Source organism: Leptodactylus fuscus, chromosome 5 (genome assembly GCF_031893055.1).
Source record: "Leptodactylus fuscus isolate aLepFus1 chromosome 5, aLepFus1.hap2, whole genome shotgun sequence".
In the NCBI taxonomy this organism is placed as follows: Eukaryota; Metazoa; Chordata; class Amphibia; order Anura; family Leptodactylidae; genus Leptodactylus; species Leptodactylus fuscus.
Window position 1 is genome coordinate 124,094,652 of NC_134269.1, and position 60,948 is coordinate 124,155,599.

General features: G+C 40.5%; 1 protein-coding gene across 2 annotated transcripts; it reads right to left on the reverse strand.

Annotated features, from left to right (window-relative positions):
• Positions 1-11,274: 11,274 nt before the first annotated feature.
• BRD1 (bromodomain containing 1) lies at positions 11,275-59,007 on the reverse strand. 2 transcript variants are annotated; one of them, XM_075274167.1, is made up of 13 exons: positions 58,723-59,007; positions 52,397-53,768; positions 48,427-48,583; positions 45,988-46,119; positions 44,375-44,503; positions 43,897-44,209; positions 41,460-41,723; positions 28,971-29,465; positions 21,041-21,176; positions 16,915-17,045; positions 15,736-15,845; positions 15,396-15,550; positions 11,275-12,660 (listed from the first exon to the last, which is right to left on the reverse strand). In XM_075274167.1, the coding sequence occupies exons 2-13, from the start codon at positions 53,758-53,760 to the stop codon at positions 12,477-12,479; spliced, it is 3,570 nt and encodes a 1,189-aa protein (XP_075130268.1). In that variant the 5' UTR covers positions 53,761-53,768; positions 58,723-59,007; the 3' UTR covers positions 11,275-12,476. The 2 variants fall into 2 exon arrangements, with proteins under 2 accessions (XP_075130268.1, XP_075130270.1); XM_075274169.1 differs by lacking the exon at positions 58,723-59,007 and adding an exon at positions 58,289-58,342.
• Between the last annotated feature and the right edge of the window lie 1,941 nt (positions 59,008-60,948).

A 60,948-nucleotide genomic window follows, 5' to 3' on the forward strand; every position in this document is an offset into this window, starting at 1 on the left:
TGCAGTATATTTTCAATTCTGTCCTATGAGGCTAGACAGCATTCCTCCAAAATACATGCAAAATACATGCAAAATACATGCATTGACCTCTCGATACCCTTTGAAAATGTTGTTTTATGTGTATTTCAATAAAGGTTGTTAACAACATTTTTTGTTGTGGTTCTGTTTCCAAATCCATTATCTCTGAGAATGCTTCTGGTTTTTGATATCGGCTGACTTGTGTTTGCGTGGATTTCCATCCGTTACTCCAAAAAAAAAAAAAAAAAATTTATACTGATTAGAGATGAGCGAACACTGTTCGGATCAGCCGTTCCGAACAGCATGCACCCATAGAAATGAATGGAAGTACCTGGCACATACACTTTGCCGGTGGCCGGGCCAGGTGCTTCCATTCATTTCTATGGGAGCGTGCTGTTCGGAACGGCTGATCCGAACAGTGTTCGCTCATCTCTAATACTGATAGGGAAAAAAAACGTACATTGTGAGCCCTATGTGGGGCTCACAATCTACATAAAAAAAAAAAAACTGCACAGATTCAAAATGCTAGTAAAGCGACCCCCCCTCAACCCACAAGAGGACTGGATTCCAGCATTTCAAGTGCACACAGATAAAACTTATACAATGTGTTAGTCACATGATTTTTGCCCTGTTATATTTGCAGGGTGCTGGTGCTAGTAGGGTGCACACTTGGAGGTAGTTGCCCACTTAACCGGTTAAGGACCAGGCCCAAAAGTATGTTAAAGACCAGGCCTCTTTTTTCAAAACTGACATGTGTCACTTTAAATGGCAATAACTTTGAGACGCTTTAACTTACAAAAATGATTTTGAGATTGTTTTTTTCGTAACACATTATACTTCATGTTAGTGGTAAACACTAATCAATATTTTTGCATTTATTTATTAAAAAAACTAGGAAATTTGATGGAAATTTGAAAAAAATTGCAATTTTCAAAATGTGAAATTCTCTACTTTTCAAGCAGATAGTCATACCATCCAAATACATGAATAAATATTATCTCCCATATCTCTGCTTTATATTGGCATCATCTTTTGATTGTCTTTTAATTTATTTTGGACGTCACAAGGCTTAAAAGTGTAACAGCGATTTTCCAGATTTACAAGAAAATTCTCCAAACCAATTTTTTAGGGACCACTTCAGTTCTGAAAGTAATTATAAAGGCCTGTATAATAGAAACCCCAATAAATTACCCCATTTTCAAAACTGCACCCCTCAAATTATTCAAAACAGCATTTGGGATGTTTGTTAACCCTTTAAGCATTTCATAAGAATAAAAATAATATGGCAGTGAAATTTAGACATTTCATTTTTTTTCACTAATACATTCATTTAGACCTAAAATTAACACATTCACAAAGGGTTAAAGGAGAAAATGCATCTGATAGTTTATTGTGCAATTTCTCCCGTGCACAGAAATACCCCACATGTGGGTATAAACTGACTTTTGGGCACACGACAGTGCATGGAAGGGAAGGAGCGACACTGGGTGTTTGAACAGCAGATTTTGCTGGAATAATTTTCAGGCGCCATGCCTTATTTGCAGAGACCCTAGAGTACCAAAACAATGGAAACCCCCCAAAAGTGACCCCATTTTAGAATCCGCACCCCTCACAGAATTCATCAAGGGGTATAGTCAGCATTTAGAGCCTACAGTTGTTTCACAGATTTTACTAACATTGGGATGTGTAAATGAAAAATTACTAAAATGTCACTTTATCTCCAAAGTTTTCATTTTCACAAGGGGTTAAAGGAGTAAAAGCCCCCCACAGTTTGTTAAACAATTTCTCCTGAACACGGCAATACCCCATATGTGGCCATAGTATGCTGTATGGGAACATGGCGGGGCTTGGAATGGAAGGAGCGCTATTTGGCTTTTGGATGGCAGATTTTACTGGAATAATTTTAGGTGCCATGTCTCATTTGCAGAGCCCCTAGAGTACCAATACAGTGGAAACCCCCTAAAAGTGACCCCATTTTGGAAACTACACCCCCCACAGAACATATCAAAGGGTAGAGTGAGCATTTTGACCCTACAGCTGTTTCACAGATTTTATTAACATTGGGCCTTGAAAATGAAAAATTACTTTTTTTCCAACAAACTGTCAATTTAGCCCCAAATTTTTAATTTTCACAAGAGGATAAAGGAGAAAAAGCTCCCTAAAGTTCGTTACACAATTTCTCCTGAACACAGAAATGCCCCATATGTGGCCATAATCTGCTGTATGGGAACATGGCGGGGCTCAGAATGGAAAGAGGGCTATTTGGCTTTTGAAGGGCAGATTTTGCTGGAATATTTTTCAGATCCCATGTCGCATTTGCAGAGCCCCTAAAGTATCAATACAGTGGAAACCCCCTAAAAGTGACCCCATTTTGGAAACTACACCCCTCATAGAATTTATCTAGGGGTAGAGTGAGTATTTTGGCCTCACAGGTGTTTCACAGATTTTATTAACATTGGGACGTGAAAATGAAATATTACTTTTTTTCCCAATGAATCGTCCATTTAGCGCCATATTTTTAATTTTGCAAATAGTTTAAGAATTAAAATCCCCCCAAAGTTTGTTACACAATTTCTTCTGAACACGGCAATACCCCATATGTGGCCATAATCTGCTGTATGGGTACATGTTGGGGCTCAGAATGGAAAGAGCACTATTTGGATTTTGGAGGGCAGATGTTGCTGGAATAGTTTTCAGGTGCCATGTCGCATTTTCTGAGCCCCTAAAGTACCAATACAGTGGAAACCCCTCAAAAGTGACCCCATTTTAGAAACTACACCTGTCAAGGAATGTATCAAGGGGTATTATCATTTTGAGCCTAAAATGCTTCCCAAAAATTAATGTACAAAATGAAAATTGAAATTTTTAAAAATATGCCATTTCGGTGCCCAATACGTTGCACCCACTTTGTGTTGTCAGAGACCTACACTCCTAAAACTATTAAGGGGCCATCCCGAGGGGCAAAAAATTATATATGTGGGTGTAAACTGCTGCTTGGGCACACAGCAGGGCTCAGAAGGGAAGGACCACTGTGCGTTTTAGCTTTTGGGGTAGAGATTTAGAGGGACCCTCTGGGCACCATGTTGTTTTTGCAGAGCCCTGGAGGTGCCAGTAAACTGGAATTCACCAAGAAGTGACCCCATTTTGTAGGGGCAATTTTAGGGTCTCTGCAAATGTGACATGGTGTCCAAAAACGAAGAATCTAAATCTGCACTCCAAAAGCACATATTGCTCCTTCACATCTGCGCCCTGCTGGGTACCCAAATAGCAGTATATGCCCACATGTATGACACTGGTGTACCCCGGATAACGGACTTAATGCCATATGTGGGTAGAAATGGCTGTTTGGGCACAGCCGGGGACAGAAGGAAAGGAGCGCTATATTGGTTTTTGGAGCACACCATGCCACTTTTGCAAAGCCCCTGAATTGCCAATAAAGTGGAATCTGCAGACATGTCACCCCATCTTGGACACTAGCCCACTGATGGGATTTATCAAGTGGTGTAGCGAGATTTTTTTAACCCTTGAGTGTTGCATTTATTTAGTTTCCAGAAATGAAATCGCAACTGATAGAGAAGTTAAAAATGAAAATTTTACTGATTTGCCATTTCAGTGTGCAACATGTTGTGCCCGACTTATGTCAGCAGACACACTCCAAAAACTGTTAAGCGGGTATCCCGGGCACAACAGCTTTTAGAGCGTTCATCTCTGATACAAGGCGGGCACAACATATTACGCACTGAAAGGACGTATTCCTGGAAAAATGGTCATTTTCACCTTTCACAATCAGCTTCGTATTCATTTATGGATAATAAGTTATAGCAACACTTGGGGGTTAAAAATGCTCTCTGTACCCCTGGATAAATCCTTCAGGGGTGTAGTTTCCAAAATAACATCTCATATCAGGGGATTCCACGTTACTGGCGTTTCAGCTCTGCAAAAGTGTCATGGCATCCAAAAACCAAACCGTCTGCGCTTCAAAAACCCAATAACCCTTCTTCCCTTCTGTGTCCGGCTGTGCCCCAATATCAGTTTATACCCACATATGACATTACGTACGTTATCCCGGGTACACCAGTGGCATACATGTGTCATAAACTGCAGTTTGGGCGCACAGCAGGGCGCAGAAGGGAAGGAGCGCGATGCGGCTTTTGGAGTACAGATTCTGATGTTTGGTATCTGGACGCCATGTCATGTTTGTAGAGCCTGTAAGGTACCAGAAAAGTGGATTCCCCAAAGGAGTGACCCCATTTTGAAAACTGCACCCCTCAAAGAATGTATCAGGGGGTGTAGTGAGGATTAGTATGCCAGATGTGACTGCACAGCGGATGGCGAAGAGGGAATATATAAGCGGTGCGGAGGACATTGGGGACACCAAATTCTGTACTATGTCCCAGTAGCTCCTATGATTGGGGGAGTCACTCTGGGGGTCACTTTAGGGGTCACTTCTGGTGTCCGTTCCCTCATAAGCTGTAAATATGGGGTGTCCCCTGATATCCGCTCGCACAGCTTATATATTCCCTACCTGCCGCAGCCAGTTGTGTTCTAATAATTTGGCGATTTTTGCGGACTTTTGTCTTCACATTACTAGATGCTATATTTTCTTTATTTTTCTGGTGACGCGGCCATATAAGGACTTGTTATTTGCGGGATGAGATGCATTTCGTAATGACACCGTTTTTGGGTGTCTACATCTTATTGAATACATTTTATTAACCCTTTTTTGCTGGATTTAAAAAAAAAAAAAATCAATCCTGGCATTGAGTTTTACTTTTTTAATTTTGCGCCATGCAGCGTACAGTATAAGTAACATGTGTCCTTTATTCTGCGGGTCGGTACGGTTACGGCGATACCTCATTTATGTTATTTTTTTATGTGTTACTAGTTCTGCAGAGGAAAAACACATTTGGGGACATAAATCAATGTTTTTTGCATAGCATCTTCTGAGAGGCGTAACATTTTTATTTTTCGGTTGACAGTGTTGGTTGAGGGCTTATTTTTTGCGGGACAACCTGCGCTTTTTATTGGTACTGTTATCGGATGCATATGACTTTTTGATCACTTTTTATAGTATATTTTGTAAGGTGAGACGGCGAAAAATCATTACTTCCGGCGAGTTTTTTCCGGGGTTTTTTTCCGGCGTTCGCCGTGTACATTAAATATTATTTCAGTTTTATTGTATAGATTGTTACGGACGCGACAATACCAAATATGCATTGTTTTTATTACTTTTTAGTTCTTTTTTTTATATAATTCATTTTCTATAGAGAAAAAGGGATTTTTGGGCTTTATTACTTTATTAATTTTTTTCATACACTTCATTTTATTTTTTTTTTACGTGTCCATTTAGGACACTTCAATCAGCAATACTTTGCTGATATAGAATGCCATGTGAGACACAGCATGCAGGTGTCCCACATGGCATTCCGTAGCAGGATGTCAGGCTGTGTAGACGCACAGCCTGACATCAGAAGGTCCTGGCAGGATCACCAGGTATGTGGGGGCTCCGGGCAGTCTGGGGTCACTGGCCAGACCCCAGACTACCTTTTACTGCTATCGGCACCCTCCGATCTCGCCGCGGGGGGTGCCGATCTGATTCAATTGCTGGCGGATGCCTTTCGATCGCGCCGTGATGTTTCACGGCGCGATCGAAAGGGTTAAAACGTCCAGTCGGACTCAGTACCGACTGGACGTTATTGAGGAAGGGGTTAGGTGTTAGTAACACCTAACCCCCGTCCTCCCCGCACCCCTCCCCCCGCCAAGAAGGTACCTAAAGACAGGACGTATTTTGACAATAGTCCGGTCTTTAGGTACCTGGACCGCAGGCCGTAAATTTACGTACGGCGGTCCTTAACCGGTTAATCTAATTGTATGGCACGAGCAATTTGCTCCTTGGCACCGTGTACCTAACATTATCATTATCACATGCAGTGGCTTATCTAAAGTCTTGTGGGCCCTGGTGCAAACTTTTGTCCAAGGTCCCCTACCTCCTCCCTAAATCGAATTCTTGATAGAGGCATCCTAGATATTTGAAAGAGATACAACTTTAGTATCCACTACTGCAGTTATAAAGAATAAGCTGAGAGAGCAGCGCAGCACCCCAGAGTACAGTAAGTAGAGGTCCAGAGAAGTGACTAAAAATAACAAACATTTGTACTCACCTCGCTTCACCTCTCCTGGGCATCCTAACTTCATCTGGCTCTCTTCAGCATTTTCTTCAGTCTTCTTCTGCCTACGTCTAAGGCAACACGGCCCAGTCTGTAATTGGGTCTCAGTGGTCACATGGGGCATGCTGATGTCATTATGCCAGAAGAGCCTCAAAGAGGATGCCAGGAATTGTCAGAAGCCCAGGAGAGGCGAGTATAAGTATTTCTTCTTTTTAGTCTCTTCCTCTGTGCTGGCAACTATTGGAAAGGCCAGGCCCTTTCCATTAACCATATGAATAGCAATCATGGAACCAGGCTTTCCCCGACCAATATCATCGTGATCCGGGGCTTCGCACCCCCTGCAACCACGATAGTTACGCCACTGATCATGTAACTTAATGCCTTGGATAAGCATAAGCTTTAAAATGCAGTTATCCACTGTGCAGGCAATTTTCTCCCTCAGACACCTAAAAGAGGATTCTGAATATTTATTTAATATTTAGAGAGAGAAAGAAAGTTAAAGATTTGTATTTTTTTTTTATTAACATTTATATATATATATATATATATATATTTTATTTTTTTTTAATTTAAAAAAAAAAAAAAAAAAGCAGCTTTTCCACAACTTGCACCTACAACATAAGGATGACCTGTATGCTTGAACTGTTGCGCCAACTTTTTCCAATTTAGCAGTGCCATTCTCTAAACTTTGTTTTTAATGTAGGGAAAACTGAATTGATGCTGTGAAATATAGACTTGAATTCTGCATTTTGTACACTAGAGGGCAATGATGTTCTTGAGCATAGTTCTATCCTGCTTTACTAGTTTTCCTAGAAAGATAACGTGTTTGGTAAAAGTGCAGTTTAATTGTATTCATATAACACAGAGGTATCCTACATAATAGATTTTATTAATCGTGTTTTAAGGTTTATTCATATTTTTATACTTTATTTCTATGGGTTAAATAACAAAACATACATAATAGACAACCTCTATCCTCGCAAGTTTGCAGGTTTCCTGTGAGGACTGTGTTTCAATTACACCTATGGGGAAACCATAGGTATAATTGACATGCTGCGATTTCCACAGCTTTTTTTTTTTTTTTACAATAAAATGGGCATGGGATTCCCTATAATCCCATCCACTTTGTCCATACTGTAAAACACTGCAATAATTCCCACCGTGTTTCCAGCGCAGGCAAAGTGCAGTGTTTAAGGCTGAGGCTCCCAATTGTGAAAACACAGTTTTTATTTTGTTGCAGATTTTGCTGCGGTTCTTTGAGCAAAACCCAGGAGCATAAGAATGAAGTATAAGAGCTTCCTAGACATTTCCCATTCCTTTTGTAGCCCTTTTTGGCTTTGGCTCAGAAAACCGCAACAAAATCTGAACCAAACAACAAAAAAAGCAGCGTTTTAGCAATGTGGGGCCTTAACATAATTGTTTTCCCCTTATGAATAATCTTTCACACTGTAGCATGATAGACTTCACATTGTTTGAAAATTGCCTTGAATTACTTCATATTGATAGGCAGTAACATGTTACTCTAAGATTATTACTCACAGCTTCCTTCTTGGCATTGTGTTAACATTTGAAGAATGTTTCAGATCAAGAGACAGAAACTTCTGTTTTGAGAGGAGGTGGGTGTTTTTTTTTTTCTTCTCTTCCCCCTCAGGTGGCCACACTTGCTGGAGACAAACGCTCCAACTACTGCACACATCTAGAACTCTGAGTACTCACAAGGACCATCATTATGCAGAGATCATATTTGAAACCAAAATGTACTAGTAAAGTGAGCCTAGGTACACAATGTATCAAGGAAATGTATGAATGTCAATTACCATCCCTAAGAGACATCTTGTACATCTACATTTGAGCCCATCTTTTATGAGAATAGAAACTGACGTAACAGTACAAAGATTTACAAAAGTTATACAACTTTCTATGAAAACTAACTGTAAAATTGTTTAGGATTTTTTAATGGATCACTAAAAATGTGTACGCAGCTTTAACGATGGTCAAATTTTGAAGAAGAGACGACTGGATCCACGCCTAAATGAAATCAAAATTGCATTACGCCAATAGTAGAAAAAGGTTAATGTAATTAAATGGGCTCTATCATTGGAAAAAGTCATATTTAGCTAAGCAGATACTTGCATAGTCTTTAGAAAGGCTATTTCACATGTACCTTTTGTATGTAAATCACCTCAGTAGTTTTTGAATGAAGCCGTTTTTATTCATATGCTAATTAGCCTTCTCCGTGCACTCCGGAAGTGTCTGTGTGCACTGTCTGCTATTCTATATGTGTTATGAGAGCAGAGATGAGTCATTAGCACAGCAGCCTGACACAGCAGACACTTACAGGGTGCACGGAGGAGGCTAACTAGCATATGAATAAGAACAGACTTATTCAAAAAACTACTGAGTCAACTTGCATACAAAAAGTACGTGTGAAACAGCCTTTCTAAAGGCTATGCAAGTATGTGCTTAGCTAAAAATGACTTTTCCCAGTGATAGAGCCCCTTTAATCGCCAGATGGGATGCAATGTGTCAACTCAGCAGGGTTCTTCTCGAGCACAAAAAGATCCTGTTGGGCTGATCAAGTTTAACTCCTTTTGTTCTACCTTCAAATGCAGTTTTCACTTATACATAGATGGAATATTTTTTTTATGAACTGGGAGCATCTGGCTGATTACGCCATCCACTGTTATTTATCATGCTAGTCCAGCAGGTCTTGGGGAACATTACAATATGTAGTCATGAGTACTTACCAAGTGTCAAAATGAAAGAGTACACGTGATCTGGTACAAGGGTTATGAGTGCACAAGGGCTTTTTAAACTGAGTATTGCAAGAGTGCACCTGTTGTGACCCCTGAGGGGCTACTGTAGGGCAAACTGATGAAACAGCTAAAGCCGACATTCCCGTATCAGGAAGTATGTTGCTGCAGAATGATCAGAGAATCTAAGCTCATTATTGCCCACCACCTGAAAGAAACTGCAATGGATGTGTTCATCATAACTGGATCATGTAACATCACGGTGATGGCCTGGTCTCGCAAATTGTTCTCACTATATGGAGAGCCATGCTGTGTGCGCATTGCTTACCTGACAAGATGGCACCCAAATCCATTATGCGAAAACAAGCCATTTGATCTGAGAAACATCCTACTGGCATTGATGTAAATGTAACTAATATGCATCACTTACACATTGCAGCTAAACAGGTAGACCCATTCATGGTAACAGTATTCTCTAATAGCAGTGGCCTCATTCACCATGATAATGTGCCCTGCTGCACTAAAGAAATGTTCAGGAATGATTTGAGAATTGAGAGTTTAAGATATTGACGATCTACAAGTTTGATTGAACATGTGGGATATGCTGTAAAAACTAATCGTATAGATCTATTTATGTTACTGTCAGGCTTGGAGTCAGGAAGAAACGGTTTCCCTAAGGTAAAGAAAATGATTATCTACTTTATGGCGGGTTTTGCCTTTCTCTGGTTCAGTATTGCAGAATAACAGGTTGAACTGGGTGTTTTGTGGTGTTTTGTTTTTTTTTTCCTGGAATCTCTACAGACTCCAGAGTATAAAAGCAGATACACATGGAAGGTGAGCAAATAAACAGAGTTGCTCACTTTGCCTGGGCTCCAGCACAGGTCCACTTCACTCTTCTCGGTCCTCATGAATGACATCAGGGACCGCTTTGGCCCAAGCGAAATCTTGACTCAGACATCATTCAGATAGCCAGAAGATACTCAGATGATGAGGACCCCACACTGGAGCCCAGGGAAGGAAAGTAATATTCTGGGGTCTCCTCAGACCCCATAGTGGAATTAGCAGATGTGCAGTGTAGGTGAAGAAACATAATAGCAGTTCCAAACAAAACCACTAGGTGAATCTTGTAAGGTTCAACCAACACATACTCACCCCTCCTGTAGACTCCTATGCTCCCATAACAGAAATCACAAGGTTGGATTATAATGGAGACAAATACAAATTACTTGCCGTTGGGCCCCGGGCTAGAACCCATTTAGCTGTAAGGGTCCAGCCCTAGCTGTATGTCATGCAGGTTTACCTCCAAATTAGATAGTATAACTTAATTTGCAGAAATACTAACAGGGTTTATATCTTTGGAATAGCTGAAAGGATTTGACAAGAGATCAAACAGTTCTGAGTAAAGTCAGTGAACAGGTGAGGCTTTTGAGATCTGACAATGGATCTACTGCTAATGTCATTGTGCCAGATACCACCAGATGTGCAGATTTCGTGGAGTCTTTACCATGATGATACTTGCCTAATATTTAGTAGGTTCTCTGTAATTAAAATATAAGATTACCACCACCCTGCAAACAAAACGGGTCTGACTTTAAGGGGAAAAAAAAACAAAATGGGGAAAGCAGGAATACTCAAAGAAGCAAGAAAGAACTAAATAAAAAACAACCTTTTACTAAATGTGTACATTACCACCTGCGGTTAACAAGTACACAAAACTATACATACAAACCCCAGGAAATCATGTGCATACACCTGGCATATTTCAGAACATTAGCAGGAATCCAAGAACGATGAGACACTGACTTCCTGAGCAAAGGGTCCACATTTAACACCCAAACTTTGCTGATCAATATATGACTTCTTTGGGAACCCTAGTAATGTCAGTGGTGCTATAATGTGAGAAAGCAGTAAGATGCCATTGAATTCAATAGCACAAAGGTCCAGAGTAGAAAGTCTTCAATGCTATGAACAAAGTCAACAAGCAACATGGTAAAGAATACATAAAAGTATAAGGTGTATTTAACAAAAGTGCTGGTAAGAGAAAAATTCCTTGCAGATCCTGCACATTACTAATTCAGAACAGCACCAGGATGGTAATGTACATCAAAATCTTGACTTTTTATTTTAATATAAAAATGCAGCTCTGGAAACCCACCATACATATATGTCCCTAACATAATGCTTTAGGTCTTAAAAATAAAGTACTAATTCTATATACATCACATGTACCATACAAAATGTATCCAAAGGTTCTATTGCTACTAAGCTTCTAAATAATAACAGGTTACCCAAACCCATTTTCTTAGGAAAAGAAAAAAGAAAAAACAAAACAAAAAAAAACACAAAACAAACAAAAAAAAAAAACAGAAAAGCAACCTCATTAGTCCATAACAGATTTTGATGCATATTTCTTCAAAAGCATGTTGACAGGTATGTGCCTAAAATAAAATATGTTAATAGAATTTGACAAAATTAAATTTTCATTTTAAAGCAAAATTACCTTTTTTTAAACAAACAACCCAGGCACATATAATTAAATGTATATATATTTATGTATATAAAAAAAATAAAATAAAATCTATGGGAGAAAGGTAGTGGGAGTTTAAAGAGAACAATGTGCTGAAAAACCCTTTTCTCCAGAAGATTAAAAATATATAAAAAGTCAGACCTTTTAAAAATAATTAAGGGAACAAAAAAAAAAAATGGACTGCAGTTGAGTAGCATGGAGGCATCTGAACACAGATTTTGACTATATTTTTTGCCAAATTAAGTCCATTGGCAAAGAAATATATTATGACACAGGAAAAAAATTCATAAATAATTGTAGCATATTTGGGCAGGGAAAAAAAAACAAAAACAAAAAGAATGCACAACTGTAAGGATTTACACACCAGCCTGAACAGCCAAAGGCCAGTAAATTTTTCCAATGCCCGCTTGAAATAAAAAGTCATACATAGCACATTGTACTCTTTGCAATGGTAAATGCGTCATTTAAAATACTTATATAGTTACAGTAGTCAATACAGGAAAGTGGACACGCTAGGCAGCAGTATATTACTTAAATATAATTATTTTTTTTTTAACATAGCCATTTCCCAATCTAGCGCATTAAAATAAAAATAAACTAATAAACCTTAGGTAAAGTGGTGCTAAGGCTCAACCATTTAAAAAAAAAAAAAAAAAATAAACCTCTAAACATCAAATTAAAACAAGAAATTATTTTCACAGGCTTCAGCCTGAAGGGAATTTATGAATCATCTCAACATCAGAATAAGTTAAGTGTTTCCCAATATACATTTATGTACACATTATGAACACTATAAACATAATAACATTTAACAACTTTAGTGGAAGCTCCTCCAAACTAGTTAGATAAAATCATCGAAGTGGCAGCAATAGCTTCATGCTCCTTTACAAAAACATCTTCACCCATTCAAAGATTAGGAATTGTGTCTTCAATACATTCTTTCTGAGGAAGAGGTTAGAAATAAAGCTTAAAGAGTACATGAGGCGTGTTGTGTCTTCATAGCACCTTCCCTTAGTCAATATCACTGAAGTCGCTAACGGATTCCCCTTGAACCCTGCTTAAATGGTTCAGTGCGCGATCATAGGCTACACGTACAGCTTTCCGAATGCTTGAGTTACGTCCTTCCATCATTTTCAACTTGTCAATGGTTTCATCAATGCCAAGAGGAACCATTTTGGATTTTGGAAGCCATTGCCTAGGACATATTAAAAAGAAGTTTAATGTACACTATGATGTGAGTATAATATCTATATATTCAACAAAGCTAATTTTTCATGTAAATGCAATATTTCCGAGCTAATACCTTGGGACAATACACTACCAATGTAATGTTTATCCTAAAGAACACAAAATTAGAGGAAATACTAGAACTACTTTGTTTTATTTGGAACTAATCAAACGTATTTATAGTTTTACATCCTATATATAAAGCTATATTTAAAGCAAAAGTTTTTGTTGTATTAAAGGGATCCCATCAGTCACACACTATTTTTTTTTCTAGGTACCACATCGGAATAGCCTTTAGAAAGGCTATTCATCACCTACCTTTCCTTTTCTTCTCCGTGTCGCCGTTCGCCTACAATCCCAGTTTTTCTTAGTATGTAAATGAGCTCTCTCGCAGCACTGGGGGCGGGCCCCAGCACTCAAACAGTACTGGGGGCATCCCCAATGCTGTGAGAGAACTCTCCAGCACCACCTCCATCTTCATCTGCAACGAGGTCTTCACCGCGTTTTCTTCCGGCGGCGGCGTCTTACTTCTAGGCCTTGGGCAAACCGACTGCGCATTCTCGCGGTCACAAGAAAAATGGCCGCTTCCACAGTATTGTAAGGGGCCATTTTCTCGCACAGCCGGCTTGCCCTAGGCCTAGAAGTAAGACGCTGCCGACGGAAGAAGGCACGGTGAAGACCTCGATGCAGATGGAGGCGGCGCTGGAGAGCTCTCTGGCAGCATTGGGGATGCCCCCAGTGCTGCAAGAGAGCTCATTTACATACTGAGAAAAACCGGGATTGTAGGCGAACGGCGGCACGGAGAAGAAAAGGAAAGGTAGGAGACGAATAGCTTTTCTAAAGGCTATTCCGACGTGGTACCTAGAAAAAAAAAAATAGTGTGTGACTGATAGGATCTTTTTAATCTATATGGGGAACATTTTTATAGTATTTTTTCATTATACATTGGGGAAAAATGTATTCAGTCCGCCATGAATTGTGCAAATTCTCCAACTTAAATAGATGTGAGAGGCCTGTAATTGACATCATAGGTAGACCAAATGAAACAAACTGAGAAAACAAATCCAGAAAATCACATTGTCTGATTTGGAAAGTATTTATTTGCAAATTATGGTGGGAAATAAGTATTTGGTCACCTACAAACAAGCAAGATTTCTGGCTGTCACAGACCTGTAACTTCTTCTTTAAGAGGCTCCTCTTTCCTCCACTCATTACCTGTAGTAATGGCTCCTGTTTGAGGTTGTGGACAGGTGTCATTTATACTGATAACGCTAGGTTCACACCTGCGTTCGGCACTCCGTTCTGTGGTTTCTGTCTTCTGCATGCAAGAAGACGTAAAACCACAAACCGGGTCCGGCCATGAGCAGCGGTGAGTGTTTTATGCTCTCCGCCGCGAAACCAGTTTTTTTTAAATCCGGACACAGAGTATTGCATGTCGACTCTGTGTCCAGATTAAAAAACCCGGTTTCATGGCGGAGAGCATAAAACGCTCACAGCCGCTCACGGCTGGACAGCTTTCTCACCCATTCAAATGAATGGGTGAGAGAGTCCTGCAGGTTTCCATCTCCTGCCTCTGTTTTGTGCAGGTAACTGAAACCTGCAGAACGGAAATCGGGCGCAGATGTGAACGAGCCCTAAGTTCAAACAGTCAGACTCCAAACTCCACTATGGTGAAAACCAAAGAGATATCGATGGACACCAGAAACAAAATTGTAGCCCTGTAACAGGCTGGGAAGACTGAATCTGCAATAGGCAAGTAGCTTGGTGTGAAGAAATCAACCGTGGGAGAAATAATTAGAAAATGGGAGACATACAAGACCACTGATAATCTCCCTCGATCTGGGGCTACATGCAAGATCTCACCCCGTGGGGTCAAAATGATCACAAGAACGGTGAGGAAAAATCCCAGAACCACAAGGGGAGGGGATCTAGTGAATGAACTGCAGAGACCTGAGACCAACATTACAAAGGCTACCATCAGTAACACACTACGCCGCCAGGGACTCAGATCCTGCAGTACCAGACGTGTCCCCCTGCTTAAGGCAGTACATGTCTGGGCCCGTCTGAAGTTTGCTAGAGAGCATTTGGATAATCCAGAAGAGTATTGGGAGAATGTCATGTGTCAGATGAAACCAAAGTAGAAATGTCTAGTAGAAACACAACTCGTCGTGTTTGGAGGAGAAAATGCCGAGTTACATCCAAAGAACATCATACCCACTATGAAGCATGGGGGTGGTAACATCATGCTTTGGGACTGTTTCTCTGCAAAGGGACCAGGGCGACTGATCCATGTACATGAAAGAATGAATGGAGCCATGTATTGTGAGAGTTTGAGTGCAAACCTCCTTCCATCAGCAATGGCATTGAAGATGAAACGTGGCTGGGTCTTTCAGCATGACAATGATACCAAGTGGCTTCGTAAGAAGCATTTCAAAAGGTCCTGGAGTGACCTAGTCAGTCTCCAGATCTCAACCTTATAGAAAACCTTTGGAGGAAGTGTAAAGTCAGTGACAGCTCCAAAACATCATTGCTCTAGAGGAGGCATGGGCCAATATACCAGCAACAGTACAGAAAACGTTTTACCACCATCATTGCCAACAATCGATATATAACAAAGTATTGAGATGAACTTTTGTTATTGACCAAATACTTATTTTGCACCATAATTTGCAAATAAACATCACAGAGTGCTATTACACTTACCAGCTCCTTTTAGTGTCAAAAAACAGAACCAAAAATAGCTTTTCTTCAGCTCTTGTTTGCATCTGTTCTCCAGTTCGTAGCACATCCATAGGAGGGACTGGTATAGCAACACCGTTGTGATGACAACCCACACGTGGCATCTTCGGATCTATTATCTGAAAGTAAAACACATACATCAGATATATACACGCTTGGTAAAATACACATTAATGTTGTAGTGGTATATTTTAAACAGAAGACAAGAGCAGAGATATTCCGTATATGACACAGGATGAAATATGTAACACTTGTTAAAGGGAAAAAAAGAATCTAGAATAATAATAAATGTATCAGCTCTTACCAATGCTGGATAAGAAGGATAACCACTGCATTTGGCCCACACCACTTTTAAGGGTTCAAGAAAGGCTGCAGACGCACTTGCGGACACCCACATATTTGTTTGTCCAACTTCTTTTATTTGTTAAGGGAAAAAAAAAAAAAAGAGAAATTGACAGGGTCTAGCACGTGTTCAAAAAATGCATCAAAATAACCATCACATTACTAGTCAGTCAAGGAATACGTGATGTATAGCTTATAATGTGGTGCAGACTTCATGCACAACTACTGAAAAGCATTAGTCTTTAATTTTACGGTAAAGCCACATGTGGCAGCTGTGTCCCAGCCGCCCACTGGGAGCTACACATGGCCTTACCTTTCAGCAAGATATTCATTTAATTCAATTGAAGATTTTCAGCTTTTGGCTAGTATTCCATGAGTATTTTACTGACACATTTTTGCACCTATATTGTTGCAGAGCGTCTAACTATCCAAGTTGGTCTACCTATCCAAGCTGACAACACCATATTGGTCTATGCTGCTGTCACTTCAGATCATCAGACCCCCAACTGGGCCAGTACACTTGTCTGTAAAGCTAAGGCACCATATAACAGGCAGCAGCCAAAAAGTGATGCAGGAAAAACCGTGGTGCAACACATCCTGTTTTTTCCTTCAGAGCTTTTCACAGAAAGGAAACCTCTGTGGACTTTGTGCTTCCATTATACCTATAGAGAACGCACCAGATTTCCGTAGGTATAATTGACATGCTGCAATTTCCAAAATCGTAAACGTTCAAGAAAATGCAGCACTTACAACGTGAGTATTTTTTCCGCAATGTGTGGATGGGATTCACTAGTTATTTTGCAGTTACTGTAAAACGCCATGGAAAACCAGAGTGTTTACGCCACATGGAGAACTGACTTAACAGACAAAAAACAGAAAACACTGACACTTAATTTACGTCAATCAGAAACCCATGTAGATGCTGCATGAGAACTGTGCTGCCATATATGACCCTATATGAAACAATTGCAAACACAAAGATGATACAGAACTTCATATATATGTTGACCTTCCTTTGTAACTTCTGATTCTCCAGGATTCCACCGATGCAATATGCATGTTGATACTGGATCAGTGCCATGCCCAAGATGAGTTCTGAATTTTAAAAACAGAAATGGGGAAAAATATATAGTAAACATACCTGCTGCAATTCTTGCTGCCCTAGCATAATTCCCATTCTCGATGCAAGATATGAGCTCACTTCGATCTTCTATTGTGTGACGTCGCACAAGTGCAGGTTTACCTTTGCCACATTTTGGCAAAGTGAAGGTGCTATAAACAGATAAAAGTGACAATATAAATCAGTTATATTTACACAATACTTGTACACATTATTTTTAATAGTTTATTCATGATTGTTGGAATGTTAAAACAAAATTGCAAAAAAATTATTGGACTAATTTACTGTATAAGAATATAACGCATTTCTTAGGTCAAACTATCCTTCACGTAAAAGAATGGAATGGTTTAGTTATAACTGTATCAATAGAGTGCTCATGGAACCGCAAAAGGTCATAGAGTCATTGACCAGAAGTGTTAGCACCCCTGAAATTTATTGTTTTACACATTTATTTCCTGTGTGTAGTGTATCAAACCACCAAAAAAAGGCACATTGGTCAATTTCACACAAAAAAAAAAAATTCAAAAGTGGGCTGGAAACAATTGTTGGCTCCTTTTAAAAAATTGTAAGTAAATAACTTTGAAAAACTCACCTGTGACAAGTAACAGGTGTGGGCAATATAAAAAAAAAAAAAAAAAAAAAAAAAAAAAAAAAAAAAAAATCACACCTGAAACCAGTTAAAAAGGAGAGAAGTTGACTCAGTCTTTGCATTGTGTGTCTGCGTGTGCCACACTAAGCATGGAGGAGAAGAACTGTCTGAGGACTTGAGAACCAAAATTGTGGAAAAATATGAACAATCTCCCAAGATTAAAAGTCCATCTCCAGAGATGTTCCTTTGTCCAGGGTACGCAATGTAATCAAGAAGTTTACAACCCATGGCACTGTAGCTAATCTCCCTGGAAGTGCATGGTAGAGAAAAACAAGAAAGATTGCAACACAGGATAGTCCGGATGGTGGCTAAGCAGCCCCAATCAAGTTCCAAAGAAATTCAAGCTGTCCTGCAAGCTCAGGGTGCATCAAAGTCAGTGCAAAGTATTCATCGAAATTTGAATGAAATGGTCGGAGATCCAGGAGGACCCCACTGCTGACACAGAAGCATAAAAAAGCTAGATTGCAGTTTGCCAAAATGTACTTGATTAAGCCAAAATCCTTCTGGGAAAATATCTTGTGTACAGATGAAACTAAGATAGAGCTTGTTGGTAAAGAAAATCATTCTAAGGTTTACCAAAAATGGAATGAGATCTACAGAGAATAGAATACAGTACCAACAGTCAAATATGGTGGAGGTTCATATAGGTTTTAGGGCTGTTTTGTTGCCTCCTGCCCTAGACATCATGACTGTGTGCAAGGCATCATGAAATATGAAGATTACGAAAGGGTTATGGGTCTGAATGTTGTTTTATTACCATCCATTTTTGGGTGCTTTTTGAAGTGGCCAGCAATGAGTCTGAATCTAAATCCCATTGAACACCTGTGGAGAGATCGTAAAATTGCTCTTGGTAGAAAGCACCCTTCAAATATGAGAAACTGGGAGCAATTTCCAAAATAAGAGTGAGCCAAAATTTCAGTTGAGAGGTGTAAAGAAGTTTATAGATAGTTATAGGAAGTGACTGAATTCAGTTACTTTTCCTAAGGGTGTGCAGTCAAATAATAAAAGCAAGGTGCCGGTGAATTTGTCCAGCCAATTTTTGGAAGTTTGTGTGAAATTATCTTTTTTTTTTTTTTTTTTTTTTTTTTTTTATTAACAAAATGTGTAATTACAATAATTGTCTGGGAGAAATACTTCACCTTCTGGAAAAATTTCAGGAGTGCCAAAACTTACAGCCATTGCTTTGCATAGAGGATTACTTGAGTGAGAGGAAACATGTGGAAAAGCTGCATTTGTGTTCCCTCCTTATCGAGACCCAGTGTGGAGAAGGGCCAGACAGACAGTGGGCATGACTTTTTAAAAGGACTGATATCACATGACTCAACTGAAGGGAAAGATTCAGATAGAATTCAATAAATAATAAAAGACTTGCTAAATATATACAGTATATATTGAGGTAATAGGAACTGTAAATAATGAAAGAATTCAAAAGAATATTGAGACATCACAGGGCTGCATAAACCAGGTAACCAGTTAGATAAGACATGAAAGATAAGACCAGTGGTTAACACCTGAGGAAGCTGTCACTGACCTGCAATCAGGTTAATAACCTTAAGTCTCCATAGATTTACAATTACAGCAAGAGTTCATTTATAGTATTAAAATTAGCTAATTTTGTCAGGAGAAAGCTGGATAATATTGGTTAACCCAACTGTGTTGTGAAAGAAAAGTATGTCTTTGTAGTGCAGATGTATCTGCTTTGAGCTCTATTCCCCTCTTTGTAGACTTCTATTGTAGCAGGAGGTGACACATAAGTGAATAAATAGGCGCTTTTCTTTATTAGGGAGCCTTAACACAATGTAACGCTGCGCTCATTCTGATCGTAAAAACACGTTCAGAATGAGTGCGTAAAAAGCAGCTCCCATTGACTTGAATGGGAGCCGGCACACATGCGCTCCCATTGAAATCAATGGGAGGCTTTTTTCCCTAATGCTTTCAATGTATTACGCGCGTATGCCGGCTCCCATTCAAGTCAATGGGAGCTGCTTTTTACGCACTCATTCTGAACGTGTTTTTACTATCAGAATGAGCGCAGCATTACATCGTGTGAAGGCTCCCTTAACCACTTTATTACCGGGCCAATTTGTGGTCCAGGACCAGACACATTTTAGGTTTATGTTTGTATGTGCGGTTTTGAGGTCTGTAAAATTTTTCTCGTATGTCTTAGTCAACTAATTTTTGCATCTTTTTTCGGGGACACATAGGGCTTTATTTTTATGTTATTTTTATTTTCAAATGTGTTAATTTTTTTTTTATATCCAGGAAAATATAAACAAAATAGGAGGAAAATTGTGTCTGGTTTTCAATTTATAATTTTTTTTTTTTATTTAATAACACAAAGTGTCACTGACAAACTTTATAATATAGTTTTTCCTCTCCGTTACGGTAATTTTTATTTTGTATGGTGTCGTCGGGGGTGGGGCTATAACCTTTAATAACGGCGTTTTATTAGCGTATTATTTATTATTATTATATTTACATTTTTTTAAAACTTTTTTATTATATTTTTATTTTATTTTTTTCCCAGATTGTGTCCCCATAAGGTGATAAGAGACCTTTGGGGACATCTGATCACTTTTTTTTTTGTACTTGAGGCTGATTTCTCCTATAACTGAGGCTGGTACATTTAACCTCAGTTACAGGAGAAATACAGACTCCTGCACACTGTATACACAGTATACAGAGCTGATCTGAGTCCTGTAGGACCCAGCAGCTCTGGCAGGACACTGCTCCCGGCAGATCACGTGTCTGCCGGGTCAGAGGGCAGCTGATTTATGGCTGCGTCCATAGCCGTATACACAGCGATTGAGAAGGCAGGGGAGGTAATAAATCTTCCCTGTCTTCTCTCTGGGAGCTCCGACTGAAGTTACAGCCGGATCCTAGTGAAAGCAGCTGCACGATCTTGTGCAGCTGCTGTGTTCTGACTTGGACGTACAGGTACGTCCTGGCAGAACTAGACAACCACTATCCGGACGTATATAGTCTATGGGCGGTCCGGAAGTGGTTAAAGGATCTTACAAAGTTTGTTCTCTTAACTATGGACTGATGGATGGATGGATGGATGGATGGATGGAAGGATGGAAGGAAGGAAGGAAGGAAGGAAGGAAGGAAGGAAGGAAGGAAGGAAGGAAGGAAGGAAGGAAGGAAGGAAGGAAGGAAAATGAAACAAGCTTAGACAAACTTCTGGTTACAGAGAACTATCCTAAATTGTAGACTCTGCTCTATGAAGCCCTTAATTGGGCAAGTCTACGTAGGATGTACAAAAAATAAAGATGAAAACAGATACTTTTACAAAAAATTTTGCAGCAAATGGTTTACATCTATTAAAATCTCATTCACGTCCCTGCTACTGTAAACCTCATGAAGAAAGTACTACTGAAGTATTCATCTACTTTTTTGCATGACTTGTACATAAGCAAGAACAAGGTAATGACCTTACTGCAAGGACTTTATGGGAAATTTTACAGACCAATTAGATGCAAGATATAAAAACATTACCTAGAGTTACAAAGCATGCTGCTGTTTGAGGAGATACTAGATTCTGAAGCACACCTTCTGCGTGGTTCCAGCTTCCGTACTGGAGTAACTTCAACATCTTTTTCCTTGTCTCCACCTTCAAAGCCATTGGGAAGACCTAGAAAATGGATATAAAGCAAAAATAGTCAAATATTAATTTAAGATTATCAAAATGTTCAAGCCATAAAAAAAAGTGGACAGTCATACCATTTACTGCCAAAACCTGGAATAAATTCTGATAGCTAGATATGCAAATTTACAGAATCAAATGCCAAAAATGCATAAACAAAATCAAACACTAAAAAAAAATACTAATAATTATAATAATCTAGGAAATTCTCCACAACCTGTGTTTACATATCAGTAACTGGACATTAAAAAATTCTATGTATTACAGTTCTTCATCAATAGAGTTGATAATGAAAGTATTGTTTTTGCCTTCTACTACTGAGTTTTTTTTGTTTTTTTTTGTTTTATCTGGATTTGGAGTAGGATCATCTCAGAAAACAAACCTCATCCACACGCCATGGAAAAATAACTTTGTGAATTTACTTTGGGCGAGAATTATAACTTTCCATAATGTAGAACAGGCATATTTTGTCATGGATTAATAGTTAAATCCATCCTGTGTGACCAAAGCAAAAAAAAAAAAAAAGCACCTGCTCACATGTAATGTCCTGACATCAGTCGTATGTCATGAATAGTTCCTAGGCTTTTCCATTGCAGTCTGGAGTAAGACTCCTGTTGACTCTCTGGTTGATTTAGCCATAATCGCTAGCTAAGAACAGGTGTATTTTTAATATGAATTGCTACATACTTCAGTATTTTTCTCTTCAATCCTGTGTTGTGCTGCTACTCTTGTTCCCAAGGTTATTTTATGTGGTAAACAAATTTACTAAAGCAAACATATTAGGTTTATTAACTGATGATGTAGAATTAGGAGACGTGATCAACAGAAGACTGGCAGGGGTCCAGCACCCATGTCCCCCACACGTCAGCTGTTTTCCATGAGTACCACTTCCTCTTCACAGCCCAAGTGACATATCACCTAGTCATCATATGGCCGGTGTGCAGCTTGGTCTCAATCAAGTGAATGGAAGTGAGCTGCAATGCTAAACAAAGTCACTGTACAATGTAAGACAATGGGCTTGTATTTCTGTTAAGAGGCTGTACTACTCGTCAATGTTTTTGGCTATTCAAACAGCTGATCTGTAAGAATCCTGGGTGCTGGACCCTCACAGAGAAAACTCTTAGGTTGAGGCCACACATTTGAAAAGCAGAATTTTTTTGTTGCAGATATTGCTGTGCCTGGGCTTAAAAAAGGTAGCAAAATCTGGAGAGAAAAAAAAAATCTTGTTATTAATAAATAATAAACAGCTTTTTTGTGGCCTCAGCCTTAAGGAAATTCATAGTAGTAACATTTTCTATAGGACAGAGGTTATCAGAAGGTAATTGATTGTACAAGAGCCACTAGCTGAAACAGACAACAAGGGCAAAGACATTCCTACAAGCTAAATTAGTAAAACAGCAGTTAGTACATCCATCAATAAAAACTTATGGGGGAAAAAAAAAAAAAAAACAGTCCAAGAACATTGAATAGAATAGAAATGCCCACAACTATGATTTATAGAAAGCCTGAATAAGCACAAAAAAGGTAGATTAAATTCAATTTATATACAGTATGTGAGTGAAATGTAAAGTAAAGTGTGCAAGAATATTGTATATGTCTAATGAAACCCACAGTAGGTCGCTACACTCAACGAACACTGGTTAGAGACTGTACTTGGATATAAATGGCACTCATGCACTTTGCAATAATGACCCGCTCTCCATCCCAGCCTATTACTACATACCACTAAGGAAACATAAGCTACCGTCTCTAGATAAACCTGTACTTTCACACAGACAGGACTCTAACTTAGAACCCAATAACAAATAGAAACAACTGGAAAATTATAAAATAAAATGACTTAAACAGTCAAATATAAAAATAATTAAATATCTTCTATATGGCATGAATATATAAGGGCTAGTTCACACGTGAACTGCCCGCGCGGGTTTTGACACCAAAAGAGCCGCGGCGAGCCGCGTCTCTCTCTGGTCAAAACCCGCCTGCCACGACCATCGCGGTCGCAACTTTCCCCTCTGCTGTCGGCTCAAATGAATGAGCCGACATAGGAGGTTGCTGCCGGGGGCGGAAGCTGCGCAGCTTCCGCCTGAAGAAAGGGCATGTCGCATCTTTTCTCCGCTAGCAGCAGCCCGCTGCTAGTGGAAAAAAGAAGCCTGGCGGTCTGCATAGACCACCATTGTAAGGGGAGGTTTTGACGCGAAATCCGCTGTCAAAAACCTCCCCTTTGCTCACGTGTGAACGAGCCCTTACAAGGAACCTGTAGGGACAATCATGTATCCCTGGTAGTTCAATGTATTCATGGGATGCAGCCCCCCCCCCCAAAAAAAAAAAAAAAAAATAAGAAAATAAACACACAACACATACACCTGAATAGGTTTGAAAGCTGAACGCCGAGTTTCCGTCTCATGTCCAGTTTTGCGGGGCATAAGATGGAAACCGTCCGGATTGGCTAAACCGGAAACCGGGCGCAGATGTGAACCCCCCTTAGGCATGCAATTTGTGTGCATGACAGTACTACATGCTCTCAGGGCAACATAAATGTACTGATGGGTTTCCTTTCATAAAGACAATTGAACATACATTCAGACATAATTTACCACAAGTAAGTGACCAGGATTAAAGCGAATATCCTTTATCTCGACAAATGATATTTGAGTTCTTCAGTGTTAGCTCATAACTATATAACTGTAGGGGGAAGGGGGGACAAAACAAAACACTATCTTTGGGAATGTTTCCCGCATTCCACTACAACATAATTCATTTATGGCTCTGACATGGAGCCATAAGTTAACTAGATAAAGCCCAACTGCTTCATTTGCTCGCCTCAATAAAGAGGCAGCCAGTTCTCACCAAAAACAGCAGTAGGGAACATTCCATTTGCAGGACCCAAGTTATATTACTCTAATGACACATCAAGCAAGCAAAATAAAATAAAGAAAAAAAATTGAGAAAGTTGATTTTTTTTTTTAATTGCTGTGCTACTAAATGCATAATATTATCAGTGCATTGATATATCTACACAATAATGTCATTTTATAAAGACACTTGTGGTCAACATTTAGAAAATCTAAATAGTTTGACAAAAGAACTACTATGGCTGGGTTTGCATGCTCACAAATTCTGTTATGGACCAAACCATCATCTGTTCACAGTTCAGTAAATTGCTGCACAGATGGCTTCAAAGAACAGCTGATCAGTGGGGAAGACAGCACTGGACCCCCACTAATCCGCTAATGATGACTTATCCTAAGGATAGGTCAGCAAATTCATAAACCTTGAAAATCACTTTTCAGGCTAAAGCCCCGCGAGGCATCCCGAAGCTGGCAACACATCGCAGTTCTTCCAGCAACACTTTAGACAAAGATTGCAGATATTTCCTCTATGAACTTTGTTTCAATTATACCTATAGGGAAACCACTGGCGTTTCCGTAGGTACAATTAACATGCTGTGATTTCCAAAACCACGCTGTTTTTAGTAATTGTGGTGTGTACGCACCAAATTTTTTACTGTAAAGTAGGCATAGGATTCGCTAGAATCCCATCCACTTTGCCCTGACTAAACTGCTGCGATTTTTCCTGTCACATTTCTGCCGTGGGCAAATTGTGGCGTTTATGGGCCTCGGCCTAAATACTTGATCTGGAGTCAGTAGGTAGCAGAAAAATACAAAAAAAGAAAATAAAAATCAAGGCTGGAAAAGTAACAGTGAATTTGTGTGCACATTAAAAGCTATGAGGATTCTTTGTAACGTTATGTTACACCTAGTTTTAGAAAAACCTTTGTATTAAAATTGAAAAGAAAAAACCCAACCTTTTCTACTAAACTTCGTCGCTGATCTAGCATGAAAGCTCCAGGAGACCTTCACAGTATTTTCGTACACTGATGAAGTCCTTTACATTCACTGCCCACATCAGTCATACCAATATACAGTGCACAAGAGGCCAACAATTGGCTGCATATGTACAGCTCTATACTGCTGGGTATAAATAAAGAGGTGGGACTACTGAGACATTGACGCTTACACTGTAGGTTTGATAGGCGAGTAATGATCATTTTGGCTTTCTTTTTATCATCTTATAACCGACCCCATGCACAAAGTATGCACCTGAAGAGCGGCAGTGTTTGCAATCAGATGACACTCCTACATCTGAGTGCATTCTGTGATGCACTTACATATATGGGGGCTTCTGATCGGTTGTGTTTCATTGAAACGGAGGATAGGACCTGCTCTATTTTTATCTGAATGGAATAGACCATTGGATAGCCCTTCAGGTGTGTGCATGGAGCCTTAGACAGGGTTCCCCCTCTATCGATGCTAATGTCTGTTGCGGTCTTCAGTCATAGGGTGAAGGCAACAGACATTAAATGGTCACAGACTGATTCTGTGTCCATTCCCATTGATGCTAATGTAAACAACATTCGTAGAATCTTATACACTTTGCCGTGACCTATGGCTGCACGTAGCAACAACAACAAAAAAAAAAGTGCAGAATTTTTTTCCCTGCAGCATTTTTCATTGTGTTTCTTTTCTGCAGACTTTCTACCCATATTATATCAGTATATTCAGTGAAAACGAAAGAGGAGGAACCACTAGGTCTTGCATGAACAAACCTACTGGCCAAAGTTAGTTAAATAAAAGTTTTCTGGACAACCCACTCAATTTGTTCTCTTATTTGTCATCAATAGCCCAGGGGAGATGATTAAACAAAACAAACATTATTACCCACCTTTCCTCGGCTTCAGTGCAGTTCTTCCCACCTCTTCTTAAAGACGTCATGAATAATGTCAGACCACAAAAACCTGCAATTGGGCTGGCGTCATTTTGCATGTCGTCACAAACGTGACTCTGATGTCATTCATGAAGAGGACCAAAATGGGTGATAAATCCAGGAGAGGTGAGCAACACTGTTTATTGTGTTTAATCACCTCCCCGGGGCCTCCGCTGATTACACTCTGGGGTCTGAAGAGAACTCAGGGAATAATAATGGTTCATGGTTCATGAACCCCCCAAAAGTTTTGGAACATTCATAAAACAGGTTGGGTCACTATAGGGCATTATAGTGTGTAGAGGGGATACTATAGGACATTTTACTTTGTGGAGGGGCCACTATGGAACATTTTAGTGTGTGCATGAGCTACTGTGAGACATTATATTGTGTGGAGAACATAAAAGGAAATTATACTGTATGGGGGCCACTATGGGACAAATATTCTTTGTGAGGGCCAATGCGGAACATTCTACTCTGTGGTGCACTATGGGACATAATTCTTAAAGAAGAGTAACATTAAGAAAAAAACAAAACAAAAAAATAAGCAAAACACTCACCTATCCCTGGTATTCCAGTGTCTGACACCACAACCCATTCGGTTGAGTACTGTGCCTCATTCCACTTGACAACTGAGATCAATTAATTGCTGGAGGAGGGACCCAGTGATGTCACTCATATGTCACCAGTTCTTTCCAGCCTAAGCAATCACGTACATGGGTTCAGAGGACTGAAGCAAGGTGAACGACCAAACAGGGAGTAAATTTTCCTTTTTGCATATCACATGTGGGTGCCCCCAACTTGGCCAAATCCCAAGAGCCTCTAGATTGAGGGGTCTGTGAACTGTGAGTATGACAACAGCAGCTGCAGTGTAATTCCCACCCTGATCCCACTATCTGTAACTTTACTTACATAGGACTGCTGCCTTTACATATAAAGCAGGCAGCCCTGTGTAACAGAAATGTCTACTTTAGGGTGGGTTCACACCTGCACCCAGTCTCCGCTTTGTTGGTTTTAGTCTTCTGCCCGAGAACCTGGACAGGAAACGGAAACCCGGCAGTCAGTGTCCGCCTGTGACCATCTTCTGGTCTCTGTGGCGAAACCAGGTTTTTTTGTTTGTTTGGTTTTTTTTAACCGTACACAAAGTCCTGCATGTCCGACTGTGTCCGGTTAAAAAAAAACAAAAAAAACAAAGAAAACGTTTCGCCGTGGAGACCAGACGACACTCACGAGCGGACACTTTGCAAACTCATTCAAATGAATGTGTTTGAAAAGTGACTGCCGGTTTCCGTCTCATGTCCAGTTTCTCGAGCAGAAGACGGAAACCTGCAAAGTGGAGACTGGACGCAGGTGTGAACCCACACTTACATGGTCCTGTTTATGTTAGTTTCAGTCTGACACTAATTTACATAGGACTGCTGCCTCTCATTCCATGTAAGGCAATCCTGTGCAAAGTTACTTTACATAGGACTGCTTTACATGGAGGAGCTACTTGTGCTGACCCTGTGTACTTGCACTGAGCCCTCCTATAAAATGGGGCCACTTTCAAGTCCCAATCCAGCCCTGACTTCCACCATTCAAGCTCTCAAAAAAAGCCAGATAAAGCTCTCAGAAAAGCATAGAACCTGCAATAACGTTGTCTACACTTCTCTTTACACTCATCTAATGCCTCTTCCAGGTACACTATAAGCCCTCGCTAGCAGGGTCCTCTGTGTGTGTCACGCAATATCCTTGTGTAAATTCCATTTGCTTGTTCTTGTTTTGCAGTCATTTAAACCTTATTTTTATAAGTACCGGACTTTAGAAGCTACCACGGCTGTAGAGTAGGAGTCAGAGTCAAGGCTAGAATTAGCTGGAAAAAAACAAGTTACCAACTCCAGCTTCAAGTTGAAAAGTCTCATTTTAAGTTACACAATATTAATGACTAAATAAAATAATTAGATATAGATCTTACATATTTCCTTTTATAGGAATACAATCTCTAGCTTTTTTTTGTGAAGTAGAGGAGCTTTACCGCTGGCAGCCATTTATGGAGTCTGACTTGAGTCGATGCTTTGCCTACCGACTCCACAGCCCTAGAAGCTACAGTGCTATGAACATAAAGGTTAAACAGGTGAATTATGAAAAAAAGAACAATGTTTATCACATGTAGATGTAAAAGGTTTCATTTCATGCACACAGTATGCTACTTTACCAGCATATGTTAGGGGCAAGATATAGGAAAAGTGCAAGATTAATGTGTCAAACAAGTCAGTGCAATCCACAAGCAGGGAACAAAGCAAAATTAAAAGCTTAAATGACATCATGTTCAAATTAAAAAGGAATGCATCGCCAATCTGTCTAATTCATTAATTAAAACCAGATAGTGACATTTTTCTAATCTGCTATTTTATGTTTATGATGTTTTACATTTTTTTTCTCTATGTGATTATGGGGGAGAGTTTTCTAGACATGCTCTGTGCTGAGAGGATAGTAGATAAACTGACATCATCACTGACAGCAGTCGATGCAATGATGGGTCACTATTAGAGAGGAGTGAACATTGTTCGGAACAGTCGTTCCGAACAGCACGCTCACAGCACGCTCCCATAGAAATGAATGGAAGCGACCGACACGCGGGGGTTTAAGCGGCCGGCCGCCGGTAAAGTCTGCGTGCCAGGTGCTTCCATTCATTTCTACGAGAGCGTGCTGTTCGGATCGGCTGATCCGAACAGTGTTCACTCATCTCTAGTAACTATGGGTGTTATCTGTAGAGGTGTAGTCTTCTATTGTGATCCTGTCTGCTTTAAGTGAATACTGCAACTAAAAGCCCTACAGAGTTGGCAAGATTCAGGATATAGCATCTCTATATAGAGTGAATATCAAAATCAAAAATGTATTTCAAATAAACACTTAAAAAAATTAGGTCATTTTTGGTGACACATTCCCTTTAAATCAAATTATATATGTATAAAATGGTTTCCATTCTGTTTTTACTATACTTTAATGCTTACGGGAGAAGTAAATGAATGTATTTACCTGTATCCAAACGCTTTACAGGGGACTCATCGTCATGTTCCGAATCTCCACACGAGCTCCTTGACCTTTTTCTTGGCTGCAGCAGCGTTTCCAACCTTGGAAGGACTACAGATAAAAAGGTTTTGGGCCCTAGCTGTGGTGAAGTTGGCTGTGTTTCATTGTTCTTTGCAGGCTTTTGGGGGCTTACACTTTTTGATTTGCGGAAGAGAATAGATGTACGTCTGTTTACATCAGCTGAAGACTCCGCTATTTCACAATCTGTCGAATCACTTAGATTACTGTCCTTTAGTAAATGTTCTGAATTGTGTCCATTTACCATTTCCTCCTGAACAGTAGTGCTATGTAATTCATTATCAAATGTGACTCGTTTGTATAGTTTACTCTGCTCGGGATTGAGTTCTATTGGTTTGAGGGTTGGTGGTTCTGAATTAGTCTCCGAGTTTGAAGGTAGCGGTAATGCATCAGATGGTTCAAGTTTAGGGGGAGATTTATCTCCTGAAAAATTATAAATAAAGTGCCGTTTTTGAAAACTGTATGAAATTATATACGTTCTCTATGATACAAAACTAATCTATTAAAAACTTACGTTTTACGTAAAACAGTCACACATTTTACAGAAAAACAGTCAAACGCTAAAAATACTACTGGACTAACCAACTATAATAAAAAGCAAAGGCACAACCAAAATTCACTAAGTATAACATAGTTAATGTTAAATCTGTAATGGTCTACTAAGAAAGTAAAATCTATGAGTGTGTGTTCACATATTTCTCTATAGACCACCGCCCATGATTTGATTGAAGTATAAGCCCTCTGTTAACAAGGCTGTCAAATAACAATTAAGCTGCCATATATACATTAGAGATGCCAGTTTTTCGTCAAATGAATAAAATGAAATTATAGGGACGTGATAACAAGAGATGACATATCCCAACATAACGCCGTTACCACCTGTGGAAGCCCAACTGCATAGACCTCCACAAGTTCACAAATGTGGTTCAGTACCAGTAAACACTGACTCCTCTAAGGATATTTGCAGTTCTCTGCAGAGGAGGTAGTGTGACTCCTTCATTCAGGTCAATAACAGGGAGTTTAGGTCTACTGAGCATATCCTAGCAATCACTATTACAGGAAGAACCCTTCAAACCAGGATGCAAAGCACCCATATTATACCATTGAGGTCATTACTCCCACAGCAGGAATGAGTTTTGCGGCTTAAAGGGATCCTATCTTTTAAAACCCAATTTTTTCTGCCTAACACGTAGGAATAGCCTTAAGAAAGGCTATTCTTCTCCTACCTTTAGAAGTCTTCTCCAGGTCGCCGTTCGGTTAAAATTCTGTTTTTGCCGGTATGCAAATGAGTTCTCTTACAGCACTGGGGGCGCCCCCAATGCTGCAAGAGAACTCTCCAGCGCCACCTCCATCTTCTTCAGGTACGGGTCCTCTTCTGGGGGTTGGCTTCAAACTTCTAGGCCTAGGGCCAAGCAGACTGCACATGAATGCCAGCCAGAAGAAGATGGCCGCTTGCAATACTGTGCAAGTGGCCATTTTCTTGTGGCCTGTGGGCATGCGCAGTCGGCTTTGCCCTAGGCCTAGAAGTTTGAAGCCAACCCCTGGAAGAAGACGCAAAGAAGACCTGTTCTTGAAGATAGAGGCGGCGCTGGAGAGTTCTCTCGCAGCCAGTGCTGCTTGAGTTCTGGGGCCCGCCCCCAGTGCTGCGAGAGAACTCATTCGCATACTAGTGAAAATCGGGATTTCTACGGAACGGCGGCAGCGAAGACATCTAAAGGTAGGAGAAGAATAGCCTTTCTTAAGACTATTCCTACGTGAAAGGCAGAAAAATTTTACTTTAAATGATAGGATCCCTTTAAAAGAAGGACATATTACAGCTGTCTAAGAGAAGCCATAAAGCTATGAAATGCATTTTAAAGCTGAGCAACAATATCCAATTTTGTGAGCAAAAAAATAAATTAATAAAGTCACAAATCTAATGCTTCATGAACAAACACAAATTTATAAAACTGTATTTAAAATGGACTGTCATGCACAAAATGCCTCCCAAAACAATAATAGTGCTGTGTAGGGGGTCTTTAGTAGGAGCAGAAACATACCTTTTTGGCCACAAACCAATTCAGAGAATACAATCTTTTATGGATTTGCAAAGGCCTGCAAGTGCACCAGTGGTGGGTTCTGTCTTGTATTTTGTATCTACAGACAGCTGCATGTGCTTCAGGTGTCCAATGGAATTGCAGCTCAGTGCTGCCCCTGTGGCTGAGAATAAAATTTTTCAGGGTCACAGCTGTCCGCCCCTGCCAACTAGCTTACATATGTATCTGGCTTGTGGCCACAAAGTCTACGTATCAAAGGCCCCTACACTGAACCATCAGAGATATTGGAGGCATTGTGGACATGACAAACTCACTTTAATGAACTATTGGGAGATGAGGAAAAAAAAATTGCACTGCTATTATGCCTTTTATTAAAAAATAAAATCTCTGGGCTCTGTCTGTTTTGTTGGACACTATACAACACTGGTCCCCGAACAGTTCTCAATTTACAAGAATGCGATCTGTCAGGATCATCCAGTATTTTCATAGAAACAATAGCATTCTTTGCAGTGCTATTTAAATTTGCATTGGCTGGTGACAGAGGTAATGTGAACAGAGCTATACTGAGGTATTCATCCCTGGAGGTCTTTTTTCTGGAGAAGCATGAAAGATCAACTTTACTGTGGCACAGTACAAAGTTCCATCGTGTAGGCCCCGTGGACAGTCATATTCATAAGCCCCCATTACAAATATGTTTGTTTTTTGGGGGTTTAAAAACATGTCATTGACTGTCAACGGAAAAGGAATATGCAGCAAAGTACCAGTAGAGGCATTAGGCGCTTCTCTTTACCAGCCCCAATATTGCTCTATTACGGCATCATAGTGATAGGTTCTCTTTAAAGGGCAACTACCAGAAGCAATAGAGTGGGTTATTGCCAGTTTACCTCTTTACTGTAGCTGCTCTCCTGACATTTCCAGCTTGTCCAGTCACCTTTTAACACAATGTCAAAACTGAAATGTAAATAAAAAGTTAAGTAACTTTGTAAATACGTTGCTTTACTCTTTTGCATCGATGTCAAAGTTTTTCATTTTATTTACTATATTTATTTATAGCTTATTTAATTTAATACTGGTTCACAATTTTGCTGGTTTCCTATCACAGGCTGATCTCCATATTTACTGCTTACCATGTGATCTAAGAGCTTAGGTACACATACGAGTACGCTCGTAAGCTTCCATAGCGCTATCCAGTAACGGGAATCCAGCAGAAATCAGAACGTAATTTTATTTTTCCCAACATCCAGAAAAACACCATAGGATTAAAAAAAAATAGTACAAGAGAAGTAAAGCAAGCAGCATACAAAGTGACTTAACCTTTGATGTAGAGCAAAAATATGGAATATTGTAAAGTATTCGTCAGCAGCATAGATTTCCATTGAGGGTGGAATCACAGGGTTTCCAGCCAAAGCCAGAAGTCGATATAAACAACAGCAGCCTCTCTTTTCTTTATACTTTAGATAAGTGGTCAAAAGTGAACCAGCCAGGCGCCTCAGCTGGTAAGTGGCAATTGGTGAATCGAAGTTCAGAAGGGCAAGTTGTAAACCTCTACAGTCACAAGCATCAATAGCCTCAATGCTCAGTGCACGGGAGCGAGCCTGTGTTTCTAGCTATTCCTGTGTCTACACCATGTGACCTAGCTTCCTGCACTCAGGGGAGAGGAGCTGCTTTCATTTCTTCTGTTCTCCCAGTTATCAGGCTAGCTAATTCAATTGTGTTCATTATGGCAGAGACAGGCAGTGTCTGTATGTAACACAGAATGGAGTTGCTGCTGCCTGTACTTCATAGGGTCATTCCATATCAAGTGATCCAAATAGGAATATTTTTTTTACCTGACTTCTTTAGATTTTTTTTATTTTTATTTTTTATGAAGTAAAACTTAAGTTAATTACAAATAAAAAGTTTTGAATTTTTTTCTTCATCAGTTAATTTTTTATAGACTTCTAAAGTTTTGAAAAAGTGTGAATTTTGGCCTGGTATGGCTTTACATTTTTTAACATATCTTGGGCTAGAATTAAGATAAATAGGTGGGAGAGGCATCATTTTTCTCAGAGCGGTACCGGCTTTTATTTGATATGTCACAAGACGCTGTTTCTTTATATTTTGTTTTGGAGAAATCAAATTCAAAATTTTGATGCGCAATTGTGAAAAAAACGTATGTTCTAAAATTGTGAAAAAATGCATTTGTGTTACTTGTGTTCTTGGTTATATTTGTACAGGTTTTCAACTAGGGACCAAATTGGGATCAATTTTTTTTTATTTTTTTTTAAGCCTTGAATCATCTGATTTTAGGTTTGTGTGAGCTTCTTCCTTTTTTCTTTTCAAATTACAACTTGCTGAATTCAACATTTATATGCAACAATAAAGAGACACAAAAAACAAATCCCATAAGTGCCAGAATAAATACATCTTATCATCATAACACAACTTGTCCAGCATTTTCAACCTGAATGCATTGAACAAACCGAAAGAAAAGAGCTGCTCATATCCTCAAGTGCGATTTTCTAAATAGTCTCATCCTAATTATATGTTAAAGGGGCTCTATCAGCAAAATCATACTGATAGAGCCCCACATATGCGTGCATAGCCTTTAAAAAGGCTATTCAGGCACCGTAAATGTTAAATTAAACTACACCCCCCCCCCCCCCCCGTTTTAAAATAACTTAAAAAAGAATGTTCTCTACTTACGGAACGTGCACGCTGGGCGGGCATTCAGGGTGTGTCTTCATCTTCTTCCACGCCTCTTCTTCATCTGACATCCTCCGGTCCCGTCCTCCTCCGGCGCTTGCTCGCGGACACTGATAAAAAAAAAATAGCCCGGGCGCATGCGCAGTAGCCGTAGTAGAAGCCGCGTGCTACTGCGCATGCGCCCGGGCTATTTTTTTTTATCAGTGTCCACGAGCAAGCGCCGGAGGAGGACGGGACCCGAAGACGTCAGAGGAAGAAGAGGCGGGGAAGAAGAAGACGGCGCACCCTGAATGCCCGCCCAGGGTGCACGTTCCGTAAGTAGAGAACATTCTTTTTTAAGTTATTATTTTAAAACGGGGGGAGGGGGGGGGGGGTTAGGGTAGTTTAACTTTTACAGTGCCTGAATAGCCTTTTTAAAGGCTATGCACGCATATGTGGGGCTCTATCTGCATGATTTTGCTGATAGAGCCCCTTTAACAAGAGTACAAGAACCAATATTTATAACACCTATTTCTACATGTAACAATTGTTTATTATATCACTAAACATGTAATTTATTAAGAAAAATAGTCCAGTAGATAAATCCTCATTCTATAAAATATGAACTAATCAAACAATTAATAGGACATTTTTAAACTACTGGCCTTTTATCATCAATTTGTCCTTTCTAGTGAGTGAAATGTAATCTTGTCCATAAGCGCTTACTAGCAATGGCCATTTCCTTTTGTGTCAAAGAGTATGTACGGCCTGTCATGGTGTTAGGCTCCACCTGAGTTAATATCTGATTTTTGTTGACTTGTAAAATGTCTGGTTTTCTTGGATACACAAAGGATGGTGCTGGACCAGAAGGATGCAAAAAAGTCAATTTTATGTCTTCATTTTCACAATCTTTGGAGAGTACAGTAGCCAGCCACCAGCACCGATCATATTCACAGGTCACATAACCAGTTATGTCATCCATTGCCAATCTTGTGCCGCCTTCTACCAATTCATGGACTTCACTGTCATTTTAGACCACAGGCTGAACAGATCTGAATTCAAGATTTTCGGAATGACACTAATAGTTATATTTTAAAATATTATCCCATCGCGATCCCAACTTGAATTTTAGTACAGATGTGGCTAAGGGCATAGCAGGCCCATGTGCATTTTTTTGAAATTTTTAAATAAAACTTTTTTTTCGGAAATGCGTTTTAAAATTTTGCGTTTGCGTTCACATGGGTAAAATATTAACAAAGATACTCTTGTGACATATTTGGTGAAAGCCCGTATAGTTCTGAGTAGAATGGCGTTTATTTTGTTTCTCTATCTTTTTTCTAGCCTAAGTTATAAGGAGAAATGTAAAGGCAGGAAACACCGAAATTCGCACTTTTTCTGAACTTTGAAAATCAATTAAAAATCCAAAAAAATTTCTAGAATTTTTTTTTCTTCACATTTTGCATTCTCTGACACACTATTACCAAATAACAAAATCTCAAAAGAATTAAAAATATAGAGGGAAAAAATCATTGGTTCACTTGACACGGAATGACCCCATAGTCCAATATGGGTGGGCGGAGCTATACGTGAATTTGGGGGCGGAGCTAAACGACAGGTTGCATGTGAAACCCCGCCCACCAAATGATGCAAGAAACCAGGAAGAAAGAAGATTTTACAGCAGTAAAGACTGATGAGTATGTGAGGTGCAATACCCCTTTAACCGTTCAGCGCATGCAGTTGCGAGTGTATTCCGTCGGGGGGGGGGGGGGGTGGGGCGGGCGGGGCCTCATGTGGGTTTAATGTGCGGACTTTTTGCTTCAATTATTGCTATAGGTAAACCATCGGCGTTTCCGTAGGTATAACTGGCATGTTGTGATTTCCAAAGTATCGATGGTTTTGGAAACTGCAGTGTGTTCGCTGTACATATTTTTCCCACAATGCATGGATGGGATTCACAGGGACTGTAAAAAACCACTTTTTTCATTTATGCCAAGAGGGGCCCCAACTTAAAGGGGTTCTCCCATCTCATCCTTTTAGCCAGGCTGTATGTAGTGTCTGCTTCTCACTTCCTGTATTACTCTCCCTTCCTCCTGCTGAACGGGGCAAACAACATTTCTGCAGGTCAGATAATCTGAAGATTCTTGGGCAGAACAGTCTCAGTGTTATCTGTGTGTTTACTTAGAGAGATAACAGACCTAGCTTTATCAGCAAAGTGCAATTAGCTGAAGCCGGCAAGAGCAGTGATTGAGTGATGTCACTTGTCCTATAGGTCTGTGGTTATAGCAACACAGTCTAAACAATGGGAGAACTAAATTCACATACCAGGCAAACAAAGCAGAATTTCTAAAGCAATATATTTAGAAAAAGGCTTCAATTTACATAAGCTACCAGTATAGATAGGATCCTTGAGATGGGACAACCCCCTTTAACAGAGAGCATGTACTCCTCTGCTTCCTGTTCAGACACACCGATCTTTCACTGATTAAGCTCTGTGGCTTTCAAATACTTCCCAGCCAGGAGTGCATGTCACAGTTTACAATGTCATTACCTGGTGACAGCTCCTGTTAACTAGTTCCCTGACATTGGGATGCTGCTACACTATGCAGTCTCAGCCTCACACTCCTGATCACAGCTTCTATTAACCTGTTCTCCAGTGGCAGGGTACAGTGTAACAGAAGCTATAATCAATTACCACCAACATCATCGAAAACAGCGTCATGTGGCAGCTGTCAGAAACCAATACATTTCACCTGCTGCATACCATTACTAGCTGTGATATTTTGCGATTACCACACAGCTTGTAAGAATATGCAGATGAGATTCATCAGTGTTTCACTTGCATAACAAAATCAGAGGCCGGCATGGGAACAGGTACAGGTACATTATGAGTATCCACCCAAATACTGCCAGCTGCTAATGCACGCCAGTGTTTTCAATGAGACTTACTGATTCCAGCTTCTGAGAACCTGTCAATGCCAGAGTCTTAAAAAACAGCGTGCAGCAGCATCTGATGTCCTCATGTATCTCCTACAAATACTCCTGCTCTCTACTGCAATGTCTGAATGCAGACATACGTCGTTCACTGGCTGATGGCTGCGGATTGCAGTGGTGACTGGCAGGTGAACTCAGAGTTGAAGCATCAAGAGAGCATGGCTGGACAGTGCAAGCATGGTAAGATAATCATTAAATCGATTCTTCATTTAAAACAAAAAAAAATAAATACCAAACGTCAGAATGATTAATATGATTAATTGTGCAGCTCTAACTAATTATATATATTAAACTCCTTTTTTCATGTTATTTCTGCAGAGCACAGACACAGACGTCATCATAATCCTAGTGCAAACGCCAATCAATAGAAAATAATAAGCAGAGCCACAACTCAGTGACATCAGTGAGACAAGACATCAGTGAGAACCACCATAATGTATTTCAGAGTTTCTGTAGTATGCATAGAAAAGACAAAAAGAACAAATAGGACCTTTTATGGCTTCCCAAGCTGGATGGAAGCGTGCACCATATGGCGATTTCAAAAACAATAGAATACAAGAGAACAGCTGCTGGACATGGGCATTATGTTCTCAAAGAACAGACAGATTTCTCTAACAGGTACACTGAAATTATACTTGGGGTGTCCAGAAGGAGCCACAAAAGTTTCTAAGAGAAAAAAAACAAAAAAAAAAAAACCAAAGGACTCACATTACAAAATGTTAGTCTGAAGCACCTGCTTCACCTACAGTAATCCTTTAATATAGGGTTAACAAAGCTAGTAATTTGACACATAGGTTACAATTACTGACTGAATGCACACCTGAGCGAGGTGAAAAGCTGTATACTCGCCATACTTTAACAGCGGCATGACTTTCCTTCATCTAAGGCTCCTTGCTCTCAGATCACCAACAGTATCAGACCGGCGGTGGTCTAAATATGGGATAACTCAAAATGTTTTGTATCAAAAACCCCTTAAGGCTGAGGCCCCATGTGGCAGAAACACAGCAAAAAACAAAACAAAAAAAAAAACACGCTGCATTTTATGGTATCTGCAAAGTGGATGGGATTCTGGCCACTGCCTGTATAGGTGTAATACATGCAGAAAGTCCACAGAGGAAATCTCTGCAGACTGTGGGGGGAACCCAAAACATTTGTTGCCACAAGTCTTTTCCTTTTTTTTTTTTTTTTGCTGCTATGTGGGGCCTTAGCCTAAGGGCTAGTTCACACGTGAACTGCCCGCGCGGGTTTTGACACAGAGAGAGCCGCGGCGAGCCGCGTCTCTCTCTTGTCAAAACCCGCCCGCCGCGACCATCGCTGTCGCGGCTTAACCCTCTGCTGTCGGCTCAAATGAATGAGCCGACATAGGAGGGAGCTGCCGGGGGCGGAAGCCGCGCGGCTGAGCCTGCGCGGCTTCCGCCTGAAGAAAGGACATGTCCTTTCTTTTCTTCGCTAGAAGCAGCCCGCCTTTAGCGGAGAAAAGAAGCCCGGCGGTCTCCATAGACCACCATTATAAGGGGAGGTTTTGGACGCGAAATCCGCTGTCAAAAACCTCCCCTTATACTCACGTGTGAACTAAACCTAAGGCAGGATTGAGCAGAACTTCGTTTATATTTCCCAATCCTTTTAAAGTCCTAACATTGGCTCCAAATACCACAGCAAAATATGCAAAAAGTAAAATAAAATGAATTGCGTTTTTCTACAATTTGGAGGCTTAGATTGAATAGTTCCCTTTCAATGACTGAAATTAATGCTGTGTTTTTTAAACAGATGTCACACGGGCCAGTATTCACTGTCTGAATGCAGCCTTAATGTGATGCCCATTTTTTATTTTTGCTTATTTGTACAGTGCCATTATATTTCACAGTGCTTTACATTTTATACTATATCTAAGAGATTTACTCATCACAGGAACTATTTTTTTACATTATCATTTCTCTTGGATTGAAAATTGCCCTGACGCTGGGTTCAACACAAGCGTTCGGGTCTCTGTATCAGGTGTCAAGTCTTCTGCCTGCAGAAGACGGAAACCTGTCAGACAGAGACTGGCCGTGAGCGCCGGTGAGCGATTTATGCTCTCCACGGTGAAACTGTTTTTTTTTAAAACCGGACACAAAGTCCTGCATGTCCGAGTCTGTCCGGTTAAAAAAAAATGGTTTCACCGTGGAGAGCATAAAACGCTCCCCAGCGCTCACGGCCGGACACTTTTCATACCCATTCAAATGGATGGGTTTGAAACATGAGTGCAGGTTTCAGTCTCCTTCAGGAAACAGAAACCTGCATAACGTAAACCCCGTGCGCAGATGTGAACGAGCCCTGACATGGATAGTGTTAAAGGGAACCAGTCACCAGGACATTCACCACTAAATCAACAGCACTGTTAGGCAAGGTATGAAATATGCTCTTTAGCTTTCACTGTTATGTTAAAATTGTCCACTGACACATGAAAATCACCTCAGAGGGTCCAGAGTGCAGAATAATTACAAAAAGAGTGAGGGACTAGTCGTGTCACACAACACAGACAATACACTGATCTGAAGGGTTATCGCCATCTGGCAAACAGCTGCCAAGACGGGAATAACAGCCCCAAAGTCCTGATCCCTAGGGTGGGACTTACAGAAACATTTATGAAGTGCTGCTCTACACCATTCCTCTTGAAGAAAATAACCACCACAGAAATAGTAACACATGTAACTATGAAATATATTTATAGAACCCATAGAAATAACCAAGTCTCCACTCTTTCAATGTTTTGTCATCCTCCCCCCACCACCTTATAGAGTCAATTGTAAACTGAGTCTGAATGTGTAAGGAGTATGAACAGAATGAATCAGATATGTAAAGACAAGAAAAATATTAAAAGGAAACCTTCCATCAGTGAAGTATATTGCAAAACTGCTCCCTTCATCTGCATCATTACTGTCCGATTCCCATTTATTAGCAGGAAACCTCATTATTGCGCTGTCACAGCGGATATATCACACATAACGCATCAGTCAGGGAGTGACAGCAGGTCATCCCCATCATGGTCTCAGCAAATCCAGCCTCCTCCTCCCTTTGTGCAGTAATGTAAGGGCTAGTTCACATGGGGGCAATGAGGCAGATTTTGACAGCGGATTTCGCCTCAAAATCTGCCTCCATACAATGGTGGTCTATGGAGACTGCTAGCTTTCGTTTTTCTGCTAGCAGTTTTTTGCTGCTAGCAGAAAAAAGAAGCGACATGACCTTTCTTCAGGCGGATTCCGCCTGAGGAAAGCAATAGAAGTCAACGGAAAACGTGACCATAAACGTGCTGCGTTTTTTTTATGGTTCATTGACTTTAGAGGAGGGGAAAACCACCTGGCGTTTTCTGAAGCAGCTTTTACCAAAAACTGCTCCAGAAAATGCTGCAAAAAAATGCCTCAAGGTCAAGATTTTTTTCTGTGAACTAGCCCTTCGAGGTGGACCCACAAACTCTCTGGCTTCTAAGCTCCCTCTAGTGGTAGCCAATACTTTTATAATGATTCATCTATGTGTGATTTTAGAACTCTGTAATAGAAAAATATTTGAAACCACAAAATAAAATATATTAAAGAAATTAAAAAGAAAAGAAAAAAAAAAGGTATTCAAGGGTGGACATTCACATTATATAATATACCACTACAAAATATTTTTTTAAACCACTTATATGCTGTTTCAGAGCCTGCTATTTGCATAATGAACTTAGCTACTTTATGTCAAAGAGCAATCTGGCTGCTGAGAAAATGAACTTTTAATCTGCATGGAAATGAGCTGTTTGGTGCACCCATAGCAGGGCTGTGACTGCTGGAGCATCTGTTTTAGCATGAAGTCTCTGAGGTCGCATCTATCTTTAAGTTAGGGGCTAGTACTAGGTGAAGACCGATGCAGGTGCAGCCACACCACATGGGGCACCACACAGCTCATCTGCATACAGATTACAAATTGATTTTCTCATAATGCAAGACTGTAACACAAGACATAACAAGTATGTTCACTTAGCCACTAACTGCCCCTACAGCAATGTATAAGTGGTTTAGAAGACATTTTGGTGGTGGTAGACTGTCTTTAAGCTATAGCATAATGTTATTTGAGACACACACCTTAAAGAGGATCTTTCATGTCATAGGGCACACACTGTTCTATCTACCACTAGAAAGCCAACAGTGCGCTGAATTCAGCGCACTGTCAGCTTTCCCATTATGTGCCATGGGGCAAGAGATTTTAGTGTAGTTACCGGTATTCTCTTCACTGTCAGAAGGGGGTTTCTGACAGACTAGCCGGGTTGTGAGGAACACCCCTCCTGACAGTACTGTCCATAGCTCTGAACTGTCATTGGGGGAGTTCCTTATTGCCCAGCAATGATACTAAGCCGTGAGGAACGCCCCACCTTTTATGACAGTACTTCTCCATAGACTAGTACTAGGTGGGTCGTTCCTTACAGCTCAGTGTCATCACTGGTCATTACGGAACGCCCGCCTCTGACAGTACAGAGCTACAAACAGTACTGACAGGAGGGGTGTTACTCACAGCCCGGCTAGACTGTCAGAAACGCCCTTCTGACAGTGACGATATACCGATAACTGTACCGATATATCTTGCCCTGGGGCACATAACGGGAAAGCCAAAAGTCTGCTTTCTAGTGGTATATAAAACCAAACGTGCCCGAGAACATGAAAGGTCCTCTTTAAAACGCACAAGAAAGAAGTTACAAATAACAGCAGTGTCTTACCATCTTCTTCACCTTCATTCTCCACTAATGACCCGTTCTCTTCTTCAAAGCTTCCAATACCCGATTCTATTTGCGGAGGCTGAACGTGCTGCTGTGACAGCAACTGTCGGACATTGCTAATTTCTCTCTTTAATAATTTTAACCGTTTACTTCGGGATCCACTCGATTTCATAGCAAAAGTCAAGTCTAGCTTCTCCAGCAGCTCTTTCAGCTGTTCCTCCAGGGGCATATGGACACGATTACTGGGATTTAGCAGTTTATCAACTGTAGAAAAACGTATTAAAAATAAATTTTTTCTTCACATCCACATTTTGCAGCTAAATTGACATAACACTGCAGATCAAATGTGCCAATATATTCTATTATCATTCCAATTAACCAAAAGGAACAATGTACCTCTTCCAATACTATGTAGTCCTTATATGGGGCTTCATAATGTGCTAACAGATCATGTTTAAAGGATTTGCACAGGACTAGAAAAACATGGCTGCACACCTCTCCACATCTTGTGAACAGCATTACATCTCTGACTCATTTACTTTTTGTCTGTACCTCAACCCTACAAATTGTACAGCGCTACAGAATATGTTGTCGCTATATAAATAAAATGTATTATTATTGTCAGAAGTAGTTGATATAAGCTGCAAATCACTGTGTAAATGGCGGGGAATTCTGCAGGGTGCTGAACAGTACGCACAGTCAACAATAATAAGAGAGTTGCCCGACATACTAGCTCATCCTGCTAAAAACTAGCACAGTACATGTAGTACTGTACAGGCATGACTAGACAAATGCATGCACATCAGTTATACTGTGTTTTACTAGTTAAAGGGGTTGTCCCATCACAAGGATCCTATCTATACTGCTGGTTAATGTGGATGTAAGACTTTTCCTAAATACACTGCTTCAGCAAAACTGCTTTGTTTGTCCACTATCTTACTTTATTCAATTCTTTGTGGCCACAGCCCTGACCTAGCTGCTCATGAGTCAAGTGATGTATCTGCCTGCTCTCAGGGGGGGAGGGAGGAGGGGCTGCGTGCACAGGAGCGAGCCTGTGTATCTAGCTATTCCTGTGTCTACACCATGTGACCTAGCTTCCTGTTAGCAGATAGGGGAGAGGAGCTGCTTTCATTTCTTCTGTTCTCCCAGTTATCAGGCTAGCTAATACAATTGTGTTCATTATGGCAGAGACAGGCAGTCTCTGTATGTAACACAGAATGGAGTTGCTGCTGCCTGTACTTCATAGTCCAATATGGGTGGGCGGAGCTACACGCAAATTTGGGGGCAGAGCTAAACGGCAGGTTGCATGTGAAACCGCGCCCACCAAATGATGCAAGAACCAGGAAGAAAGAAGATTTTACAGCAGTAAAGACTGATGAGTATGTGAGGTGGGAATACCCCTTTAAATGCCCATGTGAATTGGATGGATCTTGCTGCAAATCAAACATGCCACAGATCAGGACAATTTTATTCTATGTGGTTTAAAAAAAAAGACCCCAGTCAACTGAATTTAACCACCCAATCCATGATCAATAACTCAAGGTTTATCTTGTGCTCTCCAATGGTGTTCCGATGCCCAAGTGCTACCTCCATCTTCGGAAATGTAAGGTTGATTCCATATTCAAATCAAGGCCGTGCAAAGCTAATGGAAGAAGTCAAGCTCTGCACGCCACAATGCTCGACCACTATACCGGGATTAACATCACAACATAGGGGTGGTGTTGGGATATGAAGAGCGTGACATGCTCTATTAACAATGCACCCGTTTCATTTGAAACAGCTATTTTGAATACTCATTTTTTGTAAGATTAAAGTAGCACTTAGACATTAGGACACCATTGGACAAGACCAGACAGAAGGAGGGAGAGATTCAGTTTACAAAACTTACAATCAAACTGACTTCTGAAGTACTACAGTTACTACATGACTACAACTGATAAGGTTTCAACCCTGGTCTGTGCCACCTTTACATCTCATCTTGCAAGACACAGAGTGGAGTAGCAATCTGCCGGAAGTCTGCAAAGAGCAGACGATAAGGGAGAATTTATATAAAAATTGTATGGTATACAAATATTTTTGAGAATGCTATTGATGTAGTAAACAATTTTGGTGGCTTAATATGAACATATTTTTCAATCACCCAAGTAGAGACATCTCATAGGATACCAGCAACTCCTGTAAACATATAAATCGTGAGTAAAGGTGCTCACAATAAATTCTTAAGAATAAATCCAACCTGGCAACTGTTGCTGGGAAATAGTAGTGCTATAATACAAAGACAATCCAACTCCTCTAGAGCTATAAATGCTGTTATTCTACACTCAGAATTATACAATACGGTCCTAAATTGAAATGTTTTGAAGACCACCAGGGTGGACAACAAAGACCAAGTGCAACTTATGTAAAAGTTTACAACCATAGAAAAACAAATCCTTACCATCTTCCCACGAAAACTGTGGTGGTGGTTCAATTTTTGGTGGCTCTGGCAAATGCATTCCGGTTTCTTCATCAAAACCAACAGCGTAAGCATCTCGTCTAGCTTGTCTTAACAAAACCCCACCTTGATCCCTCAACCGAACAGCAGCACGATAGAAGATTGTGTCCTTGGCATTATACTTCATGCAGTTCTCAATGATTAGATTGAAGTCTTCTTCAAATGCATTCAGATTTTTGTACCTCTGCTCCTCTAACCGTTTCTTCATGGTAGAAAAGTCCATGGGGTGTTTTATGTGGTCCAAATAATCAGGAACCTTAAATAATGAAGTGGTAAAAAGAAACAAAAACCTTAACAGTTTTACCTGGCTTGCTTAGAAAAGTGATTGTGAGCAGAGGTAAAAGCAGGATGGTCCACACATTACATTTCAACATAGCAGGTACCCTCTGGGCAGCAGAGACTGCATACATCAAACTCTCACCTCCGAAAGATTAACAGGCTGAGAAAATATATGAGCTGGATCCTTCTCCTGTAGTTGTTCAAGCAGTGATCGTAGTAGTACTGTCAGTGGTGTCAACTGAAGCTCCATAGCTACCTGCTCAACTTTAACCTGACAAAAACATAAAAGGATTTCACTTATTTAACAAACCATAAACGCAAACTCAACCAACATGGAGTAAATACATGAAGGATCACACTTTAGACTAGAACCTAAAAATGAAAAGGGGATTTATGAAAAATCGACTTTGCCATGACTGTCCCATGTAGCAAAAGGCAGCAAAACCATTTGCGGAGGAAAAGAAACGCAACGGAAACGCATCTCGTTATTTCTGCAGTATTTTTCTGTCTGTCTTCAGAGTTTTCCTCTGCAGACTTTGCGCCCCTATTATACCTATATGTAAACCGCCAGCGTTTCCACAGATATAATTGACATGCTGCTATTTTCAAAAACGCTAAATTTTTGAAAAAAAATGTTTTCTGCTGCAGATTTTTTTTTCTGTAATGTGTCTATGGCAATGTTTTTGTAACAAGGGCTTGAACCTTACAGAGGTTTTGAAATATGAAAGTTTCCCTGCGTTTGTTTGCCACTGTAAATAGTGTTTATTTCTGACAGTTTTCATAAATTCAACTTGCTAAAGCAACAGACCAAGGTATCTGAAGGCTTAGGGCGCCTTCACATGGAGTTTACGCTCCATGTATTCTGTACATTTTACACGTGTAAAATGTAGTTAGCCATTGAGTTCAATGGCATGTTCGTATAACGCGCGTCATACGAAAAAGCCATTGAACTCAATGGCTAACTACATTTTACACGTGTATTTTTACACGTGTAAAATGTACAGAATACACGGAGCATAAACTCCGTGTGAAGGGACCCTACTTTAACTTTTCTTCAAATGTACCAAAAGGCTCCAACACAACATTGTGAGGGCTGTCTTATTGCTATAGCAGCCAGGTGTCTCCTGAAAGCACTGTGGCTTGCCATAAGAACATTACGATTGATCTCTGCCACTTTCAGCTTCCAAAATAATATTAATAAAAAGTTATGGATGTTATCTGTGTGCCGTCCATGCACTGGCCGTGCTTCCGCAGCCCCATTGTAATACACGGCCATGTGCATGAACCAACAGAAATGAATGGGTCAGTGTGCTATATGGGGAATACCCAGATCAAAGGGCCTTAGTCATACATTCCCCAACCTGTAACAATAATAAGTACAGGTGTCACAGTATGAAAACGCAAACAGGTTTTTGCAACTTTGCAAAAACAAAAGCTGTAGTGGGAAGGTTTTAAAATATAGATCTATTACATTACATACACATATTGGTATACCAACAGGCTAAAAAATATATACAGTGGTCCAATATAAGTAGTTGGTTGACTGCGTTTCTCAAAGGCATGTTCTTCACAGTGAAGGCTCCTATGTACGTGTATTTGTACATATGCATGCATGCCCACAGCCACACATACACAAGTGACTTCAAAAGGAATTTCAGTAATTATGGGGAAACAAATACATCTACTCTATGGCCAACAGTCCAGTGGTTGTGAATATATATTTTCATGGGGGTATACGTAATCTAAAAATGGTACCTGTTCTCGTTTTAATTTTTCCCGTTTCCTAATAAGTTCAATAAGTAGCCTTGCTCTTTCGAGGTCATGTCTTAACCGCTGCCAGTATTTTAACTTCTTTTTCAAGGTTTGGACTTCCTCATCGTCTTCTCTCTGAGAAAAAAATAAATAAAATAAATCATAATCCACAGTATATATTATATTGTAGTTTAGGACCATTAAAATGGTTGAACAAGATTAGAAAAACATTGTACGTAACAGGGCCACCACTGTCCACAGGTTGTATGTGAGGTGAGGGGTCCATATAATTGGACCTTTTCTAATGGCAGGTACGGCCTCCAAAAGCACTGCTATTACTAATACTGTACTTTTACAATATGGCCAAAAATTAGTCAGCTGCCATTACAACTCTTTGAAGACATGGGTACTACCGTCCACTAAACCATAGATGCATCTCAAGGACTGAGAAAATTTTAAAGTGCAACTAAACTTTTGAACTTTTTCTGACATCATTTGTGAACATAAATTTTTTTTCTTTCTTCTTTGAAATCCTGCATTTCTTTATTCCAGCGATTCTCAACCTGTGGGTCGCACGACCAAAACACAGGTGGGTCACACGACCAAAAGCTGTCAGTGTAGGCCGCGGTCGCGCAGCCTACACTGACTGCAGAGAATGACTGCCCTGACGCAGGCGCGATGACGTCATCGCGCTTGCAGTCTGAAGGAGAAGGATGGTCTTCATGGGCAAGTATAATAGAGTGTGTGATTGTGTGTGTGTGTTTGTTGTACTGAGGAGCATATAATACAGTGGGGGGGTACTGAGGAGCATATAATACAGTGGGGGGCATAATGAGGAGCATATAATACAGTGGGGAGTACTGAGGAGCATATAATACAGTGGGGGGTTACTAAGGAGCATATAATACAGTGGGGGGTTACTGAGGAGCATATAATACAGTGGGGTGGGGGGGCATAATGAGGAGCATATAATACAGTGGGGTGGGGGGGGGCATACTGAGGAGCATATAATACAGTAGGGTGGGGGAGCATATAATACAGTGTGGGGGTACTAAGGAGCATATAATACAGTGGGGTGGGGGGAGCATAATGAGGAGCATATAATATAGTGTGTGGGGGGTACTGAGGAGCATATAATACAGTGGGGTGGGGGGGGACTGAGGAGCAATGAGATTTTTTTTAACCGGACAAAAAGTTGGATGTGCAGGACTTTGTGTCCGGTTAAAAAAAAAAAAAAAATTGCCGCAGAGACCAGAAGGCGCTCACGGGCGTACACTAACTGCCAGGTTTCTGTCTCCCGTCAGGAAACCCACAAAGTGGAGACCGGGCGCAGATGTGAACCTGCCCTAAAACTGATTTTTGTGTCATACGAAAGCAGACACCAAAAGCAGTGTTTTGTTTTACAATACTCGTAATAAAACTGTTGAAGTGACACCCCAGAGTAGACATGCCTATACTAGTGAAAACAGTGTACAGCTTTCAGCACTCTATACAGAAACTAGGGAAAGAATACATAAGCGCAGTATTACACAAATAAGAGCCAAAAACATATTACAAATTTAGTAAAACAATTGCTGCCAGAAACTCAAGAGTTGTTTGAAAGTTTAATCACACTTCAAAGAAAACCTTTCATCTCCCCCCACAGATTTTTAGCATATGTTAATATAGGCACCAATCCGCTGTCTCCAGTATAACTGGAATTTTCTCTCTAGCCCCATCATTCCCCAAAAAGCTGTACAATCAGTTTTACTGCCCAGTATGCTACTTAGGCCCTGTACTGTCAGAGCCCAGTCAGGTGGCCTACTTCTGTCTGGCACCACCCACCTGACAGTACAGAGCCCGAATAGCATATAAAGCTCCAAAACTAAGGGCTTGGGAAAGGTGAGAGTTAGGGTAAGTTCACACAGTACTTTGCAGGCAGATTTTGACACAGAATCCGCCTGCAAAAAAAGTCTCCCATTCATTACAATGGGACTCACTCGCTTGTTTTTCTCGCTAGCATTTTTGTTTTTTATTTTTCAGCTAGCGGGAGAAAAAAGTGGCATACCCTATCTTCACGCAGATTCCGCAGCTCAGTCAGCTGCGGTGTCTGCGGCCCGAAACACCCTCCTGCATAGGACCATTCATTCGGGCCTAATCAGAAGCGGGATGCCGTGCCAAAGAGCCACATGGCGGAAAAGGTTTCTGCCATGTGAACTTACCCTTAGGGGGAGGAGAAGAAGAAGGAAAAAAAAAAAAATACATGCCTGAATCATTGAAGAAGCGCTTATTAAATGATGCAAAGAGCTGGACTTGGTGGCGGTGATGGAAGACGACTAGTATTACAAATGAAGGAGCATGGCTATTGAAGTATTGTAAAATCTACTCTCTGGTTAGTAAATATTTTAATGAAGAAACATCTGCACAATTCTATACTCAATGACAGAATGGAAATATACATACTTGCTGAATATTTCTCTGGGACTGTAAACTGGACTGCAACCGCCTCAGTAAAGGAATGCCATTTCTTGAGAGTCTCTTTAGTAGCCAGTAGCTTTGTACCCGCTCAACAAACTGCTTTTTCCGTTGAATTGATACCTGGTTTATTATTTTGTTTATTCTATGGGAGATAAAGTGATAGAATAGTTAACACAATAATCAAACATTTCCAAAACGTAATGTATATTTCACAACCAAACAAGTCATCCCATTGCATTCCAAAACGGTCACCAGGTGCAGGATACACTAAAAAGATTCTCCGTCTGATACTGCCATATACGGCAAAGTGCCTATTACATATTAAGCCCATCTCATATATACCAATCTCACCAACATAAGACTATACCCGAGCTCACAGATGGTGGTACCCACAAAGCACTACTATGGTGGCAACACTATACTGTTAAGTGCAGCTTTGACTAACACGCAAGATGTTCTTAGAGCAGCTTCAAGGAAGACGTAAATAAATAAGTGAATACATGCCAGGAATAGAGAATGCAGAATTTCTGAGAAAAAAATGCACAGATCTGTGCAACAGTGTGAGTGAGGTTTAAAAAAAATAAACCTTTTTTTTTTTTGTGAGAATCCTTTTTTTAGGCTAAGGCCCCACATAGCGAGTCACAGCAAAAAAGCACTGCGGAAAAGCATTGCATTATTTGCAGAATATTCCTCTGTGGATTTTCTGTCCCTATTATACCTACAGAAAGCCAGTGAATACATTGGAAGCACAGACTAAACGTGCTTATAGTTTTCAACCGTTAAAAGTAGTCACATGGTCCAGGACTGCCCACTGTATCCATTGAAGACAAAATATACTGGAGCTATGGGTGAAAAACAGCAAACTCGGATACAAAAAAACTCCCCAAAAAACATCTGTTCCATAACTTGTAACTTCAGGCTTAGGGTGTTTTAAAAAATCACCACCACAGAAAGTTGTCAATACTGTGCGCCACCATAGAGAATGAACTGACAGCAAATACACTCTATGGATGGCTTTCGAATGATCCACAAAGTGTCTAGAGCCTCAGAAATGCACCACTATTCCAATCCACACTATTGTCACTCAACTCTTATTTAAGGGTCACTTTGAAAGGTTATATTACATTTTCAGTAAACCTCCAATTATGACTAGTATCATTCCTTTTATATGATTGAGTGAGCAGGGTGACTGACTGACCCCATTTATAACATTGTATACTGCAGCCCTCCAGGTGTCTCTTGCCTCTAATATCACATGCATACAGGACAAATGACAATACATTTTCTGGAACTGTGTGATAGATTGGTTTTGTTCATCATGATACTCTTTTTCCAATGTTTATTTTGTTATTCCATATGCAAACCACAGACCTGGATGTAATGCAAAAGCATGCAAACAAAGCACCTACTAACAATAAGGAAATATAAGAGCATTCCTGTAGGTGACAATGCATTCACATGATCAAATATTTTTTAATTTTTGGGAAAATACTGCTGCTGCCATAAGATACTCACAGATATGGGAGAAGATAGCTGTGAAATAGGAGATCCAATATTAGCAGCACTGTGTCTGCCATGAGCAATGAAGAAGCGGTCAGTGTTTCATCAATGAAAAACTGATGATATCCCCTGAATTTTATTTCAAAATTTTTCAGCTTGTCAGTTTTTCACTTCCATATTTCATCAGTTTTACTGTCTATACCTTCGGATCATTGAAAAACAGGACGCACTCTGAGGTATGACTGGACAATTATTCGAAAACCGAACATCAACCCAGATAACGGATGTTAATTTGTTCACATCAGTTATTTCTGTTTAGTTATTACAATATGTGCGAGGTTTTACCTCCAGTTTTGTTCAGACAGAACACATCTAAATCGGAACTGCTATTATACTCCAGAGTCTCTTCAGATCCCGGAGATTAATATACTGAAGCCCAGGAAAGGTGATCAAATTTATTTATTTTTTCTTAATATTTGATCACTTGCTTTGGCCCTCTACTTATACTCTGGGATGTGAAGGGAGCCCATAGTATAATAGTTTCTGTTCTGCAGTGTTCGGTCTAAAAATAAAATTACGGGACTAACCTCTCGAACCAAATCTCATGAGTGTCGCCCAACATGCACTTATTTGTAGTTTAAATGGGATGTGACCACCCAAGTTAGTATTAATCGTAACTGAGATAAAATGCCTGATTAATCTTGATTTTGATTCAGGTCATATCCCTAGGGTACAGGTATGGTGTGGATTATGTACAGAATTGCGTATAGATAATCCAGTAGCAGGCTTTTTTTCTTTTTTTTTTTTTGGTGAATTAGGCCAGAGGAGGTATTAAGAAAAAAAACAAAAAAACAAAAAACAAACTGTGTTCTACTGTGTCCTTCCAGCACGCTCCAGTCCTGTTGCCAGCTTTGACATCCCATGTCAATTCCACTGCGGCCAACCAGTCACATGTGGAGGAGACTTCCACCAGAAAAAAAAAAAAAAAAAAAAAAAAAGGACCAGTAAGATCGAACCGTGCTGGGAGACAATGGAGCACTGAGGACACAAGAGAATGTTAATTAAATTAAATAAAATTTTTTAGCCTGGACAACCCTTTAAAGAGGACCTTTCACGTCCTCATTGATGTGAATTGAGCGCACTGATAGCTTTCTCAGTACTGGAGATATCGTTGCCTTTAATTTCAGAACAGATATATCCACACTGTCAGAAGAGTGGGTCTTAGTGTCTACATCATCACATCGCAATGACGCTAGGCTGTAAGGCCGGCCCTTCTGACCGATGAGATATCGGTGCCAAAATTCACAGCAACAATATCTCCAACCCTGGGGCTCATCGATGGGAACATGAAAGGCCCAATTAAACTGAAAGGCTCTCTTAGGGTGCATGCACACTACGTAACGCCGGGCGTGTATGAGAGCCGTACACGCCGGCATTACGGCAGACTGCCGAACACTTCCCATTCACTTCAATGGGAGCGCTCGTAACAGCGGCGTTTACGAGCGCTCCCATTGAAGTGAATGGGAAGTGTTCGGCAGCCCTGCTGTAACGCCGGCGTGTACAGCTCTCATACACGCCCGGCGTTACGTAGTGTGCATGCACCCTTAGGCTAAGTCCACACGTTACGGAAACACAACTTTGTTTTGTTGCAGATTTTGATGCTTTTTTGAGCTAAAGCCAGGAATGGATTGATCAGAAGGGAGAAGTATAAAAGCTTTTTATATAGTGCCCATTCCTTTTGTAGCCATTGTTGACTTTGGCTCGAAAGACCGCAGTAAAATCTGCAACATGGGGACACAGCCATAACCTCATATACATCCCAACAATTATTTCTGCATAGTGATTGACAAATGGTGGATTTGAAGATCTGCACATCATGCATATTCTTTGTGCAGTTCTCGTCCATAACCTGGAAAAAATATATTGATGGTTTACTATCAGCTATCAAAGAAAACACAAGTAAGATCCTGTTCACACTTTCATCAAATTTACCTAGAGAGACACTGAATCAGCTCAGTTAATGGATATATATATATATATATATATATATATATATATATATATATATTTTTTTTTTTTTTTCTTTTATCTATCAGAAAGACTAAATGGCTGCGCTTCTGAGACATGTTTAAGCTACTCAGCGTCTTACCTTGTAAAGATGACACATACATACGCAGTGTAAAATAGCGGTCAAAAAGGTGACCAAGTGCTTCAATAAAGAACCTTAAACATAAGACACTGGAAGAACAAAGCATCACAGCTGTTGAGTCACTCCTGCTTTTTGTGGTGGTTTCGCAGTGAATCATACCATATGAGAAGAACTGAGGGAGATTTATGAAGCTTTCACTTGCCAATACCAACCAATAACAGCACAGCTTTCACTGTGACCGGCAACAACCAGGACAGACAGAGAGTATGAATTTACACATCATTTCCATATGGCTTCCCATCTTACCTCTGAGGTGGAATATCTGGTACACTGACTGTTGGGACCACTGTACACGTTTCAGTCACTGCTTTTTTGGATTTCTTAGCTTTTTTCCTAACTTTAGACGTTGACCTCAATGACTTATCAGTGCCTTTCCTACAAATGCCATTTTTAGATTCAGGTTCATCATAAATATTTAATGGCCTCCTGACACACCCTGAAGGAGTATGAGCATCACAGTATGCAGTCTTTTTCACAGAAAACGTTGTGCCACTCACAGTCACTTCCTTCACAGGCTCCATTTTCATGTAGAGCCCAGCCTTCTGTGCACAGGTTACATGAAAAGCTGTGTAACAGTTAGCCTTATGGCACTGAATGCAGGCACCAACACCTTTTTTCTTGCAGAGGTAGCAAGTTAATTTCCATCTTGCCGGGGGAATGTTACGAACACCGTCAATTGGTTCAATAAAAACTGTGTTTGCAAACCCTACTTCCGGTATCCATAGAGCACAAACAACATGTCCCCATCGATCGTCATCTGTCTTTTTAAAGGCACCTCCCCTGTTCGGGCACAATACGCACTCAATTGCGGTATTACCTGACTGTAGACAATGTCTGCATAGCCACTGTCCTTCTGGGATGTATGGCACACCATAACACTCTTGATGTACTGCTAAATTACACATATCACAAAACAAGATAACATTACTATTTTGACATTCACCATCCATGCATATACAACACACAGCGTCCTCATCGATCAATGACTGCTGGTCGCCCTGCTTTTGGTTTTCAAAGTAAGATTCTTTTTCAAATCGGTCCATAAGAAATTCAAATATGTCTTGAGACACTGCTGAGAAGCCCTCGCTTTTCCTCTTCTCGTTTATTATTTCCAACCATGCATAATCCTCTTCATCCATGTCATATTCCACTTCTTCATCCAACTCTTCAGAGGACTTTTCCTGAAATTTGTAGTATGCAGCAGACCTATTGGGTGCAGATGGGGGGCTACATTCTATAACACGGACTTTGGGTTCTGGAAGAGTGCTGGTGGTCGCATGACCATGAGTGGCTGGAAGAACTTCACTTTTCTTTTTTGCTTTGCTCGCTTTGTGTCTTTTAGACCGCAGACAAACCTGGGGAGGTTGCTCGCTGTTTTCTTTATTGCTATTGCATTCACTCATTTCTTGAGCAGTGGGATCATCATCAGAAATAATATCTAGTGGATCAAATATACTTATTCGGTGCAAACGTCCTTCAATTTCAATTTCAACCATTCTCTGTGCCTGGGCATAAGTCAAGGTCTCTCGAGTAGGGGAATGTTTAATACTACACGGAGAAGTAGAAGTTCTGGGGGCCGAAACCCTGTGCCAACGTCCTTTTCGTCTCATCTTGAGATCTGAAATGAAATTAACAAGGTTTTAAGAAATACTGACATTTAAGAAGGACATGTATAAGAAAAATACTGATTTTAAAAACTTTTCTCCACTTTTCTTGCATTAACAAAATGAAATATGCAACATTCTGGAGAGGGAAAAAGAAAAAAATATATAGACATAGACCGCACATACCAAGATTGATCTTATACTTTTAAAGCAAATTCTACAGAAATGTATATAAGGATATTAGTAAACGTATTGCTCAAGGCTTATGGCAAGGCTTTAGAGTTCAAAATGGAGTTCAAAGTGGAACCCCAGATAAGTAGACAAATCAAGAAGAAGAAAAAAAAAAATATCTATAGAAAAAAAAAAATTCCAGTAAGAATACATTCACATCTGCGTTAGAGTTTCCGTTTAGAGACACTGTCGCAGGGTGTGTCAAAAAATTGCCGGTCGAAAAAGGACTGCAAGTCTAATTTTTTCATCCGTTGAGTTCAGCCTATAAGAACAGACATCCGAAATGTCCCATTATAGTCAATTAACTCCGTCAGATACCATTTTAGTCTGCTATTGTAGCGGTCTGTGCCCATTGCCCTGTTCATCCAACAGACACAATGGGGCAACTGTGACCAGTGTAAACAAAAACAAGAAAAAAAAAATTCATAGTACAGAAATGTAATGTTACACCTTAAACCAATGTGCAGAGTATATTCTACACTTAATTCTTAGAAATATCAGCCTCCAAAGAGACGTGAATAAGATTTGAAAAAATTAAAAAAAAAAAATTGCAAAACATTCTGCATTCAACCAAGTTACTGCAAGATTAGATTCCATCGGTTTGAAAGTCTCAAGCGTTCCTGGCAATTCTTGTTAACTAAGCATACAATTATGGAATACACGTCACTATAGAACATAAACCTAAAGGAAGAGTTCAGCTCATAAAAATGGGATGTACCTATAAGTGAAGTAGCATACAACAGAAGTTTATGGCAAAAAGCAGGAACAGTGACATATTTTGCACTACTCAAAAGGGGACTGGACAAAAGTGAAATTGTCACGGTTTGTATGAAAAACGTTCGTTGAACCAGTGTCTGAACTCATACTTTGTAATACTAAATTATAAAGTATATATGTTAAAAAATTGCAGTTATTACGCTTATACAAATAAAACGGCTAGAATGCTCCCAAACTCAAGAAAAAAAAAAAAAAAGTTTTCACTGATAAAAATCTACTAAATGCAAAAAAAAAATAAAAAAAAATAAATAAAAATTAGGCGATGTAGCCTAAGGGATATGATAATGCTATATTAAAAAATGCTAATGTATATAGTATGGATAGTGAAGCTCGGGGCAGCAGGGACTCCTAGCATCATATATCTCTATCACGCAAGGAGTCTTAGGGTAAGTTCACATGGGGTGTTTTGGTCAGGGTTTTGAGGCTGTATCCGCCTCAAAACCCTGACCAAAAAGACGGCACTCATTAAAATCAATGGGAGCCACTCGGGTCTTTTTTCCGGGAGCCGTTTCTTCTGGCTCCCAGAAAAAAAGAAGCGAGATGCTCATTCTTCAGACTTAGTCGCCTCGCGATTCGGCCTGAAGACACTCCCTTCTCCGGACAAGGCCCATTCATCAGGCCCAATCAGGAGCAGAGTGCGCGGCTGGATGCCGATGCAGTGCACCTGCTTTCAGTCGCGGCTACCCGGTTTTTGGATAGGAACCTGAGGCGGAGGAAGCCTCAGGTTCCGATCCAAAAAATCCCCGTGTGAACTTACCCTTAATCTTTGACTGGGAAATCCAAACAATGTATGGACTAGATTGCCAAGAGCATGGAGTCTTACTCCTCTTCCCCCAAAATAAAACAAATGCAAACTTATGCTAAACCAAGTGTACATGTGTACATAGGGAGTCAGGAGACGTAGCTGTCTATTGAAGCAAGTACTGAAGGTATGTGGTCCCATTTACAGACTACTGGCAAATGTAGACATTTACTGTAAAGCATGATAACATTTATCAATAACTCTTGCCATCTTGTATTTTATATACAAGCACAATAAATCGTGGGCTGCCTTAAGCCAAGTCAGCTGGTTGGGAGGTCAGCATCAGACACCCAAAAGCAATCAGATACTCATGATCTAAAAATGTTCATATCCTGGACAACCCCTTTAATCAATAACCAGAAAAATCAAGATTAAAATCGAAAATTGCCTACAAAATTGGACAAAAAAAATTTGAGATTTTATTTTTTTAGCAAAATCACACAGCCCCATTTCAGTGATCTATGTAAATTTGTGTTGGTGTGTATAGTGGCATATGTACTAACTGTACATAACTGTTTAGCTGAGAACTAAGTTATTCTAAAGCCTAAGAAGTCATGGACAAGCCAAACTTTTACAGCAGATATCAGTCATCCAAGAAACTGAAGTCCCAAAAACCAACATAGGTTTATATCAAGTATCAGTCTTCCCTAATGAACTAGAAGATTAGTATCCAAGAGAATGGACCATGACGTGATTGGCTAACGGTAGGGCTCAAAATATAGATAACCTCTATGTAACTTAGGAGCACAGATTTCCGGCAAGAACTAGAAGACAATCTCAGGAGTACTCAAGTATAAAGTCTATATGCAAAGTTGTGGTGAGAAAGTGGAACAGAATGAGGTGATGAAGGGAGCTGGTTTTGTGGTTTTGGTGTGGGATGCTCCAGTTATCTCATACAGACACATCAAAGTGTTGAATGCGTATTTTCAGTCACTTCTTATTCAAGCACAGATCTTTCACTTTCTAAATTTGTCAATGTTCACAGACCTTGATATGAAGCTGCCAGGGACATTTGGTTAACAACAAAAACACTAACATGAAATTTAAGAATTATATATAATGAAGTTCTGAAATCCTAGGGCTAAGGATGGCCTTATAAATATTTTATGAATGTTGGCCAAACCCACTGATCTTGGAAAAATAATATGGCATTCCTCAGGTGTACAAGTGTCCTGTCGTTCTTTTCCAAGAAAAGAACGACAAAGAACACATGCACACTCGACTGAAGTAAGTATTCACGTACACTTGGAGATCAGAAGCATTTGGCCAAGAGCTATTGTGTATGGTCAACCCAAGATTGGTGGGATCTGAAACATATTTATCAGCGTTCATTTCCTACTGTAATGCTGGGATCAATCAAAAAGTGGCCAAATGACATCCGCTAGAAGAGGACAATTTTTCATGCGTGTATTCAGCATGTACGTCTGCACGTGTCTTGGAGAACATTAAAGACAACTATCTCTGTAATATGTACTGGAGCAGTGAATGCAGCAATATTTTCAACATTGATTGAGGGTCTTTGTGGAAAACCAATTCACATTGCTACATACACTACTATGGTTCATGTACAATAAGGGAGCCTTCACACGGAGTAAACGCGCGTGTATTTTTGCAAAATACACGTGTAAAAATAAGACTCCCATTGACTTCAATGACATTTTACAGGCATATTTTTACACGTGTAAAAAATATCATTGAAGTCAATGGGAGTCTTATTTTCATACGTGTATTTTGCAAAAATACATGCGCGTTTACTCCATGTGAAGGCTCCCTCATAAAAAAAAATACTGCAATCTGAGTAAGACTTGATAATACATTTTAAAGTGATTGTTCAGTTGCAGTACATAAAAGTTATTGTTTGTATAACATTATACAATTTTCCAATATCCTTTATTTTCTAGATCTCTGCTTGCTGTCATTCATTCTGTTTACTTCCAGTCTATAAAAATCAGTCTATGGTCATGTGATGTACACACAGCTTGTAATAGTCACAGCACAGTAATCAGACATCTGCCTGGTAACCAGCTGTGCACCTGTGTGCTCATCACATGACCATGGACTGTATCACATGACCATCGACAGATTATAGCCACTGGAAGTAAGCAATGAAAGTCAGATCTAGAAAACCATGAGGAATTGACACAGAAGTTATTGTTTGCATTATTAAAAATAAACTCTCTGTATAAATTCCGCATGGTTTTCTAGATCTCTGCTTGCTGTCATTTACTTCCAGTGGCTATAATCGGTCCATGGTCATGTGATATACACAATTCATTACGAGGCAGATGTCTGATTACTGTGCTGTGACTTTAACAAGCTGTGTTCCGTCACATGACCATGGACCATGTTCATCACATGACTATGGACTGATTTTTAGCCACTGGAAGTAAACAATGAATGACAGCAAACACAGATCTAGCACACTATTAGGAATTGATACAGAAAGTTTGTTTCTTTATATACAAACAATCACATTTACTTTCTCAAACTGGACAACCCCTTCAAACCCCACCATAAGTACAGATTACTGGGAAGTTCCCCTTTCCATTTGTCGTTTACTCTCTGTTATCAGCCAGATGAGTGTAGCCTATGCTGCACCAGGCCATGCATATATGAAGGCTACTTCCCAGGTGCCTGCGCCTTTAAGGCCATATGGCCGCACCACTAGACAACATGCTGATAGGCAGTTGAGTGTTTGATAACAACACGAGCAGGCTGAGTTACCTCACAATACAGCAGCGCCGCCTGGCTCCCATGAAGAGTTAAATACCCCCAAACTTGGGACAGGAGCCAGCCCCGTGACGTCACTGCACCAAACACTTTTCCCGGGCCCGTTTAAATCAATGGGTGGCCGTTAGAGCGGCCAGGATACGGGAGCAGCGGAGTCCTGCTCTCCGCCGTGTCAGCGCCCCGCTCCCTCTCACCGCTCTGCTCGTCCAGCCTCACTCCAAGCCCACAGTTGCAAACATGGCGTCTAACAAAACAAGCGCACAAAGCAGAATACACACACACACACACACACAGCAGAAGCAGGGAGCAGCGGTCCTCCTTCCCCTGACGCCGGCTGGGGATGGGGGTGGAGAGTGAGAGCTCGGCTGTGCGCAGTCACAGCAAAATGAAGATGAGACGAGACTGTAGGGCGTAATGGTCGCCGTTACCTGCGGACAGCGGAATGACTGTTGACACTCGGGGTAGCACCTAATGGCGACCGATCGTTTTCCCAGCCTGACCGCGAACTGTGGCCACCGCCACGGAGCGATCACAAAAGCTTCCCCTCCTCTCCAGATCTTCCGGTTGTGACTCCCTTCCTTGTCCAGCCGAAAGGAGGAGGAGGGGCCCCGGAATCGGCCGTGAGCCACTTTCCTGGGATCCGTGTGCACGTCCTGGCCTGTCTCCGGGTATACACACGGCGGCCGCGGCTCGGCCCAGATTCTTCCTTTGAAACAAACAATGCGGTTTCACCAGAACGCGGACCGCCCCTCTCCGCTGGTCCGACGTAACGGCGTCACGTAGGTTACGTGCCGCCATGATAGAGGAGGCAAGTATTCTGGTCACACCAAAGTGTTGTCATGGTAATCAGTCAGCGCCCTTGTAAAAACCTATGCGTTTCAGTCAGGATAAGAGGACTTCTAGACCCATAAATCTGATGGGTGTGGGGTTTTCTGGATTTACAGTGTAAATGAGGTGTAAGAAAGAGCTAGTTACTTTTCTAATAAACTTCCTGCACAGACTCAATAACTACTATAGCTGAGAGGTAGCTATGGTACATGCAATACAGTCAGGGTCTGGGCCCCTGGCGCCGCACCACCCATGAGGCGACCTGAAGCGAGCGCTTCAGGCAGCGCTATGCCAGGGCCCCAGGGAGGGCGGCATTTTTGCTAACCTAAGCAAAGCGGTGCTGCTCCAGCTGCCACCCCTCACGCTCAGGCAGTCTCCGGGCCTGCTCTCTGCCGGCGAACGGCGCTAAGCCCCGCCCCCTTCGATTTGCCATGCCCCCTCCGCTCAGCCAACAAGCCCCCGCTCTGCCCCCTCCCCCGGCTTTCTGTAGTTCGCCTCGGGAAAGGGGCAGGTTCACCCCTGCCAGCTGATGTAGTGTAAAACTAATAATGTATACTTTGTACACTGCTGACAGCTAGCAGAGATTTCGGTAATGTGCAGTTATTGAACTGCATTAGGGAAAGTCGTGCCAAAGAACTGACATACGGATGTAGCAGAGTTAGAGCCCGTTCACATTACGTCTTAATCATAAGTTTTGTGGATACAAAAAAATGATGCGAAAAGTAACTTGAACTTCTGCAATTTATTAAACTGCTCCAGGATGACAATGCAGAAGACAACAAAAAACAATGAAAAGTCAATGGAAAAACATTTTTGAATGTCGTTTGATTGTTTTTTGTTGTCTTCTGTAATAAGTCAAAAATATATAGTAGGTTAGCCACTTCCTAACTGAGGGCCAGTTCACACAGAGTTTACGGGCGCGCCTTCTGGCAGGTATACACGTGTCAGAATGTGAGCGCTCAAAACAGATCCCATTCATTTCAATGGCTCGTTACGGACGTATATCGCGCATAATTTTGCAGCCGCGTGTATACGTGCCAGAATGCATGCCTGTAAATTTCATGTGAACTGGCCCTAAAGATGCATTAAAAGAAAAATGGCTATTCAGGTGCTGCCTCCAGTTCAATGACCACCCCGTTTTTGGTAAAAATTTGTAAAAAAAGATATGCTAATCAGGCTCACCAAGCACCCTGGGCGTTCCCCAGGGCCAGCAAGCACCCTCCATATGCTCCGTTATGCCCTTATCCTCCACACTTGCTGTACCGCCTACATCATCTGTTGTCTCGTTCCTGGCACTTCAAATCCAGTAACGCTCCATTCTGAGCACTACTGTGCATGCCTGAGCGTCATTTTCTTGTAGCTACCTACAGAACTCAGCATACTGCTTAGTATGCTGTTCTATACCGAGCTATGCCAAAATGGTGCTCAGGCATGCGCAGTACTGCGCATCCAAGCGCCATTTTGTTTTAGCCTGCTATAGAACAGCATACTGAGCCCTGTGGATGACACTGTTACACAAGGTCACATACACACAGCTTTACTCCAGGTTTCCATAACAGCTGATCACAGGTTTTTCACTGATTTCCAAACTGAGATACACATGATCACATGAAGCTTATGGACTAATTGAAACCTGCAGTTTCTTCAGTCTTCACATACACACAGCTTTACACCAGTTTTCCATAGCAACCAACCTATTTATGATCTCTATTAGTCAGTAGCAGTTTGCAGGTCCTTCAATATTCAGTCATATGACGTGTATCAGCCAATATAAGTTCACATTTCATTTACCACATTTCCATAATAACACCGCCATAAATAAACTG

What these genes read in the sequence shown, in the direction of transcription:
- BRD1 (XM_075274167.1), bottom strand. Translation starts at nt 53,760, where the DNA reads ATGAGACGAAAAGGACGTTGGCACAGGGTTTCGGCCCCCAGAACTTCT. An exon ending in AGCATGCTTTGTAACTCTAG is followed by an intron (nt 17,046 to 21,040) that starts GTAATGTTTTTA and finishes ATCTGTTTATAG; the next exon opens with CACCTTCACTTTGCCAAAAT. An exon ending in GGCAGCAAGAATTGCAGCAG is followed by an intron (nt 15,846 to 16,914) that starts GTATGTTTACTA and finishes AACAAATAAAAG; the next exon opens with AAGTTGGACAAACAAATATG.